This window comes from Coenobita brevimanus, chromosome 3 (genome assembly GCF_032717465.1).
Source record: "Coenobita brevimanus isolate Jiangsu-jjx chromosome 3, ASM3271746v2, whole genome shotgun sequence".
Taxonomy (NCBI): Eukaryota; Metazoa; Arthropoda; class Malacostraca; order Decapoda; family Coenobitidae; genus Coenobita; species Coenobita brevimanus.
In genome coordinates, this window is record NC_136956.1 from 10,634,296 (window position 1) to 10,706,384 (window position 72,089).

Sequence of the window (72,089 nt, forward strand, 5' to 3'; positions counted from 1 at the left end):
GCCAATCGTCATCTTTTGTAGCCTTGATTCTGGTGCGTAGCTGATTGATAAGGGTACGATGGCTACGTTCACATACCGCGTTCCCTTGTGGCCAGTATGGTGAGGAGTGGGAGATCTTGTACCCGAAAATCCGAGCTAGTTCTTCCCAGACTTTTCCGGAGAACTCGGGGGCATTATCGGAATGGATGGCTTGGGGAATGCCAAAGTAAGGGAACACGTGTCGGAGCAGGGCATCGGCGACAGCAACGGCATGATGTTCCTTAGCTGGGCAGGCTACTATGAATTTGGAGTACGTGTCTACAAAAGTGACCACGTATTTATATCCAGATTTAGGGGGAAGAGGGCATATTACGTCGATCACCAGGAGTTGCCAGGGCTTGTGGGTGGTGATATGGCCAGATGGCCCAGCGGTCCGGGTGATATCTTTCCCAAGCGCGCAGGCGCGGAAAGTCTGGATAATTTCCTTGGCGAGTGTGGAGGGATTTGGGGCCCAGTAAATATCATTGAACACCTGTAGTAATTTTTTGGTGCCCAGGTGGATGGCGTTGTGGGCATGTAGGTGGTGCAGGGTGTCACGTGCTGCATCGGGGGTCAAGAGGATGTGTCCGGATGGGGTTACAAGGTGGTCGCCCTGTCGGCACAGCTTGGGGAATAGGTGAGCAGGGATCCAGGGGGGCCGTTCCTTGTGGTGCCAGAGTTGTAAGAGGCCAGGGTCCGGTTGTACCGCGTGGATGGGGAGGCGGGAGAGGGCATCTGCATTGGTGTGGAGCTTTCCGGGTCTGTATGAAATCTCGTACTGAAACTCCTCTAGGGTGTCACGCCACCGGACGAGTTGGGCGTTATGGGAGTCTGATTGGCGCAACCGCTGGAGTGATTGGTGATCGGTGATAATCGAGACTTGGGTCCTGGAAAGATAAGCCCTAAAATATTGGAGGGCCCAGATTATCCTGAGGCATTCTCGCTTCGTGGCAGCATAATTTTTTTCGGATGGGTTCAGAGTGCGGCTGGCACAGGCGATGATGTGTTCCCGGCCAGCCTGTACCTGGGCTAGGATGGCGCCTATCGTGGTAAGGGATACATCCGTGTAGAGGTGAAAAGGGAGGGCATAGTCGGGGAAGGCCACGATGGGGGCCGAGACAAGCTTGTCTTTTCGCTGTTGAAAAGCAGCTCGCCGATCCTCAGTCCAGAGGAAAGGTTCCCCTTTTCGTGTCAAGTTGTGAAGAGGCTTAGCGATCTGCGCGAATCCCTTCACGAAGCGACGGTAATAGGACGTGAGTCCCAGGAAGGCGCGGACACTGTGGACATCCTGCGGAGGTGGTATGTCTGCTATGGCACGGAGCTTGTCAGGATCTGGGGAAATTCCTGCTTGGGAAATAGTATGTCCTAGGAACGAGACAGTCTTAGCGGCCAGGACACATTTAGAAGGATGTAGCTTGAGGCCTGCCTGGCGAATTCTGGTGAAAACTCGACGGAGGCGCTGCAAGTGGTCAGCCCAGGTCTGGCGAAAAACAATGACGTCGTCAAGATAAGGTAAACTTATTTCCCAAGTGAGGCTGCTCAAGACAGATTCCATTAGTCTGGAGAAAGTGGCAGGGGCATTGCAGAGGCCGAATGGCAGAACATTGAATTCGTAATGTTTGCCATTACTGGTGGAAAAGGCCGTCTTGCCTCGATGGTCCGGGTGGACGGGGACCTGCCAGTATCCAGACTGGAGGTCGAGGGTAGAAAACCAAGACGCCCCATAGAGCGAGGCTAGGGAATCGTCAATGCGGGGGAGGGGGGTGGCATCTTTAATGGTGACGTCGTTCACATGGCGGTAGTCGATGCAAAACCGCATCGTGCCGTCTTTCTTTTTTACTAGAACGACGGGGGAGGACCACGGGCTGGTGGAGGGGGAGATAACACCTGCCTCTTCCATTTCGCGCACCTGGCGGTCCTCCTCTTCTCTCTATCGGGGGTTCTTGTATCGGGAAGGTTGTCGTATAGGTGGGCCTGTCGTATGGATTTCATGCGACAGGTACGTGGTATGCCCTATATCTGCTGGTCCTGTCGCAAACAAATCCTGGAAATCCAGGAGGAGGCGGCGTAAGGTGTCTGACTGCTGGTTGGAGAGATGGTCAGGGATGGGGGGTAGAGGGGTGGGGAGGTGGGAGGAGGATGGGGCACAGGGCTCGGCTTCCTCCATCTCTCCGATGATAAGCCCTTTGAGGAGGGTGAGAGGAGACGGGGCGAGATTGACGATGCGGATGGCGGCGTGGTGGGGAGGGAGGAAGGTGGGGGACACAAGGCAGGCAGAAAGGGGTCTGGAGGGGAGGAGGGGGGAGAACAAAATGGATGGACCTGAGAGCCTGTTAAGGGGCACCCATGCCTCATGGTGGGAGGGGATGGTAATGGCGGCGGAGGTGGTGGCAGGGAAAGAGGGGGCAGGAGTGGGGTGGAAAGGCACGGGAGGGGGAGGGGAGGGAGGGGGAAAAAGGGGGGAAGAAGGGAGGCACTGGGGGGAGGGAGAGGGCGAATCCTCCGGCCGGGGCCGCGGCGTGCATGTGCAAATGGCTGGGCTGGAACGGGGTGCGGGGCGGAACTGGAGTTGTCGGTGGCAACAGTCGATCGTGGCTCCGAGTTTTTAAAGCAAGTCTAGCCCTAAATACCCGTCATAACTCCGTCAGGAGGAATAAAAAATGATGAATGGATGTTGGGTGGACACTGGCTGGTGGGTGTCGATCCGTAGGGCCCGAGTTTCCCCACGGATGGCCAGGGGGCCCTCCCCCTCGTCCACAAGGTGAGTGGTAGTAGGGCGGAGTGGGCCAAACCGCGATTTGTAGCGGGAGAAATAGTGCCTGTAAAGGCAGGACCTGGCCGCTCCCGTATCGACTAATAGTCTGGCCTTCACACCGTTTATTTTCATCTTGTGTTATACTGGGGGGCGATACTTAGATGTGATGGCCCCCGCCACCGTGGGTTGGTGCGGGGGCGGGCCTAAAAATCCACCTGGCTAGGGCTCTCGTTCTCCTGTTCCTGCTCTAGTTCTCCTGGATGGGGCTCATCCACAGGCGTTAGCTCGTCCCCTGGGGCCTCACCTTCCACGGCGGACACTTTATGCGAACCCGGGGCTGTGATTCTGCGGCGAGCAGTTTTAAGCTGGTCCCATATGTCATGAAGGGGGCAGCGGGAGTTGCAGGCTGTGAATTCCCACGGGTTGATAAGAATTAGGTTCGGGTTTTCTCGCGGGGCGGGGCGCCGACGGGAGGGGTGTGCCCTGGGCGGGCTAGGCGTCGGGGTCGGGCGGTGTGAGGTAGAGCTGGACGTGGTGTGGCTGGGGGAGCCGGGGGTCAGGTGGGGAATTTCTTAACAACATTAATTTGTTGTGGAGAAGGGCAAGTGGTCAGGAAGCGACGCATCAGCTGTATATCTCAATCCATGTCTCCTGTTGGGTCATGGATCGTGAAGTGTTGTTTCACAACACTTGGGAGTACTCTGAGCAGAGTATTAAATGTATGCTGATCCTGGGTTTCCTCATCTGCCTCCGGGTAGGCAGCAGTAACCAGGCATCTTGCCTGTATCAGGGTATTATCTAAATCCCCGTCGATTGAAAAACTATCCAATTTGGATAGAGCCACTACTTTCCCTAATGATGGGGTTATGGCTTGTACAGTGAACTTTGTAAAGTTCTGCCAGGTGAGTTCTGGGATGATTTTTGGCGCTATGTTCGCCGCCGCTTTACCCAATAGTGGTAGTGTGACTGGAATTTTTTGTTGGTCATTTTCAAAGCCAATATCCAGCAAGGGTTTAATTATTTCCAGATATGTGTGTATATCATACTGGTCGGGGTCAAACTTGGGTAACTGAACGTGCGGTTTGGTTGCCATTTTGCCAAATATTTCCTGATTACCTCTCTCTTACGCCCGGGTCTAGAACCACCCCTGGCCACCAGTGTAATGCTAGGTGAAATTAGGCTCGACTTCTCGTTCCTATTTCACCTAACGTGGAGCGGGGTCCTCTTTCGAGACCGGAGCTTAGTGCAATAAAGAGAGGCAGGACACAAAAACTCTAGGCAACAACCTTTACACGTATATTACCACAGTCAGACACAAGACAAATCAGCAGATATTACAGCACAATATATAGCAATATAAAACCTTGTCTAGGATATGTGTATCTCGCAGGATACTTGCTTCTCTGATAGTAATGACAACACAATCAATCCTAGTGTATCAAGACTGCAGTAAATATAGGCACGCGCGGGAGGCGCGGGGGGGGGGGGTTGAGTCTCACGAGGAGGAGATAGGGGAGGTGCGGGGAGTGACTTGTGACGGCTATGGGAAAGTTATGGTAATGCTGGAGAGCGGCAGATATTAGCCGTGAAGTTTATATGGTTTCCACTAGCCAAGGGCCTTTGGTATTTGATCTTATTCTTGCTTCACACTTACTCGGGATATTGGAGTGAGAGAGGGTGATAAACAAGATTTATGGGTAGCGTGGGGGAGGGAGAGAATACCATTAATACTTCCTTTCACAATATTCCTTCACAGTAATGGGGGTATGTCTTTATAGGGGAATCTCCAGGCGGCACAGGCTTATTAATTGTATAACAGGGATGTCACTCATAAGTATAGTCAGTCAGATCTTGTTCCACACTCTCGTCCTTTAACTTCTCACTGTGATCTTATTTACCCTGATATTTACTATATGAAATCACTGCACAATACTTACATTAGGGGAAATCGCACTTAACCTAAATCACTCGTGCTACAATATCACACGTGTTCATCAGGAGGATAGGCAGGAACATGTCATAGGCCATCCTGCCGGGCTAGGGGCACCGCCAATGCGAGGCGTGCCGAGAGGGCACAGGATAACTCGTAAGGGCGTCCTCTTGCATCCTGGGCTTCCCGTGGCTTTCGGGCTTGGCTCAGGCGTGTGGCCCTCGGGACTGGGGCCGAATAGCTCCAGGAACCTCTGTGATAAGTCCCAGCGTCGTGGGGGCATAAAGGGATCACTCCCGGGTGTCCTGGGGAGAACCGAGAGAGACTGTGGGCTGCGGTCTCCAGCGTCTAGGGGCGCCGACAGGGGAGGGCTGCGGCAGCGACTTCCACTGGGGTCCGTCAGGTGCGTCTGATCTAGAGCCAGGCGTAGGGAACCGAGACCAGGGGAGGCTGTGAGGCCTGTCTGGGTCACTCTGGGACAGGAAGCCTGGGCTCTAGTCTCCTGTCGTGGGGACGTCTCTCCACTCACCTCTCTCTGCACACCCTCGGAGCGACAATAGATCGTCTCACGAGGAAGGGAGCGACCATAGGTCGTCTCTACCAAGACACTCTTGGAGCGACCATAGATCGTCTCACGAGGATGGGAGCGACCATAGATCGTCTCTACCGGAGCACTTTCGGAGCGACCATAGATCGTCTCTACCGGAGCACTTTCGGAGCGACTATTGATCGTCTCACGAGGATGGGAGCGACCATAGATCGTCTCTACCGGAGCACTTTCGGAGCGACCATAGATCGTCTCACGAGGATGGGAGTGACCATAGATTGTCTCTACCGGAGCACTTTCGGAGCGACCATGGATCGTCTCACGAGGATGGGAGTGACCATAGATCGTCTCTACTGGAGCACTTTTGGAGCGACCAAGGATCGTCTCACGAGGATGGGAGCAACCATAGATCGTCTCTACCGGAGCACTTTCGGAGCAACCATGGATCGTCTCACGAGGATGGGAGCGACCATAGATCGTCTCTACCGGAGCACTTACATGGATCGTCTCACGAGGATGGGAGCGACCATAGATCGTCTCTACCAGAGCACTTTCGGAGCGACCATGGATCGTATAATGAGGATGGGAGCGACCATAGATCGTCTCTACTGGAGCACTTTCGGAGCGACCATGGATCGTCTCACGAGGATGGGAGCGACCACAGATCGTCTCTACCAGAACACTTTCGGAGCGACCATAGATCGTCTCACGAGGATGGGAGCGACCATAGATCGTCTCTACCGGAACACTTTCGATGCAACCATAGATCATCTCCACCGGAACACTTTCGGAGCAACCATAGATCATCTCACGAGGATGGGAGCAACCATAGATCGTCTCTACTTGAGCACTTTCGGAGCGACCATAGATCATCTCACGAGGATGGGAGCGACCATAGATCGTCTCTACCAGAGGGGCACTGTCTGGATGTCTTTCACAACTCCACCCCTAGCTGACTCAACAATTTCACTCCACGAAGGTAATGTCCTCCTACGGCAGCGACGGGGTATTGGCTGCATGACACAGGGGCGCATGGCCCAGGCTGACATATGTCGCTGTTGCCGGGAGTGGTGGTGCCTGGTGGCGGCTACCCTGTGGGGTCCGTGTGGGGGTGTCGGTGCATCTTCGGGCATACTAAGCTGTGTTTGGCTTGCCCTGTCGTCGGGGGTACTATGGTATTCTTCGGAGGCACTATTCTTCAAGCAACGCATTTTAATATATATATATACAGTATATATATATATATATATATATATATATATATATATATATATATATATATATATATATATATATATCCAGTATATATATATATATATATATATATATATATATATATATATATATATACTGTATATATATATATTAAAATGCGTGGCTTGAAGAATTGTGCCTCCGAAGAATATATATATATATATATATATATATATATATAACCAGTATATACATAAATATATATATATATATATATATATATATATATATATATATATATATATATATATATATATAACCAGTATATACATAAATATATATATATATATATATATATATATGTAATGCTAGATGTTTTGGATTCGGCTTCCCGTCCTGTAAACGCGTAGCGTATAGCTAGGCTCACTTTCTAGACCGGGGCATAGACAAATAAGAGAGAGGTAGGACACAAAAACCCCAGGAAACAACCTTACACGTGTATTACTTAGGTGGACAGGGGAACGAGTAGATGTCACTGACAAATACACTGGGCAATTACAAGCTCTTATGATATGGTTATCAGTATCACGCAGGATACTGCTCGGGTCACAGTGAATAGCACTTGAGGCAGAGTGTTCTTAATTAGGGGAAGTCCAGGTTTTCTATACTCATGGAGTTACCAATGTTATTTCCTACTGGTGAGTGTTGCTTTGGCACTGAGGTCTGATTATGGTCTTAGTATCAGGAGATATTTTCTGATGGTAGCGTATTTACCCTGTTAGACTCGACTCTTGCTGTGTGGCCGTATTTGTGTTTACACTGTCTCTGTCACTCACTCCACCACTTGGGTATTATTACTGACTTCCATTAGAGGGTTAGTTCACTGTTCTGCCTTTACATCACTTGATCACAAACACTGCAATATTACTGTCATTCCTGTCGGGTCTGGGCGTCGTGGCGGTCAGGTGCCAGGGCGGAGGGTTGTCACAGCTCCGCTACTGACGGGACTGGGCACCACCTGGGGCCTCTGTATCCAGAGGCCACGGGATCACGCACAGGGGCGTCCGTTCTCGTCCAGGGCTGTGGGTGGCGAAGGGTCCCGCGCTCTCAGGGCCGGGGACAGGAGTGCGGCCCTCAGGGCAGGGGCCGAACAATTGCCTGAACCTGTCGTTCAGACTCCTGACAGAGGACGAAGATCTCCGACGTCAAGGTGTGGGGAGTTCCCGCCCAGGAGTCCTGGGGGCGGTCTGGGGTTCCCGAGGGCTGCGGTCTCCAGGGCTTGGTGGCACCGACAGGAAGGGGCTGCGGCACCGGTCTGCATTGGGGTCTGTCAGGTGGGTCTCCTCTAGATTCGGTTGTAGGGAGCAGAGGCCAGGGGAGACTTAGGGGCCTCTCCAATACTTCTCTAGGCCCAAGACTCCCTCTGGGTCACGGGTCGGGGAACAGGCATCAGCTTCAGATGGAGGAGCAGCTACAGGCCGTCTCCTGCCATAGGGCCCAGTTACTGGCTGTGGCTTCCTGGGGGCGCGGCTACAGGCCGTCAACAAGGTCTGGCTACTGGCCGCGGCTTGGGGGAGTGGGTAGCTGCCAGCAGACCCAAAGGCACCTTCAGAGCTGCTACAGGCTGTCTCCTGATGAAGGCGGGAGCGGCTACAAGCTATCTCCTGGTTCCCCCTCAGAGCGGCTACAGGCCATCTCCTTCAGGAAGGTTGAGTGGCTACAGGCCATCTCAGGGAGGACACCTTCGGAGCGGCTACAGGCCGTCTCATGACGAAGACGGGAGCAGCTGCAGGCCGTCTCTTTTCTTTCAGGAGGGTTGAGCGGCTACAGGACGTCTCAGGGAAGGCACCTTCAGGGTGGCTACAGGCCGTCTCCTGACAAAGGTGGGAGCGGCTACAGGCCATCTCCTTCAGGAGGGCTGAACGGCTACAGGCCGCCCCAGGAAAAACACCTTCGGAGTGGCTACAGGCCGTCTCCTTATTACCCTCAGAGCGGCTACGGGCTGTCTCCTTAGCGAGGGGCGAGCGGCTACAGGAGGTCTCAAGGAAGACACCTTCAGAGCGGCTACAGGTTGTCTTCTGACGAAGGCGGGAGCGGCTACAGGCCATCTCCTTAGTAAGGGGTGAGCGGCTACAGGCCGTCTCAGGGGTGCTGGCAGGAACTGGATAGACAGCTCCACCCCAAAGCTGGTTGGGGAAGGCTCACCCGGAAGGTAGTCTAGTATTCCTGCGATGGTGGCGGTGGGCGAGTTCCGGGTCACAGGGGCATGCGGCCCGAGCAGACTTATGCTGTTGTCACTCCAAGTCCCACCGCGCTGTCGTTGCTCCTCTGTGGGCTCCTTGTGGGGTTGTCTGGGCGCTTTCAGGGGCACTATACTGCGTTTTAATATATATACAGTATATATGTTATTTGTGTATTTGTGTGTACGCTGGTGCTTCCATAGTGCTGATCTGATTTCTTCTGAGGAAACTGGGCCACTTTCTTAATACGATTATAAAGCTGTGATATTACGAAATTCTGTGAGCATTGATTCTAACACAAGAATAAGTTTCCTTGTTTCATAGTCAATTCGACCCTCCGATCAGACAACTTATTCATTTGGCCATTAACACTTCACTGTTTGCCAACACTTTATTATTTTCACAAGTACTAAAAAATAAATAAATAAATAAATAAATAAATAAATAAACTGACACTGAACTACACTCAAACTGAACTGAAAACAAACTGAATTTGTTCTAGTTTCTTCCCTATCCTTATATAAGCTTCCTGTATTCTAGAGTGTTCTACGCTTCTCCACAGGTCTAGTGTATTCCCAAGAGAGGGACGATTACAACAGTTACCAGCTCACTAAAAGCAGGCTACCTGGCAACTCTGACTCGTACCGGAACTACGATAAACATCGGGAATTGTCCAAAACAGTCTAGCTAACAATCTAGCTTCTCAACAGACATCTGTCAGCTTTGCGTGAACGCATTATATTATGTAAATGGAAGCTCATCAAACCAATTTCCGAATCGACACTTTTAAAGTCTAAAGTAATATTTCTCATCGCCATACAGCTTTATACCAACTTTATGTGAATTTGTCAACTTTTTTTTTTTCACTATTAATAAGAAATCCGGCCATAATGCTAATATCTAGTTAAGGTGAACACTGTTTACATGCTTTGGTTTACTAATTAGAGGTGTGTACACAAAAGTGAAATATTCATAAAATATTTTCAAGTCAAATTCCCATTTTCGCTTACAGTAATTGACTATCCTACCTTCTCCCCTCCCCCCCCTCTCTCTCACCCTGATTGATTTGCCAACGCTCATAGGGTCTGTAATGCTAGGTGAAATTAGGCTCGACTTCTCGTTCCTATTACACCTAACGTGGAGCGGGGTCCTCTTTCGAGACCGGAGCTTAGTGCAATAAAGAGAGGCAGGACACAAAAACTCTAGGCAACAACATTTACACGTATATTACCACAATCAGACACAGGACAGGTCAGCAGATATTACAGCACAATACATAGCAATATAAAACCTTATCTAGGATATGGGTATCTCGCAGGATACTTGCTTCTCTGATAGTAATGACAACACAATCAATCCTAGTGTATCAAGAGTGAAGTGAATATAGGCGCGCGCGGGAGGCGCGGGGGGGGGGGGTGAGTCTCACGAGGAGGAGATAGGGGAGGGTGCTGGGAGTGACTTGTGACGGCTAGGGGAAAGTTATGGTAATACTGGAGAGCGGCAGATATTAGCCGTGAAGTTTATATGGTTTCCACTAGCCAAGGGACTTTGGTAATTGATTTTATTCTTGATTCACACTTACTCGGGATATTGGGGTGAGAGAGAGTGATAAACAAGATTTCTGGGTAGCGTGGGGGAGGGAGAGAATGCCATTAATACTCCCTTTCACAATATTCCTTTAGAGCTCACAGTAATAGGGGTATGTCATTACAGGGGAATCTCCAAGCGACACAGGCTTACTAATTGTATAAAAGGGACGTCACTCATAAACATAGTTCATCAGATCTTGTTCCACACACTCGTCCTTTAGCTTCTCACTGTGATCTTATTTGCCCCGATATTCACTATATGAAGTCACTGCACAATACTTATACTAGGGGAAATCACACTTAACCTAAATCACTCGTACTGCAGTATCATACGTATTCATCAGGGGGATAGGCAGGAACATGTCGTCGGCAATCCTGCCGGGCTAGGGGCACCGCCAATGCGAGGCGTGCCAAGAGGGCACGGGATAACTCGTAAGGGCGTCCTCTCGCGTCCTGGGCTACCCGTGGCTTCTGGGCTGGGCTCAGGAGTGTGGCCCTCGGGACTGGGGCCGAATAGCTCCAGGAACCTCTGTGATAAGTCTCAACCTGTAGTGAGAGCTTTACGGCATCGTGGGGGCATAGGGAGATCGCGCCCGGGTGTCCTGGGGTGAACCGAGAGAGACTGCGGGCTGCGGTCTCCAGCGTCTAGGGGCGCCGACAGAGGAGGGCTGCGGCAGCGACTTCCACTGGGGTCTGTCAGGTGCGTCTGCTCTAGAGCCAGACGTAGGGAACAGAGGCCAGGGGAGGCTGTGAGGCCTGTCTAGGTCACTCTGGGACAGGAAGCCTGGGCTCTAGTCTCCTGCCGTAGGGACGTCTCTCTCTTTACTTCTTTCTGCACACCCTCGGAGCGACAATAGGTCTTCTCACGAGGAGGGGAGCGACAATAGGCCGTCTCTACCAGGGCACTGTCAGAGCGACCATAGATCGTCTCACGAGAATGGGAGCGACAATAGGCCGTCTCTACCAAAGCACTGTCGGAGCAACCACAGATCGTCTCACGAGGATGGGAGCGACAATAGGCCGTCTCTACCAGAGCACTTTCGGAGCGACCATAGATCGTCTCATGAGGATGGGAGTGACAATAGGCCGTCTCTACCGGAACAATGTCGGAGCGACCATAGATCGTCTCACAAGGATGGGAGCGACAATAGGCCGTCTCTACCGGAGCACTTTCTGAGCGACCATAGATCGTCTCACGAGGATGAGAGCGACAATAGGCCGTCTCTACTGGAGGGGCGCCGTTTGGAGCGCCTACGACAACTCCACCGCTAGCTGGCTCAATAATCCCACTCCGTGAAGGTAGTGTCTTTCTCCTATGGTGGTGACGGCGTGGTGGCTGCGTGACATAGGGGCACACGGCCCGGGCTGACATATGTCGCTGTTGCCGGGAGTGGTGGTGACTGGTGGCGGCTACCCCGTGGGGTCCATGTGGGGGTGTCAGTATATCCTCTGGCATACTGAGCTGTATTTTGCTTGCCCTGTCGTCGGAGACACTATGGTATATTTCGGGGGCACTGTTCTTTAAGTCATGCATTTTATCACTCTCCCCCTGTAAAAAGTCACGTCCTCGTGGCTGGAGGTGGAACGCTTGTGTGTTGGAGGTGGTGTACACGGGCTGGAGGTGTTGCAGCACAGTTTGCCAGGCGACAGTGTAGGGGTTTTCTTCTTGTTCTGGGTCGCAGGTGAGGAAGAGTGTGGAGGTGGCGGTGGTAGACTGGAGAAGGTTTAGCAGGTGGTGTGGCCCACAGAGTCTGTGGTTCCTGCCAAGGGTAGGTGCCCATACGGCCCGCTTCACTCTCATCTTGCTTGGTGTGGCTGTCGGTGTGGTTGGGAGCTGAATGCTGGATACCGAGGGTAAGGGCCGGGTTTTGTGCCGTGGTAATGTGGCGTTGAGTCTCTGGGGAGTACAGGTAGAGGAGATTTGGGCCTGATGTAGCTTGATGGTGTGAAGTCGTGGAGAGGTGGGTGGTGTAGGGGTGTGTGTGTATCGGGCGGGCGGGCGTGAGAGGTGGCCCGAGCGGGTGGTGGTGGTCTTGAGGGTCGGGGTGGGGGGAAAAGTGGGCGTATGGGATGGGCGGGTTGTTTTGCATGTTGTGGGCACAGTGGGGCGCGGTGTTGGCGGAGTGGGTGTACGGATGGTGGGTGGGGAGGGGGATTGGAAGTGGGTTGTGGTGAGGGCGTGGTGGCGTGGGCAGAAGAGGTGGGAGTGGGCGTTGAGGGGGGGCCACGGAGGGAAGGGATGAGGGTGAGGGAGGGGTGGTGGGGGAGGCGTCAGGTGAGGTGCTGGGGGTGGTGGCAGCCGGGGAGGTGGAGGTGGTAGGGGGGGTGGAGTGGGAGGGTGAGGAGGAAACATAGCACTCATATGTGACTGTAGAGGGTGGTACAGGGGTCGGAGGGGGCTGGGGGTGTGGGGCCGGAGCGGGGGAGGTGGGTGTGCAGAAAGGCCGCACGTGACGGTTGCGGAGGGTACGGGGAGTGCCGTGATAGTCTATGACCACCTGGTATGGGTTGGGGACTCTGGTGATTTTGTGGGGACCCGTGAAGTGGGGGGCGAGCTTGTGGGGAGTGGGGAGCTGGGCGACGACGACTGTGTCACCTGGGTTGAAAGGGTTGGAGGCTGTGTCGGGTCCAAGGTCCAGGTTCTTTTGCAGGTGGTATATCCGCCCTTTTAGCAAGTGTAGCGGGTCTGTAGTGGGAGCAGAAGCGGGCGGTTGCAGGTGATGGCGGAAGGGTTAGTAGGAGGGGAGTTTCTCCAAAGAGTCTTTCATGGGGGGAAACCCCGTCTTCTCGGGGGCACGAATTCATGCCCCACTGGACAATTTTTACATGTGCCGGCCAATCGTCGTCTTTTGTAGCCTCGATTCGGGTGCGTAGCTGATTGATAAGGGTACGATGGCTACGTTCATATACGGCGTTCCTTTCTGGCCAGTATGGTGAGGAGTGGGAGATCTTATATCCGAAAATCCTGGCTAGCTCCTCCCAGACATTCCCGGAGAACTCTGGGGCATTATCGGAATGGATGGCTTGGGGAATGCCAAAGTAAGGGAACATGTGTCGGAGCAGGGCATCGGCAACAACGACGGCATGATGTTCCTTAGCCGGGCAGGCTACTACGAATTTGGAGTACGTGTCTACAAAAGTGACCACGTATTTATATCCAGGTTTAGGGGGAAGAGGGCCTACTACGTCGATCGCAGGAGTTGCCAGGGCTTGCGGGCGGTGATATGGCCTCATGGCCCGGCGGTCCAGGTGCTATCTTTTAACATCGCGCAGGCGCGGCAAGTCTGGATAACTTCCTTGGGGAGGGTGGAGGGATTTGAGGCCCAGTAAATATCATTGAACACCTGTAGTAATTTTTTGGTGCCCAAGTGGATGACATTGTGGGCATGGAGGTGGCGCAGGGTGTCACATGCCGCATCGTGGGTCAAGAGGATATGCCCGGACGGGGTTAGAAGGTGGTCGCCCTGTCGGCATAGCTTGGAGAATAGGTGAGCAGGGATCAAGGAGGGCTGTTCCTTGTGGTGCCAGAATTGTAGGAGTCGGGGTCCGGTTGTAAAGTGTGAATGGGGAGGGGGGAGAGGGCATCTGCATTGGTGTGGAGCTTTCCGGGCCTGTATGAAATCTTGTACTGAAACTCCTCTAGGGTGTCATGCCACCGGACGAGTTGGGCGTTATGGGAGTCTGATTGGTGCAACCGCTAGAGTGATTGGTGGTCGGTGATTATCGTGACTTGGGTCCCCGAAAGATAAGCCCTAAAATATTGGAGGGCCCAGATTATGCCGAGGCATTCTCGCTTCGTGGCGGCATAATTCATTTCGGCCGGGTTCAGAGTGCGACTGGCGCAGCAATGATGTGTTCTCTGCCGGCCTGTACCTGGGCTAGGACGGCGCCTATTGCGGTAAGGGACACATCCGTGTAGAGGCGAAAAGGGAGGGCATAGTCGGGGAAAGCCACGATGGGCTTGTCTTTTAGCTGTTGAAAAGCAGCTCGCCGGTCCTCGGTCCAGAGGAAAGGTTCCCCTTTTCGTGTAAAGTCGTGAAGAGACTTGGCGATCTGCGCGAATCCCTTCACAAAGTAATGGTAATAGGACGTGAGTCCCAGGAAGGTGCGGACGCCGTGGACATCCTGCGGCGGCGGTATGTCCGCTATGGCACGAAGCTTCTCGGGATCTGGGGAAATTCCTGCTTGGGAAATAGTATGTCCTAGGAACGAGACGGTCTTAGCGGCCAGGACGCATTTAGAAGGATGTAGCTTGAGGCCTGCCTGGCGAATTCGGGTGAAAACTCGATGGAGGCGCTGCAAGTGGTCGGCCCAGGTCTGGCTAAAAACAATAACGTCGTCAAGATAAGCTAAACATATTTCCCAAGTGAGGCCGCTCAAGACAGATTACATTAGTCTGAAGAAAGTGGCAGGGGCATTGCAGAGGCCGAATGGCAGAACATTTAATTCGTAATGTTTGCCATTACTGGTGGAAAAGGCCGTCTTGCCTCGATGGTCCGGGTGGACGGGGACCTGCCAGTATCCAGACTGAAGGTCGAGGGTAGAAAACCAAGATGCCCCGTAGAGGGAGTCTAGGGAATTGTCAATGTGGGGGAGGGGGGTGGCATTTTTAATGGTGACGTCGTTCACACGGCGGTAGTCGATGCAAAATCGCATCGTGCCGTCTTTCTTTTTTACTAGAACGATGGGGGAGGACCACGGGCTGGTGGAGGGGGAGATAACACCTGCCTCTTCCATTTCGCACACCTGGCGGTCCTCCTCTTCTCTCTGTCGGGGGTTCTTGCGTCGGGAAGGTTGTCGTATAGGTGGGCCTGTCATATGGATTTCGTGCGACAGGTACGTGGTATGCCCTATATCTGCTGGTCCTCTCGCAAACAAATCCTGGAAATCCAGGAGGTGGCGTAGGGTGTCTGACTGCTGGTTGGAGAGATGGTCAGGGATGGGGGGTAGAGGGGTGGGGAGGTGGGAGGAGGATGGGGCACAGGGCTCGGCTTCCTCCATCTCTCCGATGATAAGCCCTTTGGGGAGGGTGAGAGGAGACGGGGCGAGATTGACGATGCGGATGGCGGCGTGGTGGGGAGGGAGGAAGGTGGGGGACACAAGGCAGGCAGAAAGGGGTCCGGAGGGGAGGAGGGGGGAGAACAAAATGGATGGACCTGAGAGCCTATTAAGGGGCACCCAAGCCTCGTGGTGGGAGGGGATGGTAACATCGGCGAAGATGGTTCCAGGGAAAGAGGGAGCAGGAGTGGGGTGGAAAGGCACGGGAAGGGGAGAAGAGGGGGTGGAAAAAGGGGGGAAGAAGGGGGGCACTGGGGGGAGGAAGTGGGTGAATCCTCCGGCCGGGTCCGCGGCGTGCATGTGCAAATGGCTGGGCTGGAACGGGGTGCGGGGCGGAACTGAAGTTGTCGGTGGCGACAGTCGATCGTGGCTCCGAGTTTTTGGAGCAAGTCTAGCCCTAAATACCCGTCATAACTCCGGCAGGAGGAATAGAAAATGATGAATGGATGTTGGGTGGACACCGGCTGGTGAGTGTCGACCCGTAGGGCCTGAGGTTCCCCAAGGATGGGCAGGGGGCCATCCCACGCGTCCACAAGGTGAGTGGTAGTAGGGCGGAGTGGGCCAAACCGCGATTTGTAGTGGGAGAAATAGTGCCTGTAAAGGCAGGACCTGGCCGCTCCCGTATCGCTAGTAGTCTGGCCTTCACGCCGTTTATTTTCATCTTGTGGTATACTGGGGGGCGATACTTAGGGGTAATGGCCCCCGCCACCGTGGGTTGGTGCGGGGGCGGGCCTAAAAATGCAGCTGGCTAAGGCTTTCGTTCTCCTGTTCCTACTCTAATTCTCCTGAATGGGGCTCGTCCACAGGCGTCAGCTTGTCCCCTGGGGCCTCGCCTTCTAAGGCGGACACTTTACGCGAACCCGGGGCTGTGATTCTGCGGCGAGCAGCTTTAAGCTGGTCCCATATGTCATGAAGGGGGCAGCGGGAGTTGCTGGCTGTGAATTCCCACGGGTTGATAAGAATTAGGTTCGGGTTTTCTCGCGGGGCGGGGCGCCGACGGGAGGGGTGTGCCCTGGGCGGGCTAGGCGCCAGGGTCGGGCTGGTGTGAGGCAGAGGTGGACGTGGTGTGGCTGGGGGAGCCGGGGGTCGGTGGGGAATTTCTTAACAATATTAATTTGTTATGGAGAAGGGCAGGCGGTCAGGAGGTGCCGCATCAGCTGTATATCTCTATCCATGTCTCCTGTTGGGTCATGGATAGTGAAGTGTTGTTTCACAACACTTCGGAGTACTCTGAGCAGAGTGTTAAAAGTATGCTGATCCCGGGTTTCCTCATCTGCCTCCGGGTAGGCAGCAGTAACCAGGCGTCTTGCCTGTATCATGGTATTATCTAAATTCCTGTCGAGTGAAAAACTATCCAATTTGGATAGAGCCCCTACTTTCCCCAAAGATGGGGTGATGGCTTGTACAGTGAACTTTGTAAAGTTCTGCCAGGTGAGTTCTGGGACGATTTTCGGCGCTATGTTCGCCCCTGCTTTACCCAACAGTGGTAGTGTGACTGCAATTTTTTGTTGGTCATTTTCAAAGCCAATATCCAGTAAGGATTTAATTATTGCCAGATATGTGTGTATATCATACTGGTCGGGGTTAAACTTGGGTAACTGAACGTGTGGTTTAGTTGCCATTTTGCCAAACATTTCCTGATTACCTCTCTTTTACGCCCGGGTCTAGAACCACTGCTGGCCACCAGTGTAATGCTAGGTGAAATTAGGCTCGACTTCTCGTTCCTATTACACCTAACGTGGAGCGGGGTCCTCTTTCAAGACCGGAGCTTAGTGCAATAAAGAGAGGCAGGACACAAAAACTCTAGGCAACAACCTTTACACGCATATTTCCACAATCAGACACAGGACAGGTCAGCAGATATTTCAGCACAATACATAGCAATATAAAACCTTATCTAGGATATGGGTATCTCGCAGGATACTTGCTTCTCTGATAGTAATGACAACGCAATCAATCCTAGTGTATCAAGAGTGCAGTGAATATAGGAGCAAACGGGAGGCGCAGGGGGGGGGTGAGTCTCACGAGGAGGAGATAGGGGAGGGTGCGGGGAGTGACTTGTGACGGCTAGGGGAAAGTTATGGTAATACTGGAGAGCGGTAGATATTAGCCGTGAAGTTTATATGGTTTCCACTAGCCAAGGGACTTTGGTAATTGATTTTATTCTTGATTCACACTTACTCGGGATATTGGGGTGAGAGAGAGTGATAAACAAGATTTCTGGGTAGCGTGGGGGAGGGAGAGAATGCCATTAATACTCCCTTTCACAATATTCCTTTAGAGCTCACAGTAATAGGGGTATGTCATTACAGGGGAATCTCCAAGCGACACAGGCTTACTAATTTTATAAAAGGGACGTCACTCATAAACATAGTTCATCAGATCTTGTTCCACACACTAGTCCTTTAGCTTCTCACTGTGATCTTATTTGCCCCGATATTCACTATATGAAGTCACTGCACAATACTTATACTAGGGGAAATCACACATAACCTAAATCACTCGTACTGCAGTATCATACATATTCATCAGGGGGATAGGCAGGAACATGTCGTCGGCGATCCTGCCGGGCTAGGGGCACCCCCAATGCGAGGCGTGCCAAGAGGGCACGGGATAACTCGTAAGTGCGTCCTCTCGCGTCCTGGGCTACCCGTGGCTTCTGGGCTGGGCTCAGGAGTGTGGCCCTCGGGACTGGGGCCGAATAGCTCCAGGAACCTCTGTGATAAGTCTCAGCCTGTCGTGAGAGCTTTACGGCATCGTGGGGGCATAGGGAGATCGCGCCCGGGTGTCCTGGGGTGAACTGAGAGAGACTGCGGGCTGCGGTCTCCAGCGTCTAGGGGCGCCGACAGGGGAGGGCTGCGGCAGCGACTTCCACTGGGGTCCGTCAGGTGCGTCTGCTCTAGAGCCAGACGTAGGGAACAGAGGCCAGGGGAGGCTGTGAGGCCTGTCTGGGTCATTCTGGGACAGGAAGCCTGGGCTCTAGTCTCCTGCCGTAGGGACGTCTCTCTCCTTACTTCTTTCTGCACACCCTCGGAGCGACAATAGATCGTCTCACGAGGAAGGGAGCGACAATAGGCCGTCTCTACCAAGACACTCTCGGAGCGACAATAGGTCGTCTCACGAGGAGGGGAGCGACAATAGGCCGTCTCTACCAGGGCACTGTCAGAGCGACCATAGATTGTCTCACGAGGATGGGAGCGACAATAGGTCGTCTCTACTAAAGCACTGTCGGAGCGACCATAGATCATCTCACGAGGATGGGGGCGACAATAGGCCGTCTCTACCGGAACACTGTCGGAGCGACCATAGATCATCTCACGAGGATGGGAGCGACAATAGATCGTCTCTACCAGAACACTTTCGGAGCGACCATAGATCGTCTCACGAGGATGGGAGCAACAATAGGCCGTCTCTACCGGAGGGGCGCCGTTTGGAGTGCCTACGACAACTCCACCCCTAGCTGGCTTAACAATCCCAGTCCGTGAAGGTAGTGTCTTTCTCCTACGGCGGCGACGGCGTGGTGGCTGCGTGACATAGGGGCGCATGGCCCAGGCTGACATATGTCGCTGTTGCCGGGAGTGGTTGTGACTGGTGGCAGTTACCCTGTGGGGTTCGTGTGGGGGTGTCGGTACATCCTCGGGCATACTGAGCTGTATTTTGCTTGCCCTGTCGTCAGGGGCACTATGGTATATTTCGGGGGCACTGTTCTTTAAGTCACGCATTTTAGGGTGCTTTTCCTTGAAGTTGTGTAGTGGACTATATATATTTATTCCCTCTGCCCTACTGGGATTGTGTAATCATCTATGAGGTGTTGTTGGTTTTCATCTCTCGCTTTGGCATCGTTGTGTCCGTCAGTCTGCTGTCTTGCGTGACACCATCATCATGCCCCCTCCCCCCCAAAAAAAAGATGGTTTGCATTTCTTACATGGATGTCAAATAAGAAACTGAAGGCTTGGTCTTGGAGATGTTTCTTAATTGCAGAATATACTGTCCTTTAGCACCATATAGCTTCATACAATCTGCCTATGAAATCGTAATTTACATATCTCAGTTATTTAGAAAAATCATTTTAGCAGTTAGTTTTTCTTCCCAAGAGGCTGTAAGTACTCATTGCTGTGGGGCAGTGTGAGTTTCTCCATGGCCAGATGCTGTGGGTTATGGATCTATGTTTTGTAAGAACTGGTCATACCGATTGAGAGGGAGATAAGAACAGATTTACCAGAAGACCCGCCGACATGTCGTAAAAATACCACCGCTAATACCAATACACCAGTCCTGTATGAGACAGCTCTAGCAAGTATTCAATATGGATGGTGGGTTTTAGCGCCGAAGTGGTGACATGTAGAGGTGTATGGTATGTAGGAGGACTACTGGGCCTTAGGAACAGGCTGTGAAGCCTATGCCCACAGACACATAAAGAAAAAAAAAGCTCAAAAAACCAGCTCTGGCAAATGCTGTATGGCAAGAGGAATGCTTTTGTTAATTCCTGGTGGATTACATGTTTTGGGTATGAAATACCCTAACAGAAGAGTACGAGGGGATGATACCCACCCCACCAAGAGATGACAGGGAGGCTGGCTCACTTGACATACCATCCAGGCAAGAGCGACTTATCTCTCCCATGACCCAACGCCCCTCTTCCCCGTGGCCAGACCACCTGGCAGTGTACAAGAAAAGTGCAATATACTCCAGCAAAGGGAACACTCGCCAGAATTGGGGTGGGACTTGCAGTGGCAAGATCCCAAGCAAACCCTCGAACACCGAGTCCCCTGGATCAGCCTCCTATTTAGAAGAGGACTCAGGAGAAGCCTCAAGGGTTGCTATTCCCCAAGGGAGCAGTGGCACAGTACCACCCTTCGGGTATACTGTGGGTGGAGAGACCGTTGGTCAGCCACCCTCTGCCAACCACCTTCAGGAGCCGGCACGTCGGAACGTCCACCAGACGACCTTTGCTGGCACTCCCAAGGAGGGAGCCGGGCCCTGGGGTACACTCTGTCAGAGGTACCATGCGGGACAGAGCGTCGCCGTCCCCCAGTGCTGCCCTAACCCCCTAACCCCGGCAGAAGGAGGACAGGCTCTATCCCATCCTCCCGACGTCCCCGGGACAGGAGTCCCAGGCCCTGCGGCAGGAGTGCGGTCTCCATCAGAGCTGTGGTTTTAGCTGGGAGAGCCCATCAGATGCCTTCTCCCAGCCGCCAGGGTCTGTGGTGTTAGGAGAAGTCTCCCCCAACTTCTTGCACACCCCTGTCCCTAGTCGGAGCACAAGCAGTGCCCGACGGGGTTGCCTGATGGAGGGAATGTCCCCCGGACCTCTCCTGCACACCCTGGACCAGAGTTGTGGCAGGGCCTCCCCGACCCGCCAAGTAGGAGAGCCGGCCCTCAGCCGCTTTCCCTCTGCAAGTCCCCAGGCTCCTACAGAGGGAGTCACCTCTTGCTCCGCCCACCCCTCCTGTGGCAGAGGGAGGCGCCCCTCTCCCCGTCTCTCTCCTCGAGAGGGTGAGACCTGCTCCCTTCCAGGAACCCCACCAGAGACCAGGCCAGGCAAGATGTCTCCAAGGCCAGGTGTCTTGTCCTTGCAGCCACATCCTCCGCAGGTGCTGTTGGACTCCGCCAGGATGAAAGGCTCAGTTCAGCCCTGCTGGCCTCCTCCCACAGATGAGACCACAGCCCCTGGAGTCAGCGGGCCTCCCCTGACACCTGCTGCAGTAGCCGGACCTCCCTCAGCACAGGTGGCCACAGACCCTCCCTGACGGCCGCCCTTGCCGGACGAGACAGCAGCTCAGCCAGGGCACCGCCCTCCCCACAGCCATCCCTAGGCCCGGACCGCCCCAGGTCCACTCCCGGGACCTCGATGACGACTAAGGGCCAGTGCCGAGCAGCGCGCCTCCTGACCCTCTTTGGCACTAGCCTGGAAAGCCCCGCCTCCTGCCTGGCTGTCATGGCTAGGGACCCACCCACCACACCACTCACCAACTCCTCCAGGACTTGTGGTGACCTCACGGACCACCCATCCCTGTACTACACCCCGGACAACCCACCCCCTACTCCCAGCTACCACCTGAGGCTCCCGGTGTAGGCCCTCCTGCCACCCATGTTCCGTGCCCTCCACTTCACCAGTACCATGAGTACGAAACCCTAAGGTTGTCTTCCCCCCCCCCCAGTGTTTTTGAGCCCCACCCCAGTGAGCTAGCCCCTGTCCCTCCCCACTGTGCTGTTGTGCTTCCCAGTGTTTGCAAACCCTACCCCAGTGGACTAGCCCCTGTCCCTTCCCTGGAGAATCCAGTCTTGCCCCCCCTTGTGTGCCATTGTGAACTCTAGTACTCATAACCATACGCACGGAGCGTGCGACGCCCACCCACAGGTCAGCCTCAGATGTGAAACCCCTCCCAGTGTTACACATGGAATGATTATGCCAGTGTAATTCTACCCAGTGCAGCCCCTCCCTCACCCATGCCCCAAATCCCCAGTCCCAAGTAATCCGTCTTGCCCCAGACCTGGCATTACCCCCCCTCTCCCCCCCTGAGCTCCCCCTCCCACGTGGATAGATTCCAGGTATTATTCCCTCTTGTCCTATGTAACGCGCCCATAGTATAAGGTTAGCTAGGGTACCGTCCATGTCACGCAGATGTACATAAGTAGCTAGGAATTCGTCTATGTCACGCAACCACCAATACCTAAGGACTTGAGTATATACTGCCTAAAATGCCGGGAATGTTACTGAGGGCAGCACAACACCCCCGCGAGGAGCCTATAGAGGGGCAGACAGAGCACGACCCAACCCCGGGTGACAGGGACATAAGTCTGCCTGGGCCACGCACTCCTATGACCCGGAACTCGCCTGCCGCCACCATAGCAGGAAATGGAGACTACCTTGCAGGGAAGCTGACTCTCGACAGGATCGAACCGGAGCTACCTAGCTCCAAGCAGCACTCAAGCAATGGCCAGCGGCCATACCCTTTGGGAGATGGCCAGTAGCCACTCAGACCTCCCAGAGACAGCCGGTAGCTGCTCGGAAGGCTTCCTGGAGACAGCTGGTAGCTGCTCAGAAGGCTTCCCAGAGACGGCCTGCAGCTGCTCTGCCCTACAGGAGACGGCCAGTACCCACTCCCCCATGAGAGCCACGGCCTGTAGCCAGGCCACACGGCAGGAGACGGCCGGTAGCCGTTCCCCCGTCAGGTGCTGCTATACCCCCCGACAGGAACCAGCGACGGCCGGTAGCCGCACTGGGGAGAGAAGGGTATGCCCCCTCTCCTCCTGTAGTTGCCTCAGAGGACAGGACACAGGCGATGGTCGGTAGCTGTGCCCGTCGGCAGGAGACAGCCTGCAGTCGCTCCTCGTCAGCATGTCGTCCTCTGTACGGGGCTCAGGCAATGGCCGGTAGTCGCACTTCACCTGCATCCCCGTCTGGGAGTCGGGCCCAGGCAATGGCCAGTAGCCGCGCCTATGATGAAGGGATGGCCGGTAACCGCCCTCATTTTGTTGCCCATGGGAACCCAGAGATGGCCGGCAGCAACGCTGGGGAGGAGCACCAAAGCCCCTCACTCTTTGTGACTCCACTACAAGAAGACGTTCTGCCATTGGACCTGCCGACCGGCGGGGGCACAGACGACCCTACTGTCCATCACCAGTGAGGCAACCTTCAAGAGGAAGGCCTCAGCCTCGAGGATCTGTGGAGAGGCCCTGTGCTATCTCCAGAGCTATTCTCCACACAGCCAGCTCCAGAGGGACCCTACCTGATGGACACCGATGGAGGCCGATGCCGTAGCCCACCCCTGACGGCATCCCTGAAAGTAGGAGACTGCAGCCAACAGGCCCCCAAGGCCGCCCCCAGGACCCCCAGGCAATACCTCTCCCCACCCCGACACAGACGACACTCGTCCTCTGTCAGGTGCCTGAGTGGGCACTTCAGGAAACTCTTTGGCCCCAGTCCCGAGGGCCGGGCTCCAGTTTCCAGCCCTGACGGTGTGGGGAGCTTTGCCATACGCAGCCCTGGACGAGATGGGATGCCTCTACGAGTGATCCCGTGGCTGCAGGATACAGAGGCCCCTAGTGGAGCTCAGCCCCATTCAGGCGCCGGGCTGTGAGCTCTCCTGCTGCCCTCCACCAGCGCCGCCACCCTACCCAGTCCCGACAGTGAGTGACAGTAGAAGTGCAGCGACAGTGAAACAGTGACATAGACATCGGGCGATGTGTTAGAATACTAGAGTGGAAACTAAGCTCAAATTCTATCAGTGACACAGTACCAAAAGTATAAACCAGCAGTGAAGCAGTGACCTAAATATCGGGCCATGTATTAAAGTACTAGAGGGAAACTAAGCCCAAATTCTATCAGTGTCACAGAACCGGAAGTATAAACCAACAGTGAAATAGTGACAGGGCAAGAGAAGCTGAACAATAATTACAGTGACTCGAGTGAATGTGCAGCTCGGCTCTAGTAATATAATACTTCCGTGACGAAAGACCTATAGCCATGCTACCTATCCCGACCACAGTGTAAATTTCCCTCAAAGCCACAGTGACTGATTCCCCTGCCCAACACCTTAAGTGCTGTTCATTGTACTATACACTTTTATCCTGAACTATTGTCTCAACAGTAACCTGCGAGATACTGCTACTCCCGATCTCAGTACATGTTATATGATTGCCTAGATTCCTGTTTGTGACATCTACCTGTTCCATATTTAGAATTTACCAATATACGTGTAAGGTTGTTGCCCTGAGTTTGTGTGCCCTGTACCTCTCTTAGTTTACTAAGTTCCGGTCTAGAAAGGGAACCCAGCTGCAGAATAGGCGTTCAAGGGACGGGAAGCTGACCCTTAAACTCCTAACATAACATTGGTGGACAGCAGTGGTTCTTGACCCGGGCATACAAGAGAGGCACTCAGGGAATACCGGCAAAATGGCAACCAAACCTCATGTACAATTGCCTAAATTCGACCCGGAACAATACGATGTCGACATGTATCTGGCAATTATTAAACCATTACTAGATATCGGGTTCGAGGACGACAAACAGAAAATAGCAGTTACACTTCCATTACTGGGTAAAGCAGCAGCAAATATCGCGCCATAAATCGTCCCGGGGCTCCAATGGCAAAACTTCACGAAGCTCATGATCCAAGCAATCACACTCTCACTAGGAAAAGTGGTGGCACTATCCCAGTTGGATAGCCTGACATATGATGGCAATTTGGATGATAGCTTAATCCAGGCCAGATGCCTGGTTACCGACGCCTACCCGGAGACGGATGATGAAACCTAGGAACAACACACCTTCAACACCCTCCTCAGAGTCCTCCCAGGCGTGTTCAACGAGCACTTCACGATCCACGACCCGACGGGAGTCCTAGACAGGGACATCCAACTCTTATGACGCCTTCTGACCTCCCGCCCTAACCCTCAAATCAGTGTGGTGAATAAGTTCCCCACCAATAAACCTGCACCACCAGTCAAGTCACGTCTGCCTATGCCACAGACCAGCCTCACCCTGACTCCCAGTTTGCCCAGGGCACACCCCACCCACAGACGCCCCAGCCATAATGGGAACCCTAACCTCATCCTGATTAATCCCTGGGAATTCTATGCATGTAGCTCCAGGTGCCCACTCCACGACATCAGGGACGAACTAAAGGCTGCTAGACGCAAGCCAACCACCCCAGGCCGATGTAAAGTCTCCTCCTTGGAAAACGTGGAGCCAGCAGACGAACCTGCACCGGCGGAGGAAGCCGAACCTGGGGAGATGGAACAAGAGGAAGAAGGCAGTCCATAACAGTTGGATCTTTAGGACCGCCCCCGCACCTCCCCATGGTGGCGGGGGCCACTTCCCCTAAATATAATCCCCCAGTCCACAACAAGATGAGGCTGAACGGGGTGAAAGCCAGACTTCTGGACGACATGGAAGCAGCCAGATCCTGCCTGTACAGTCATTTCTACTCCCGTCACAAGTCAACCTTTGGCCCGCCTTTCCCGACATCAACTCATCTTGTGGATGCGGGGGATGGCCCCCGCCTATCTGTGGGGAAACTTATACCCTACGTGTTGACACCCACCAACTGGCATCGACACAACCCATATTCATCATATTTGACTCCACCTGCTGCAACTATGATTGATACCTGGGACTGGATCTGCTTCAGAAATTAAAAATCATCATCGATTGCCATAACAGACAGCTCCAGTTCCGCAAGTCCCCTGACCCCTTCCTCTCCCCAGCAGTGTGCACGTGCACATCCCAACCCCAGCTAAACCCCCCCCGGCCTCCCGGGTCCTGCCCCCCTCCCTCCCTGGCCCCTCCTCCCCCTTCCTCTCTCTCTCCCCCTCTGCTCCAATGTTCCCTGCTATCACCTCCTCCACAGTAACAATCCCCCCCTTCACCACAAAGCCTGGTTGCCCCTGAACAGGCCCACGGGTACATCTGTCCTGTTCTCCCCCCACCTGCCACCTGGGACCCTCTCGGCCTGCTTTTTGCTCCCAACTTTTCTCCCCCCTCAAGTCACAGCAGTCCAAATTGCTAACTCTGCTCCCTCCCCTCTAACACTACCCAAAGGGCTCGTAATAGGACAGATGGAAGAAGCCGAGCCTTGCCCCCCTCCCCCCAGCTCCCCCTCCCCCCTGCCCCCAATCCCCGACCATCTCCCCCCCCACCAAACGGACACCCTCTGTTGCCTTCTCCTAGATTTCCAGGACCTGTTCGCGGCAGGGCCCGCCAACATTGGACATACCACCTGCCTTGCTCACAAGATCCACAGGACAGGTCCACCAATCCGCCAGTCATCCCGGCTGAAGAATCGCAAACAATGGGAGGAAAAAGACCTCCAGGCTCAGAAAGTGATCGAGGCCGGAGTCGTTTCCCCTTCCACCAGCCCCTGGTCCTCCCCTGTCGTACTCGTGAAGAAGAAAGGTGGCACCACGAGGTTCTGTGTTGATTATCTCTGGCTCAACGACGTGACCATCAAGGATGCCACCCCACTCCCCAGGATAGATAACTCCCTCGATTCCCTATACAGCACCTCCTGGTTCTCCACCCTTGGTCTCCAGTTGGGGTATTGGCAGGTACCAGTGCGACTGGAAGACAGCGCAAAACCACTTTCTCTACCAGCAATGGAAAGCACCATTAGTTTAACGTCCTGCCCTTCAGCCTCTGTAACACCCCTGCCACCTTCTTGCGATTAATGGAGTCTGTCCTCAGCAGCCTCACCTGGGAGATCTGTTTGGCCTGCTTGGATGATATTATTGTGTTCAACAGGACCTGGGCCGACCACCTCCAGCACCTCCAAAAAGTCTTGTCCTGCATCCGACCTGCCAGCCTCAAATTACGGCCCTCTAAGTGCGTCCTAGCCACCAGAATCGTCTTCTTCCTGGGACACGTCATCTCCCAGGACAGCATCTCCCCCAACCCAGACAAGCTCCGTGCCATCGCAGATATCCCCACTGCCACAAGACGTCCACTGAGTCCAGGCCTTCCTTGGCCTGACCTATTACTGATGCTTCGTGAAGGGGTTCGCCCACATTGCCAAGCCACTCCACGACATTGCCCGGAAGGGAGAACCATTTATCTGGACGGATGAGAGACGAGTCGCCTTCCAACAACTTAAGGACAAGCTCATCTCTGCCCCAATCGTCACCTTCCCTGACTACTCCCTTCCATTCCATCTCTACACAGACGTCTCCCTGATAGCAATAGGTGCTGTGCTAGCCCAAGTCCAAGAGGGCTGCGAACACATCATTGCCTGCACCAACCACACCCTCAATCAGGTGGAGAAAAACTATGCTGCCACAAAGAGGGAATGCCTGGGCATTGTCTGGGCCTTAGAACACTTCTGGGCATACCTGTCGGGGACCCAATTTACTATCATTGCTGACCACCAGTCCCTTCAATGGCTGCAGCAGTCCGACACACACAACACCCAGCTCATCAGATGACGCGAAACACTGGAGGAGTTTAACTACGAGATCTCCTACCGCACAGGCAAACTTCACACAAATGCGGATGCTCTCTCCCGGCTCCTCATCAATGTCATGCAGCCTGAGCCCGATCTCCTCCGACAGTGGCAACACAAAGAACGACCCCCTTGGATCCCCCAGCATCTCTTCCAAAAACTACACCGCCAGAGCGACCACCTGTTCACCCCATCGGGGCATATCGTCCTCGCCCACAACCCCGCCCACGATGCCCTTCGACACCTACACACCCACAATGGGATCCACCTGGGAGGAAAGAAACTCCTGCAGATTTTCATTTATGCATATTGGAGCCCTAACCCATCCACCCTACCAAAAGACATTCTCCAATCCTGCCAGGCGTGTGCCTTAGGGAAACACATCATCCACACTGCCAGCCCATCAGGCCACATCACTGCCCACAAGCCCTGCCAGTTACTATCGATTGATATAGTGGGGCCCCTGCCACCAAAATCAGGCTATCAGTACGTCATCACTTTTGTCGATATGTACTCTAAATTTATCGTCGCCTGCCCAGTGAAGGAACATCACGCCGTTGCAGTTCCCCATACATTAATCCGTCACGTCTTTCCATATTTTGGCATCCCACAGGCTATCCACTCCAACAATGCCCCAGAGTTCACCAGTAAAGTCTGGCAGGATTTAGCTCAAATCTTTGGGTATCACATCTCCCACTCATCCCCCAACTGGCCACAGGGCAATGCCATCTGCGAACGAAGCCATCATACCTTGATGAACCAGCTCCGCACCTGGAAAGAAGAAGCAAGGAATGACAACTGGCCTGCACACGTCAAGATCATGCAATGGGGCATAAACTCTTGCCCACAAAAGGATGGCATCTCGCCTTATGTGTTTGGGGAAGCGCCTCTCCTCCTACCAATGCAGCAACACCTACAACCCCCCACCATCACCCCCACCTCTGACCCCTTCACCATCTCAAAAGGTGGCTTTCTCACCTCCATAGTAACTTAGACCTCCGACCTGACACCGCCTCCAACCTGCACAAGCCAGGCGACACTGTCATGATAGCACAGCTCCCTACACCCCACAAGCTTGCACCTTGCTTCACAGGACCCTACACCATCTCCAACGTCCTCAACCCCTACCAAGTGACAGTTGATTATCACAACACGCCCCGCCCACTCAGGAATCGTCATGTGATTGCATTCTGCACCCCCGCTTCCCCAACCACCGCCCCGCGCCCCACGCCACCCACCAAGTCCGCCCTGCCTCCCCGTACTTCCTATGACTGCTACACATCCCCCTCACCTTCCCTCTCTGCCTCCCCCTCCCCATCCTCTCCCACCCCTCCCCCCGTTACGCCACATTACACCTCGCCTGAAGACTCGCCGACGCCGCAAATTCCCGACCTCTCCCCCACCCCTTCCCCACCGTCCTCCCCATCTCCCACACCTGTCACCACATGTCCCGCCCATGCACCAACCTCTCCTCCACCCGCCCAACCTTCACCCCACCCACTGCCCATCACCACATTCAGCCCCATCGCCACCCCTCCACCCCCACGCACCCCACCTACCTCCCCATCCCCCATGCCCACCACCACATCCTGCCCATGCAACAACCTCTCCTTCACCTGCCCACAGTTCACGCTGCCCACCGCCCATCACGACTCCCAGCCCCGTCGCCACGCCTCCACCCCCACGCACCCCGCTAACCTCCCCACCACCCTCAACTCCACCACACTGCCCACTTGCACCCAACTCACCACCCACATCCACCCTAAAAACCACCGTCACACGCTCCGGCCACCTTTCACGCCCACCCGCACGATATGCCCCCACCTCTATACCACCCACCTCACCGCAAAACCACACTCCTTCTGCTAACATGAGCCCCATCACACTCATGCTATACCAAACACAAATCTCTGCCACCACCACACCCCGGAGACACCACGCTGCATTACCCTGTCAAAAAAACCCACGCTCACCAGCGATCTCCTGCATGCAGCACAGCTCCCTACAGGAGACAAGACCAACCAACGTGAGAATCTGACGAGCCACATGGGCGCCACCCTTTGGACACAAACATCGCGTCCGTGGTCCCTTCACTTCCTGCGACTCCTCTGCACCATCAGTGACCCGTCCATCCTCTTCATCACCTGTGACACCCAAAATGATGAAAACCCGGCCACCACAGCATGGAACGCCCTCCTCCAACATCTCTAACCTGTGCACCACACCAACAACACCACAGTCTATCATGTCCTGTCAGGGAGACATGACCTTTTCCCCAACGACAGTGGTATAATGCCGGGAATAGTTACTGAGGACAGCACAACACCCACAGGAGGAGCCTACAGAGGGGCAGACAGAGCGCGACCCGACCCTGGGTGACAGGGACATAAGTCCGCCTGGGCAGTGTGCCCCTATGACCCGGAACTCGCCCGCCACCACCATAGCAGGAAACGGAGACTACCTTGCAGGCGAGCTGACCCTCGACAGGATCGGGGTGGAGCTACTTCCTTAGCTCCAAGCAACACCCCAGCGACGGCCAGAGCTGCGCCCTTTGTGAGACGGCCAGTAGCCACTCAGACTTCCCAGAGACGGCTGGTAGCAGCTCGGAAGGCTTCCCAGAGACGGCCTGCAGCAACTCTGCCCTACAGGAGATGAACAGTAGCCGCTCCCCCTTAAGAGCCACGGCCTGTAGCTGGGCTCAGGTGATGGACAGTAGCCTCACCCTTAAAAGGCTACGGCCTGTAGCCGGGTCACACGGCAGGAGATGGCCAGTAGCTGTTTCCCCATCAGGTGCTGCTATACTCCCCTACAGGAACCAGCAACAGCTGGTAGTAGCCATGCTGGGGAGAGGAGGGTATGTCCCCTCTCCTCCTGTAGTTGCCTCAGAGGACAGAACACAGGCAATGCCCAGTAGCCGCGCCCGTCAGCAGGAGACGGCCTGCAGCCGCTCCTCATCAGCACTTCATCCTGTATACAGGGCTCAGGCGACGGCCGGTAGCCACACCTACTGGCAAATGATGGCCGGTAGCCGCACTTCACCTTCATCCCTGTCAAACAGTCGGGCCCAGGCGACAGCTGGTAGCCACCCTCGTTTCGTTGCCCACGGGAACCAGCGACGGCCAGCAGCCACGCCGGGGATGAGCACCAAAGCCCCTTGACCCCTGTGACCTCACTATGAGAAGATGTTCTGCCATCAGACCTGCCAACCGGTGGGGGTGCAGACAACCCTACTGTCCACCACCAGCGAAGCAACCTTCAGGAGGAAGGCCTCAGCCTCGAGGATCCGTGGAGAGGCCCTGTGCTTTCTCCAGGGCTATTCATCACACAGCTGGCTCCAGAGGGACCCTACCTGACGGACTCCAATGGAGGCCGACGCCACAGCCCACCCCTGATGGCATCCCTGACAGCAGGAGATCGCCGCTGATGGGCCCCTGAGGCCGGCCCTAGGACCCCCGGGCGAGACCTCTCCCCACCCTGACGAAGACGACACTTGTCCTCTGTCAGGTGCCTGAGTGGGCACTTCAGGAAATCCTTTGGCCCCAGTCCCAAGGGCCGAACCCCAGTTCCCAGCCCTGACAATGTGGGGCCCTTTGTTGCACACAGCCCTGGATGAGAGAGGACGCCCCTATGAGTGATCCTGTGGCCGCGGGATATGGAGGCCCCTTGCGGAGCTCAGCCCCCTTCAGGAGCCGGGCTGTGAGCTCTTCCGCTGCCCTCCACCAACGCCGCTACCCTACTCAGTCCTGACAGTGAGTGACACTGGAAGTGCAGTGACAGTGAAACAGTGACATAGACATCAGGCAGTATGTTAGAATACTAGAGGGAAACTAAGCCCAAACTCTATCAGTGTTACTGTTATGCTAGGTGTTTAAGGGTCAGCTTCCCGTCCCTTGAACGCCTAGTATGCAGCTGGGTTCTCTTTCTAGACTGTAGCTTAGACAAATAAAAGAGAGGCAGAATACAAAAACTCAAGGCAACAACCCTACACATGTACTGACTTCTATTTGTGGAACAGGTAGATGTCACAACAACAGGAATCTGGGCAATTATAAGGCATATACTGGTATCTTAGTATCGTGCAGGATACTATTTGGTCAATAGTTCAGGATAGCAGGTGAATGGCACAATAAATAATGTTCTTAGTATTTCGGGCAGGGGGAATAGCTTGCTGTCACTTGGAGGGAAATAGAAGCTGTACTTAGGCTGGGCAAGTATTACACTGGTCTTGCAGTGCAAAGGAATTACACTATAAAGGCTCGAGTCTGATGTTTACTGAAATCACTGCACTCTCATTAATCTCTCTTCTTACTCTCACTGTGTCACTGTTTGCCCAGATCTTGATTAGCACATATTAATAGGCCTTGGACTTAAACTCTATTGGATATCATTTACCCGATATTCTAGTCACTATCATACTGTCACTGCGCTATTCACTGTCACTCACTGTCGGTGGGGCGGCGACGTGTTTAGTGGGGCAGCGGGAGGACTCATAGCCCGACTCCTGATGGGGGCTGAGTCCCGCCTGTGGCCTCTGTATCCAGCGGCCACACAATCACCCATAGGGGCATCCTCTCTCGTCCGGGGCTAGGGGCGGTGAAGGGCCCTGCATTGTCAGGGCTGGGGGTTGGAGTGCAGCCCTCAGGGCTGGGGCCAAATAGCTCCTTGAAATGTGCACTCAGGCGCCTGATGGAGGACGAGGGTGGTCAGCATCAGGGTGGGGAGAGACCTCATCCAGGGGTCCTGGGGACGGCCACAGGGGCCTGATGACTGGGGCCTCCTGCCGTCGGGGACGCCATCAGGAGTGAGCTGCGGTGTTTGTCGTTGTTGGAGTCCATCAGGTAGGGTCCCTCTGGAGCCAGCTGGGCGGAGTACAACCCTGGGGATAGCACAGGGCCTCTCCACAGGTCCTTGGGACTAGGACCCTCCTCCTGGAGGATATCATGTTGTGGCAGTGTGGCAGCACCTGACAGACAAGCGGCTGCTGGCTGGCTCCTGCCGTATGGCCCAGCTACTGGCCATGGCCTTTTAGGGGCCTGGCTACTGGCCGTGGCCTGTGTGGGGAATCGGCTACCAGTCGTCTTCTGGAGGAGGGGTGAGCGGTTACTGGCCGTCTCAAGGGCACCTTCGGAGCGGCTACCGGCCATCTCAAGATGAAGGCAGGAGCGGCTACCGGCCAACTCCTGAAGGATTGGTGAGTGGCTACTGGCCGTCTCAAGGGCACCTTCGGAGTGGCTACCGGCCGTCTCAATACGAAGGCGGGAGTGGCTACAAGCCATCTCCTGAAGAAGGAATGAGTGGCTGCAGGCCAGTTCAAGAAGGATGCGGTTACCGGCCGTCGTTGGGGTGCTGCCTGGAGCTAGAGTGATAGCTCCACCCTGATCCTGTCAATGGTCAACTCGCCCACAAGGTAGTCTCCTTTTCCTGCTATGGCAGCTGCGGGTGAGTTCCGGGTCATAGGGGCGCGCGGCCCAGGCGGACTTATGTCCCTGTCGCCCGGGGTTGGGTCCCGCTCTGTCTGCCCCTCCGTAGGCTCCTCCTGGGGGTGTTGTGTTGCCCTCAGTCGCTATTCCCGGCATTTTAGTTACAGTACTGGAAGTATAAACCAATGGTGAAGCTGTGACCTAAACATCGGGCCATGTATTGGAATACTAGAGGGAAACTAAGTCCAAATTCTATCAGTGTCACAGAACCGAAAGTATAAACCAACAGTGAGACAGTGACAGGCCAAGAGAAGCCGAACAGTAATTACAGTGACTTGAGTGACTGTGCAACCCGACTCTAGTAATATAATACTTCCGTGACGTATGACCTATAGCCACGGTTCCTATTCCAACCACAGTGTAAATTTCCCTCAAAGCCACAGTGACTGATTCCCCTATCCAGCACCTTAAGTGCTGTTCATTGTACTATACACTTTTATCCTGAACTGTTGTCTCAACAGTATCCTGCGAGATACTGCTACTCCCGATCTCAGTACATGGTATGTGATTGCCTAGATCCCTGTTTGTGGCATCTACCAGTTCCACACTTAGAATTTACTAATATACTGTGCGTGTAAGGTTGTTGCCCTGAGTTTTTGTGCCCTGTGCCTCTCTTAGTTTACTAAGATCTGGTCTAGAAAGGGAACCCAGCTGCAGAACAGGCGTTCAAGGGACGGGAGGCCGACCCTTAAACACCTAGCACAACACTGCCGTCTATGGTAGCGCGTCTGACATATTGAGATATACTGCACTGTACTGTCTGTATATGCATAGCACGATGTACCTGGTGTATCTGTGAGACTTACCTGTGACAATGTGTGGGAATTATTCTATATTAGGGAAGGTATAATATTGTGTAAAGGTCAAATTTGCTGAACTAGTTGGAAAGGAACTGTTGTAAAAGCTATTTTGAGTCATTGTATGTTTCTCAGTCCTGTTCATAGAATGTGTGTGTACTTGTCTATTGATAATATATAAAATGCCCGCCGCCGGGCCTTCCGCCCCGCCACCCCCAACTCCACCACCGGGCCACCACCATCCCACCACCTGAGGAAGAGATAATGGGGAGGTTAATGACCCAGGGCAAAAGGGTCACCCAACCACCACTGACCTGTGCCCCTTCTCCCCGCAACTGCCCCAACGCCAGGTGAGCCTAGATCTGCAACAACTTAAACGGTGGGTTGACCATCGACAGCAGTGGGGTGGGACTGATCTAACATCAGTCCCTAGTAGTATTGTGGTGACGACCACAGCTTCACCCCAGAAGGGCAGGAGGTCCCTTGGTGAGCCACGAGGTGTTCGCACCTGCTGCCACAGTGAGCCACGAGGGAACACCACCCTCTGCCACTATTCTGGTGAGCCACGAGGGGCCAGTACCCTCTGCCACAGTGAGCCACGAGGGAGAAATACCCTCTGCCACTACCAGGACAGGAGGTCCTTTAGTGAACACGAGGGAGAAATACCCTCTATCACAAACGGGGTAGGAGGCCCCATAGTGAACTATAAGGGGCCAACACCTCTAGCCACCCCAAGGGTAAGAGCCCCTTGTATAAAGCCAAAAGTGGGTCCCAGGGCCGATCGACCTGGCGCCACGGCTGTGTCGGAGACAAGAGAGAGTCGCCTCTGTGCTACCCTCCCTGGTAAGAGAGAGAACACAGCCTCCATGTGTCCTCTATATTCAGCCAACTCCTACAGGAGTAGCTGGACACCACCCGGGAGAGTTGCCCCGAAGGTGTCCCCCGAGCAAAGACCCAGTCCCAGTCGGGACCTACCTCCCACTCCCGGGAGATTCTTGTCTTCCCCAGGCACCAGAAGGAGACGAGGCCGCAGCCCACACCTGACGGCGCGTCCCCTGACAGACCTCCACAGTCCCCGGACCCCCAGGTGCGCCCAGCAGCCTACCAACACTGTCCTCCTCCTGCCGCAGACCCTCCGACGCCAGACACGACTGCTCCACCTGTTTGGCTCCAGTCCTGAGGGCCACAACAACAGGTCGAGGCCCCACATAGACGGGCCTTCCTGCACCACTACGGCGGGACCCTGAGAAGAGGGTCTACATCAGGTCGAGACCCCAGGCAAGAGGGTCTCCCTGCACCGTGACGACGGGACCAGAGAGGAGGGACTATAACAGGTCGAGACCCCAGGCAAGAGGGTCTCCCTGCAACGCCTCAGTGGATTGGACCCGGGTCGAGTCTCCCCCCAGCGGGTACGGTGATTCCCGCCACGCGTAGAGTCCCCGGAGGTCCCCTTAAAGTGACAGAGTGATATCGCCCCAGAAAATCGGGCAAGATTAGTGACATTCCCTCCTACACCAGGGGAAGTGAAACAGGGAGAGTGATACAGTGACAGAGTGAATAAAAGGGATCCCATCTATAAGTGCCCGTGATTACTTTCCCTTGATTAAAGACTATAAATTCTGGGCCCTTGAATCTAGTGTTGTTCCCCCAGCCCAGAATAGAGGAGTTCCCCCTTACCAGTGCACGTGCGGGTGAGAGTCGCCGCGCCGAGCCCAGCCAGTAAATTATAGTGATCTGCTCCCCCTGTTCTTTTATAGTAATATTCCTCCCCTGGACCATTAAGCCTATACATCCCTATTGTACCAGTGCACTAAGACCTTTTAGACTTTAATGAAAGACAGTCACATTCACTTATAGAACCTTAACCCATTGTAAAGTGTAATTAAATTGTGTGAATATCCCGTGCTATCTTAACGTAACTTTGTATATCTGTATCCCCTGTCCATAATATCATTCTATGTAATATTGTCACGGTGTTAGAATTAAGGTAATAGATGTGTTAAAGGTGGACTGCCTAGTTTTTATGTCCTGTTCCTTTGTTGGTGCTTTACTTCCGGTCCGGAAAGAGGACCCCGCTCAGTAGCTAGTGTTTTTAGTACGAGGAGTTGGCCTAAAAACACTCAGCATAACACTGGTGGCAAGCGGTGGTTCTGGATCCGAGTAAAAGCACGGAGGAACATAAAAGGAAACTTGCACAATGGCACCTAAACCGCACATTCAATTACCAAAATTCAACCCGGACTAATGTGACATGGATGTTTATTTGGATATGATCAAACCCCTTTTAGACATAGGGTTTGACTCGGATAAGGAGAAAATTGCAGTCACACTACCTAATCTGGGGATAATTATCACCAATGTCGTACCAAAAGTAGTCCCAGAACTGTCATGGGACCAGTTCACGCAAATTGTGAAACAGGCAGTGACACCATCTCTGGGCACAGTTGTAGCTTTATCACAACTAGACTCCCTCACATATGACGGAAGCCTCGATGACACCTTCATCCAGGCTAGGCGGCTCATCACCGCTGCGTACCCTGGCACAGACGCAAAAACCCGGGAACAACTCATATTCCACAAACTCCTCAGGACCCTCCCCGGTTTCATTAAAGACCACTTCACAATACATGAACCGACGGGAGACCTGGATAAAGAAATCAATCAAATAAGGCACCTTCTAGCCATCCACTCCTCCCCCAAACGCATCGGCGACATCACACAATTCCCCACGGACCTCATCTCTGTAAATCTGTGGGAATTTTCTCCTTGCTGCCCGGAGTGCCCAATCCACGACATTCGTGAACAGCTAAAAGCTGCCCGGCACAGCAGAGCAACACAAGAGCGCCTACAGGCCTCCCCACCATGCGCCGATCATCCCAAACCTCACAGCAGGAAAGCGGGACGAGGAAAGCACAGAAGGCGCCCCCTCATTGCCCCCGCGTCCCACCGTAATGACGGGGGCCACCTCACATCTCTCCCAGTCTACGACAGGGAAAAACACCATCTTTCCTTTTCCTCTCCTCTCACTGCCTCTTCTATTTTGCCCTCCCCTATTCCTAACCTTCCCATCTCACACACCAGTTTCTCCACTACTACCGCCTCCCCCCTGCCTATTCCTCCCCAACACAATGCCTGCCTCCCCCTTCACAAACCTCCTAGAACCTTTACCTCATCTTCTCCTAACCTACTTCCCAAAACCGCCTCCTCCTGTCTACTCCCTCCCACCTACCACCCCGCACCACCCACCACCATCACTTCCCCGCCACTCATTTTCCCCGCCAGCACAGCCAACTCATTCGCCTTCCCTATCACACCATCCTCCCCCTCAGCCTCACCTCCGCCTGCATCTCCTCCGGCTACCCCACCTCCTCCAACCCACCACTCCCAATCACCGCCCGCTACGCCCACCACCAACACCGCACCACACCACCCATCACCAACTCCCACCTTCACTGCCGTGGAAACAACCACCACCACCGTACCACCACAACTCCCACCACACCCCACCCACACCCCACCACGCACCGCCCCACACAACACATCACCCACCAACTCCCCATGTGCCCAACCACCATCACCGCCGATGCCCACCCTCACCACCACGACCATCAGATCACGACGCATCTTCTGCCCACCATCTACATACACCCCCACACCTCCATCTCCCCCCCATCCTGCTCCCCATTTCCCAACACATGCCACCCACACCCCAAACACCACCCCCATTACCCTCCCCCTTCATCAGGCATCGTGGAAATTACCAACGAGAAAAATTGAGAGCGTGCTATGGCGCCTCCACGACCGCCCACCCATCAGGATCCGACGGACACCCCAGCTTCTCCACCTCCTATGCCAGACAAACCGCCCATCCTCCATCCGTCTCTCTTTCAACCCCCACCGAGAGCCAAACACCATGACCAACCACTGGACGAACCTCCTGCAACACCTCACCCCGGTCCACAAGACGTTCACTTCCACCACCTACCACCTGCAGTCACGGGGTCGTGACTTTTTCAAAGACGACAGTGGTAAAATGCCTGCCGCCGGGCCTTCTGCCCCACCACCCCCCACTCCACCACCGGGCCACCACCACCCCACCACCCGAGGAAGAGATAACGGGGAGGTTAATGACCCAGGGCAAAAGGGTCACCCAACCACCACTGACCTGTGCCCCTTCTCCCCGCAACTGCCCCAACGCCAGGTGAGCCTAGATCCGCAAGAACTTAAACGGCTGGTTGACCATCGACAGCAGTGGGGTGGGACTGATCTAACATCAATCCCTAGTAGTATTGTGGTGACAACCACAGCTTCACCCCAGAAGGGCAGAAGGTCCCTTGGTGAGGCACGAGGTGTTAGCACCTGCTGCCACAGTGAGCCACGAGGGAACACCACCCTCTGCCACTATTCTGGTGAGCCACGAGGGGCCAGTACCCTCTGCCACAGTGAGCCACGAGGGAGAAATACCCTTTGCCACTACCAGGACAGGAGGTCCTTTAGTGAACACAAGGGAGAAATACCCTCTATCACAAACAGGGCAGGAGGCCCCATAGTGAACTATAAGGGGCCAACACCCCTAGCCACCCCAAGGGTAAGAGCCCCTTGCATAAAGCCAAAAGTGGGTCCCAGGGCCGATCAACCTGGCGCCACGGCTGTGTAGGAGACAAGAGAGAGAGTCGCCTCTGTGCTACCCTCCCTGGTAAGAGAGAGAACACGGCCTCCGTGTGTCCTCTATATTCAGCCAACTCCTACAGGAGTAGCTGGACACCACCCGGGAGAGTTGCCCCGAAGGTGTCCCCCGAGCAAAGACCCAGTCCCAGTCGGGACCTACCTCCCACTCCCGGGAGATTCTTGTCTTCCCCAGGCACCAGCAGGAGACGAGGCCGCAGCCCACACCTGACGGCGCGTCCCCTGACAGACCTCCACAGTCCCCGGACCCCCAGGCAAGCCCAGCAGCCTACCAACACTGTCCTCCTCCTGCCGCAGACCCTCCGACGCCAGACACGACTGCTCCACCTGTTTGGCTCCAGTCCTGAGGGCCACAACAACAGGTCGAGGCCCCACATAGACGGGCCTCCCTGCACCACTACGACGGGACCCTGAGAAGAGGGTTTACATCAGGTCGAGACCCCAGGCAAGAGGGTCTCCCTGCACCGTGACGACGCACAGTAGTCAGAATCCATCATTATGTGAGCAAAAATCAATATCACAATTTTGTTCAAAAGCTGTTTGTACTATCTTAGATAGTGTACATATTATCCATTTACATGACTGTCTTACTAATAATCATTAAGATAGGCTGAAAAACATGGTAAAATAAAATCTTGTAAATTCATCACATTGCTCTCACAAAAATGAAACCATCAGTAGGGACCATATAATGAGGCACGAATGAATGTACATTAAAAAGAGTATGTATAATGATCTGGAGTGGTCACATGCATATACTATTGTCATTATAGTTTATTTTGAAAACATGTAAAATTTTAATAGAGTTACATATTTCTACAGACTGTAACACATATTAACAATAAGATTATGTATTTACCTATGTAATAAAACACAACATGGGTGCTACTATTCGCAATACTGTGAGAAAATAATGTATATATGACTATCATTTCACGCTTGCACTCATATGACATTTCAAATCCACCTCCCACTCAGCCTGAGTCAGCAGTGTGACCTCCGTTTTCTTCGCTCCTCAATGTAAACAAGCATCAATCACTTGACATTTCATCTAATGGACAATAACACAGATTACAAGTAAGAGCTGCCTTTTTGTTGTATTTTGTTATATCTAGATAATACATGAATATACGAAGGTTGCGTATGTGAATATAATATATGTGAACAAGAAAGTGATTATGGTATAATTATACAATGAAATGCAGAACATGAGTTTAAAATTTTAAAATAGTTACTCAAATAAAGTTAAAGAACATCGACTGAATACTAGAGAAAACTGTGATAATTACGCATACTCTTGAAAAAAAAATCTCATATATGGGTTTTTCTTTTCTTTGAAGGTATGGCTGCTATTAAGAGAGAAGACATGGTGACATGTTATTTGTCGAGTGATACAGACATAACCTTTGAACAAGCAATTGACATAACAGTAAAGAACCACCAAAAAAACTCACAACCACTCCAAAACATTATCAGATACCCAAAAGAAAAACCTAATTTGTTATTTTAATATTAAGTGGAGAAAATGTCACCGTGTGAAGAAGTACTTCTTAAGTAAAAATAGAAACTGGCTTACTGGTAACATTAAACTTGAGACCGAGTGTGTAGAAGCAAGTAATGGAAACAGGAGACCTGAGAGTGAGAGCTCGAACACCTGTGGTAGGGGAAGACCTGTGACAGAATTTGGTGAGGCAAGTGACAGCACTAAACGCAGGAGAACCAGGCTACTCCGAGAAAACTTTTCCACAGACGAATTAGCTTATGCTACTAATATGAAATTGCGCCATGAAGGAAAGGTTCAAGTCGCTAAGCTATGTGATGAAGCTACTTCCTCAACATCAAAGGCGGCAGAAATTTTGAAAAAATCTAACAATAGAAATGAGTCTGCATTCTCGCCAGCTGAAGCATTAAACATTATGGTAAAAACGGACATGAGTAAAGAGAGTTACATTTTCTTAAGAGAGGCTCATAGACAGAAAGAGTGTTATATGTATCCTTCATATGAAAAGGTATTATGTGAAAAACAAAAGTGTTACCCTGAAGGTGTTGAGGTCTCTGAATTTGAAGCACAAATTCTCTTCAAAGTCTATTAACACACACAGCTCAGCGTCTGTTAGTGGCCCAACAAACTGCCATTGATATAATCAAGTCCAGGCTCTCCAACGAAAATAACGAACCAAGAAAATTGATTCTGGAACTATTGACTAAGTATGGAATAGATGGAAGTGGGGACCAATCTTTGTATTCAATAAAATTTAATCAAGAGATGCACAGTGATGTAAGTGAGGCAAGCATAGTATCAAGTTTCATTTGCCCCGTAAGGTTGTCCCTCAAAGATGACAAGAAAATAATTTGGCAGAATCCATCTCCCTCTTCTCCTTATTATTGTCGTCCTATCAAAATCGGCTTCAGAAAAGAAACGGCAGAGAGCACACGTCAAGAGATATTGGAACTTCAGGAGGCAATAACAAATCTTGTCCCTACAGTATTAGAAAATGTTGAAGTTCATCATAAGTTAATACTGACTATGGTTGATGGGAAAGTTTGTCAAGCTCTAACTAATATCCCATCTGCTGCATCATGCTACATATGCAAGCCAAGGACAAACCCATCAGCCATGAATAACTTAAAGGATATAGAGATAAAGAGGTTGATGAAAATGCACTTTCATATGGACTATCACCATTACACCTACTCATTAATACTATGGAATGTATTCTGCACATAGGATACAGAATGAAGTTAAAAACGTGGATGATTAAAGGGAATGAGAACAAGAAGATATATAATGAAGAAAAGAAGAGGATTTACATGGAATTGAAGGAAGAATTGGGACTAAATGTAGACCGTCCAGCTCAAGGGTCAGGAAACACCAACAACGGAAACACAGCTAGAAGGTTTTTTGCGAATACAGATATTGTATCCAGGATTACTGGAGTTAATGAACAACTTATTCATCAGCTTTCGGTTCTACTCTGTGCCCTTAATGCAGGATACAGCATAGACAGTACCAAGTATGAAGAACATGCAAAGAAAACTGCCAAACTCTATATTGACCTGTATAATTGGTACTATATGCCTATTTCAGTCCATAAGATGCTGATGCATTAAAGTCAGGTTATCGATTCACTCTGTATACCTGTTGGGCAAGCATCTGAAGAGGGATTAGAGGGAACACACAAGATTCTGAGAAATTCGAGGGAACACCATACCTGCAAAAAATCAAGAATAAGATCCAACACTGACCTCATGCACTGGCTCCTTTTAATATCAGATCCTGTCCTTGCTAGCTTACGGAAAAAAATGTGCACATAAGGTACAGCAGCTGCCATCAGACGTCATACGCCTGTTAATGTCTCCTGAAGTTTGAAGTAATACATGTGACAGAGCAAGTGTGTGTGTGTGTGTGTGTGTGTGTGTGTGTGTGTGTGTGTGTGTGTGTGTCAGAGAGAGAACGAGAGACTGAGTGAGTGAGAGAGAGAGAGAGAGAGAGAGAGAGAGAGAGAGAGAGAGAGAGAGAGAGTGTGTGTGTGTGTGTGTGTGTGTGAGAAAGGGGTAATTCTAGTCTGGTAGACTAACATTTATTCATCCAGTATACTAATTTCAAGATTTCTACTTAATTTTTGTTATTATTTATTGATATGTATGTAAATTCATATAATAATTGTTACATACCTGATCAAAACGAGTGTTTTTAATTTCCCGAGTGTTTGCTTAATATTCATTGTATCAATTAAAATCATAGTACAACATATACATAATACAATACTTACGTAAACACGTGCAAACATTTGATTATGATGATAAGAAATAACTGTGCTAGTGAGAATGGGATGCTAAAATCCTTAGATTTTGGCTCAAGTATTTAGACAATCTGACTACTGTGCGACGGGACCAGAGAGGAGGGACTACAACAGGTCGAGACCCCAGGCCAGAGGGTCTCCCTGCAACGCCTCAGTGGATCGGACCCGGGTCGAGTCTCCCCCCAGCGGGTACGGTGATTCCCGCCACGCGTAGAGTCCCCGGAGGTCCCCTTAAAGTGACAGAGTGATATCGCCCCAGAAAATCGGGCAAGATTAGTGACATTCCCTCCTACACCAGGGGAAGTGAGACAGGGAGAGTGATACAGTGACAGAGTGAATAAAAGGGATCCCGTGAATCTAGTGTTGTTCCCCCAGCCCAGAATAGAGGAGTTCCCCCTTACCAGTGCACGCGCGGGCGAGAGTCGCCGCGCCGAGCCCAGCCAGTAAATTATAGTGATCTGCTCCCCCTGTTCTTTTATAGTAATATTCCTCCCCTGGACCATTAAGCCTATACATCCCTATTGTACCAGTGCACTAAGACCTTTTAGACTTTAATGAAAGACAGTCACATTCACTTATAGAACCTTAACCCATTGTAAAGTGTAATTAAATTGTGTGAATATCCCGTGCTATCTTAACGTAACTTTGTATATCTGTATCCCCTGTCCAGAATATCATTCTATGTAATATTGTCACGGTGTTAGAATTAAGGTAATAGATGTGTTAAAGGTGGACTGCCTAGTTTTTATGTCCTGTTCATTTGTTGGTGCCTTACTTCCGGTCCGGAAAGAGGACCCCGCTCAGTAGCTAGTGTTTTTAGGACGAGGAGTCGGCCTAAAAACACTCAGCATAACAATATATAAGTGTGCCTTTTGACCAATGGTGTTTGGACTTTCCCTCTTTGCCTGCAGTGACCCGGTCGGGAGCAAAGAACCCAGGACTGCACTGTATCTGTGACCGAGAAGTCGGGACTCAGAATACGCTGCAAAACAGTGTATTACTTTTATTTCAGCTCGTTTGAGCTTCTAAAAATAGCCTACATATGGTGCCGCTGTTAACTGGTAAGGAACCAAACCTCCTCACTATTCCGTAGAATATTGGAGTGTGTCAATGTGGTATATCGCAGTGACTTATGACTTGATATTAGGCAGAATTTATAATAGTAATACCAATGTATTTATTAAAAGCTTTCAAATAATTTTGTGTATTTCAGTAGATTTTTATAATGTTAAGTTTTTTTGTTTTAACATAATATGAAAAAACTATTGACAACTTCCAAAAATGTAGTTTTTCATAGTGTATAGTTTTTCTCATTTCAAATTTTCCTTCAAGAAAACTTACATTCAAACCTATAATGGTCATGCCTAGGAAACAATGTTAAGCCTTTTTACGTGAGACACTATATAAAAACTAAATAATATTAATGCAAACTGTTATTATTGCGGTAGGACATAATGCTTCTACAAGTAGCCTACATATGGTACCGCTGTTAACTGGTAAGGAACCAAACCTCTTCACTATTCCGTAGAATAAATGAGTGTATCAGTGTGGTATATCGCAGTGACTTATGACTTGATATTAGGCAGAATGTATAATAGTAACACCAATTTATTTATTAAAAGCTTTCAAATAATTTTGTGTATTTCAGTAGATTTTTATAATGTTAAGTTTTATGTTTTAACAGAGTATGAAGAAACTATTGACAACTTCCAAAAAATGTAGTTTTCCATAGTGTATAGTTTTTCTCATTTCAAATTTTCCTTCAAGAAACTTACATTCAAGCCTATAATGGTCACGCCTACCAACAATGTTAAGCCTTTATACGTGAGACACTGTATAAAAACTGCATGATATTAATGCATACTGTGATTATTGCGGTAGGAGTTAATGTGAAATGCTTTCATAATTTTAAGGGATAACTATGAACAAGTACGACTGAAGGCTTAATTTTGTTATGAGTCCGGCCACATCTCACGCTACTGCCGGTCTGCAGAACGGTGTGGTCTGTGCAGTGGCCCCCATTCGACCACAACCTGCCCTGTCAGGCACTCCGCCACCATTCACTCTCCCAGTCCCCGTGCACTTGACCCTCACTCATCTGAGCTCCCGGAACTGCCCCTACCAACTCCGCCACCAGCCCCCACTGACCCCTTGGCTGCCCACCCTAGTCTCCTACATTCACCGCGGTTCCAGTGCCCTCAGTGTGGGCGTGTGGGCGTCACTGCTTGGCACCTGGCTTGCCCAAATCGTCACTCAGCCCGCCCTGCCCCTGCTCCTGTCACCACCGCCACCCCTGCTCCCGTTCATCAGTCGATACACCCTCCCGCCGCTGGTTCTACATCATGACTCCCCCCTCCCCCTCAGCCCCTGCCCCTCCCCGTGCCCGGCAACAAGCTGCTCACCCCTCCTCCCCCGTCATCCCCTGCCCCACCCATCGGACCATCAACTTCAACTCCTACAACAACAGTATGAGGAATTACTTAGTCTCCTTTTGTATGTACTCTGTAATGCTAGGTGTAAATAGGCACGACTTCTCGTTCCTAATACACCTAACGTGGAGCGGGGTCCTCTTTCGAGACCGGAGCTTAGTGCAATAAAGAGAGGCAGGACACAAAAACTCTAGGCAATAACCTTTACACGTATATTACCACAATCAGACACAGGACAAATCAGCATATATTACAACATAATATATAGCAATATAAAACCTTATCTAGGACATGTGTATCTCGCAGGATACTTGCTCATCTGATATTAATGCCAACACAATCAATCCTAGTGTATTCAGGGTGTTATGCTGAGTGTTTTTAGGCCGACTCCTCATACTAAAAACACTAGCTAATGAGCGGGGTCCTCTTTCCGGACCGTAAAGCACCAACAAAGGAACAGGACATAAAAACTAGGCAGTCCACCTTTAACACATCTATTACCTTAATTCTAACACCGTGACAATATTACACAGAATGATATTCTGGACAGGGGATACAGATATACAAAGTTACGTTTGAGATAGCACGGGATATTCACACACATTATAATTACACTTTACAATGGGTTAAGGTTCTATAAGTGGATGTGACTGTCTTTCATTAAAGTCCAAAAAGTCTTACTTCACTGGCAAAAGAGGGATATATAGGCTTAATGGTCCAGGGGAGGAATATTACTATAAAAGAACAGGGGGAGCAGATCACTACAATTGACTGGTTGGGCTCAGCGCGGTGACTCTCGCCGGCGCGTACACTGGTAAGGGGGAACTCCTCTATTCTGGGCTGGGGGAACAACACTAGATTCACGGGTCCAGAATTACAGTCTTTAATAAAGGGAAAGTAATAACGGACACTTATAGGTGGGATCCCTCTTATTCACTCTGTCACTGTATCACTGTCCCTGTTTCACTTTCTCGGATGTAGGAGGGAATGTCACTAATCTTGCCCGATTTTCTGGGGCGATATCACTCTGTCACTTTAAGGGGACCTCCAGGGGCTCTACTCGTGGCGGGAATCACCGTACCCTCTGGGGGGAGACTCGACCCGGGTCCGATCCACTGAGGCGTTGCAGGGAGACCCTCTTGCCTGGGGTCTCGACCTGTTGTAGACCCTCCTCTCTGGTCCCGTGAGTCACGGTGCAGGGAGACCCTCTTGCCTGGGGTCTCGACCTGATGTAGACCCTCTTCTCGGGGTCTCGTCGTTGTGGTGCAGGGAGGCCCGTCTATGTGGGGCCTCGACCTGGTGTGGTGGCCCTCAGGACTGGAGCCAAACAGGTGGAGAAGTCGTGTCTGGCGTCGGAGGCTCTGAGGCAGGAGGAGGACACCGTTGGTAGGCTGCTGGGCTCGCCTGGGGGTCCAGGGACTGTGGAGGTCTGTCAGGGGACGCGCCATCAGTTGTGGGCTGCGGCCTCGTCTCCTGCTGGTGCCTTGGGGAGACAAGAAACTCCCGGGAGTGGGAGGTAGGTCCCGACTGGGACTGGGTCTTTGCTCGGGGGACACCTTCGGGGAAACTCTCCCGGGTGGTGTCCAGCTACTCCTGCAGGAGTTGGCTGAATATAGAGGACACACAGAGGCCGTGTTCTCTCTCTTACACAGGGAGGGTAGCATAAAGGCGACTCTCTCTCTTGTCTCCGACACAGCCGTGGCGCCAGGTCGATCGGCCCTGGGACCCACTTTTGGCTTTATACAAGGGGCTCTTACCCTTGGGGTGGCTAGGGGTGTTGGCCCCTTATAGTTCACTATTGGGCCTCCTGCCCTGTTTGTGATAGAGGGTATTTCTCCCTCACAGTTCACTAAAGGACCTCCTGTCCTGGTAGTGGCAGAGGGTACTGGCCCCTTGTGGCTCACCAGAGTAGTGGCAAAGGGTGGTGTTCCCTCGTGGCTCACTGTGGCAGAGGGTACTAGCCCCTCGTGGCTCACCAGATTAGTGGCAGAGGGTGGTGTTCCCTCGTGGCTCACTGTGGCAGAGGTGCGAACACCTCGTGGCTCACCAAGGGACCTCCTGCCCTTCTGGGGTGAAGCTGTGGTCGTCACCACAATATTACTAGGGACTGATTTTATATCAGTCCCACCCCACTGCTGTCGATGGTCAACCCGCTGTTGAAGTTGTTGCGGATCTAGGCTCACCTGGCGTTGGGGCAGTTGCGGGGAGAAGGGGCACAGGTCAGTGGTGGTTGGGTGACCCTTTTGCCCTGGGTCATTAACCTCCCCATTATCTCTTCCTCGGGTGGTGGGGTGGTGGTGGCCCGGTGGTGAGGTGGGAGGTGGCGGGGTGGATGGTCCGGCGGCGGGCATTATACAGGGTACAGTGAATATAGGCACACGCGGGAGGTGCGGGGAGTGAGTCTCACAAGGGGGGGGGGGAAAGGGGAAGGGTGCTGGGAGTGACTTGTGACGGCTAGGAGGGAGTTATGGTAATACTGGAGAGAGGCAAGTATTAACAATGAGGATTACACATTTTCCAACAGCAAAGGGACTTTGCTAATTGATTTTATTTTTGATTTGCACTTACACTAGATACTGGGACGAGAGAGTGTCGTACAAGATTTACGGGCAGCGTGAGTGGGGGAATATCACTAATACTTTCTCGTATTACTTCTTTAGAGCTCACAGCAGTAGGGGTGTATCTCTACGGAGGAATTTCCAGGCGGCACAGTCTTACTAATTGTATATAAGGGACGTCACTCATAAATATAGTTCATCAGATCTTGGTTCACACACTCGTCCTTTATTCTCTCACTGTGGTCTTACTTGCCCCGATATTCACTATATTAAATCACTGCACGATACTATACTAGGCGAAATCACACTTAACCTAAATCACTTGCACTGTTTCTGGGCAGCATCACACGTATTCATCCTGGGGCAAGGGCGGGAACACGCCGTCGGCAATCCTGCCGGGCTAGGGGCACCGCCAAGGGCAGGCATGCCAAGAGGGCACGGGACAACTCGTAAGGGCGTCCTCTTATGTCCTGGGCTACCCGTGGCTTCCGGACTGGGCTCAGGAGTATGGCCCTCGGGACTGGGGCCGAATAGCTCCAGGAACCTCTGGTGTAAGTCTCGGCCGGAGGTGGGAGCCCTACGTCGTCGTAGTGGCGTATGAAGATTGCGCCCGGGTGTCCTGGGGAGAATCGGGAGAGACTGCAGACTGCAGTCTCCAGCATCTAGGGGCGCCGACAGGGGAGGGCTGCAGCATCGACTTACGCGGGGGCCCATCAGGTGCGTCTGTTCTAGAGCCAGACGTAGGGAGCGGAGGCCAGGGGAGGCTGTGAGGCCTGTCTGGGCCACTCTGGTATGGGAGGCCTGGGCTCTTGTCTCCTGCCGGGGTGACGTCTCGCTCCTTGCCTCCTTCTGTGCACCTTCGGAGCGACAGTGGGCCATCTCATGAGGGCGAGAGTGTTATGCTGGTGTTTTTTAGGTGACTTCTCGTCCTAAAAACACTAGGGACTGAAGCGGGGTCCTCTTTCTAGACCGGAAGTAAAGCACCAACAAAGGAACAGGACATAAAAACCAGGCAGTACACCTTAACACATTTATTACATTAATTCTAACCGTTACAATACAACACAGAGTGATATTTGAGATACAGGGGAACAGGGACACAGAGTTAACATTCAGCACCACAAAATATAGTTACACTTAGTACACACTACAATGCTCATACAGGGGTATCTTGAATTATATATGTTATTGTCTAGGTGTCACTTTTAGGCAGGATATACACTGAACTAATCACAAAGGGGATAAGCAAGATTGGGAGTCTGTAGGGGAAATATTACTATAAATAAGGTAGGGTGCGGATAGCGACACTTGACACAGTCACCTGGTCACGGCGACACTCACACTCAGGCTTTTGACCAGTCCACGCACCGTAGCCTTATGCGTTCACAGAAAGTTCTTTTATTGGGGGAGGGGACTTGGATAATTACTCTAAGGTTCATTTTCTGTCCTGCCGACACTGAGTTCTCTTGGACTATTGGTAACTACACTGTTCTTCACTTAGTCACTGTTCACTATTCTTTTCCCCGATTTGTTCTCGACACAAGGGGAGTCACAATTTATCTGTATCTCCTGCGTAATGTTCACTCCGGGACAAGGGCCTGAGGGTAGAGCCCTAGGGGGACCCGGCCTGCAGAGGGCAAGGGATTACCCGCAGGGGAGTCACAGCCCGGGTCACACTCGTCGGTGGGGTGCAGGGAGGCCCTCTCATCTGGGGGGCCTCGACCTGAGAGGTGGCCCTCGAGTTGGGGCCTCGTCGGTGTGGCGCAGGGAGGCCCTCCTGTCTGGGGGCCTCGACCTGAGAGGTGGCCCTCGGGACTGGGGCCGAACAGCTGGAGCAGTCGGGCCTGTCATCTCTGGCTCCGTGGAGTGAGGGAGCCGGGATCGCCTTCATCGGGAGCCGGTGGGTCTGGCCTGGGTGTCCTGGGACTGCGGGCGCCTAGGGGGAGAGACGCCAACAGGGCTGGGCTGTGGCAGCTTCTCCTTCGGGACTCGGGCAGGAACAAGGATATCCCAGGCATGGGAGGTAGGTCCGATATCAGGCCTTGCCACCACTCTAGTGTCGCCTCCGGGGCTATATTCCCGGGTGGTGATGAAGGGCTCCCACAGGGGGAAGAGGCTGGAGAAGGACTCACGTCACTCGTGTCCTCCCTGGTACGTCCTGAGGCCGGAGCCTTGGATCGCCTTACCCTGGTACTGGTACGTACGTTGGCTGTGGCCGTGAGCTTACCCAGCATACAAGGAGCAACTGAAGGGCGTACAGGGCCGCTCCTTCCCCACCACGTATAGGCACCGTCGGCGCGGTATTGCTCCCGTAGTAGGGGACAAGCCGGAGTGAGGGGCACGGAGGCCACACTCTCTCCAGTACGTACTGAGGCTATCTTCAGGGGCTTCTCTGCCCTGGTACATGCCATGGCCGGAGCCAGATGCCTACCCGTCTTACAGAGATCAACTGAAGGGCGTACAGGGCCGCTCCTTCCCCGCCACATATAGAGACTGTCAGCGCGGTGTTGTTCCCATAGTAGGGAAAAGCTACATGTACGATAGCAGGGGCTCTTTACCCTGGTCTGTACTCTGGCCATAGCCAGGAGCTGATCTTTCCGACCAGAAGCAACTGAAGGGCGTACAGGGCCGCTCCTTCCCCGCCACGTATAGAGACCGTCGGCATGGTGTTGCTCCTGTAGGGGAGAACAGCAGGAGAGGGATGCACTGGGGCAACTCTCTCTCTGGGGTGTACTAAGGCCGGAGCCTTGGGTCGCCTTACCCTCGTACACTCTATTAGGCCATAGCCTTGGGCCTCCTGCCCTAGAGGGTGTAACAATTGCTGTCAATACGGTGTTACTTGGGACTGAAGCTAGTTCAGTCCCACCCCTTTTCTGACGACAGTTGTTCCGCCCGCAAGGTAGTTGCCTTTCCCCGGTCACCTGGTGTTGGGGCAGTTGCGGGGAACAAGGGCCCAGGACTGTAGTGTCCTGGTGACCCTCTTGATTGGGGTCACTAACTCCACCGTTGTGTCCTCCTGGGGTGGTGGTGCGGTGGTGGCTCGGTGATGGGGTGGTGGGTGGTGAGGTGGGAGGTCCGGCGGCAGGCACGGCGGGCATTTTACCACCCTCTGCGTTGTAAAAGTCACGACCCCGTGACTGGAGGTGGTAGGTGGTGGAGGTGGAAGTTTGGTGGGCCGGGGTGTGGTGTTGGAGGAGGCTGACCCAGTGGGTGGTGAAGGTGTTAGGCTCCTGATGGGGGTTGAGAGTGAGCCAGAGGGAGGATGGATGGTCGGTCCGGCGTAGGAGTCGGAGAAGGTGGTGGGCCTCTCGGATTCTGGCATGTGGGCGGTCGTGGGGTAGCCAGTGTACTCTCATCACTTTCATCTCGGGGAATGGTGCCTGGTGAGGAGATGAAAGCTGAATGCTGGAGAGTGACGGGAGATTGGTGGTTTTATGGGGGATGGTTCAGTGGGAGGAGCGTTGTACCTTGGGGAATTGGGACCTGGGAAGATTCCATTGTGCTTGGTGGAGGGGGAGGGTTATGGGGCAGGTGTTTGGGGTGGGGGGGGGTACGTGGTGGTGGTGGGTGGTGGGATGGGCGTGCAATGGGCGGTGGTGTTGGGGTGTATCTCGAGGGTGGGCGTGAGAGGCGTCCTGATCTGGTGGTGGTGGTAGTGAGGGTTGATGTGGGTGATGAGGGTGGTTGTGCACGTGGTGGTGGTGATGGCGTGCGGCTGTTGGGGGGGAGGCGAGTGGGGATGCGGTGTGGCGCATATAATGAGCATGGTCAAGGGGGAGGGGGGTGGTGGGTGTGCAGCTGGTAGGGTGGTGAGTGGTGAGGTCTGCGGAGGTGGTGGCTTTGGGCGGTGGTGGTGATGTGGGCGTTGGGGGCGGTGTGGGTCGGGAGGTGGTGGGTGGACAGGTGGTAGGGAGGTGAGTTGTGAGTTGTGGAGGGGTGGCGGTCTCGGGCGGTGGTGGTGGTGTAGGCGGTGGTGGTGGTGTGTCGGGGGGTGGGCTGGTTGTCGGTGAGGTGGAGGGTGGGGGTGAGAAGGAGTAGGAGTAGGAGTCTGGGGGGTAATTCTCAGAAAGGTCGGTATGGACAGGTGTGCGGGAAGATGTGCAGGTCGGGCGGGAGCGGGGGTGGTCAGTGTTGGGTGGGTGGAAGGGTCGCACGTGGCGATTTCGGTATGTGCGGTGTTGTCCCTGTTGGTCGATGATGACTCGGTATGGGTTGGGTACTCGAATAATTTTGAAGGGGCCATTAAATCGGGGGGGGGGAGGTTTTGGAGGGGGTGGGCAGGTGTGCAACGACTACGGACTGACCAGGTTTGTATGGGTTGGAGTGATTCATGTCGGGCGCCAGGTCTTGTTGAGTGTGTAGGTGGTGGAGGCGGCATTTGAGGTGGTGGAGAGGGTCGGTAGCGGAGGGTGGGGTGGGTGGCTGTAGGTGGTGGCGGAGTGGTAGGAGTAGTGGAGATTCCCCGAAAACTCTTTCATGTGGAGTTATCCCGTCTTCTCGTGGGCATGTGTTTAAACCCCATTGGTAATCTTGACGTGGGCAGGCCAGTCCTCGTTCCCTGTTTGCATAATGCGTGTGCAGACCTGGTTCATGAGGGAGGATGGCTCCTCCCGCAGATGTTGTTACCTTGAGGCCAGGAGGGGGATCAGTGGGAGATGTGGTATCCAGATATGTTTGCCAGTTCTTCCCAGACCTTGCCAGTAAATTCTGGGGCATTATCTGAGTGCAGTGCTTGGGGAATACCAAAATACGGGAAGACATGGCGGGTGAGGGTGTCGGCTACCGGTACTGCACTGTGATCTTTGGCGGGGCATGCGATGATAAACTTTGAATACACATCCACGAATGTGATTATGTATTTGTACCCTGCTTTGAATGTGAGGGGGGCCGACGATGTCTAAGGAAAGTAGTTGCCAGGGTTTCTGTGCTGTTAATTTTCCTGAAGGGCCGGGTGTACGGGTGATGTCCTTTCCTAAAGCACAGGCTCGGCAGGATTGTATGATGTCCTTGGCAATGGTGGATGGGTTAGGTGTCCAGTACATGTTGGTAAAGACTTGTAGGAGTTTTTTAGTTCCCAGGTGGATGCCGTTATGGGCGTGGAGGTGTAGCATAGTGTCGTAGGCGGTGGTGGGGCTTAGGACGATGTGTCCGTTGGGATCGAACAGGTGCTCGCCGTGTGGGTGGAGTTTAGCGAATGTGTTCGGTGGGATCCAGGTAGGGCGTTGTTTGTTGTGCCACATTTGGATTAGGTCTGGCTCTGTTGAGATTGCATTGATTGGTAGACGGGACAGGGCGTCGGCATTTGTGTGGAATTTGCCTGGTCGGTATGAGATCGCCATTCTATGAGTTGTGTGTCAGTGGTGTTTGACTGACATAACCATTGTAGGGATTGGTAGTCCGTAATGACTATCACGTGGGTGCCTGAGATGTAGGAGCAGAAGTAATCGAGGGACCAGATGATTCCCAGGCACTCTCGTTTGGTGGCCGCGTAGTTTCTTTCTGCAGGATTTAAGGTGTGGCTGGCACAGGCGATGATATGTTCATGGCCGTTTTACACTTGTGCAAGGACAGCCCCTATGGCGATGAGTGATACGTCGGTATACAGGCGGAACGGGAGATTGTAATCTGTGAAAGCGACGACGGGGGCAGAGATTAGCTTGGACTTGAGGGTGGTGAATGCAGTTTTTCTTGGTTCAGTCCATACGAACAGCTCGCCTTTTTTTGTTAGGTCGTGTAGGGGTTTGGCGATATCTGCAAATCCTTTGACGAACCGCCTGTAGTATGACGTTAGGCCTAGGAAGGCTCTAGTTTCGTGTACATCACGAGGTAGGGGAATGTCGGCGATCGTACGTAGTTTTTCTGGGTCAGGGGAGATGCCTTCAGCATTAATTAGATGTCCAAGGAAAGAGACTGATCTCTCGGCCAAGACGCACTTTGTCGGTTTCAGTTTGAGCCCTGCCCGGGGGATACGGTGCAAAACTTGTTTGAGGCGGTGGAGGTGGTCGGCCCAGGTATGACTGAAAACGATGACGTCGTCTAGGTACGCCAAGTCTCCCAGGTTAGCCCGCTGAGAACTGACTCCATCAGGCGGGAGAATGTGGCAGGGGCATTGCAGAGTCCAAAGGGAAGAACGTTGAACTCATAATGCTTCCCATTCAATGTTGAGAAGGCGGTTTTGTGCTTGTCGTCAGGGTGTACTGGGACTTGCCAATAGCCTGATTGCAAGTCTAGGGTAGAGAACCAGGTCGACCCATGTAGGGAGTCAAGCGAGTCGTCGATCCTGGGTAGGGGCGTAGCGTCTTTGATAGTAACGTCGTTGACTCTGCGGTAATCGACACAAAAGCGCATAGCCCCGTCTTTCTTTCACACGAGTACAACAGGTGAGGACCATGGGCTAGTGGAGTTGGAGATAACGCCGGCATCGAGCATATCCTGGACCTGCTGGTCTTCTTCTGCCCGTTGTTTTGGATTTTTTCGTTGTGATGGTTGGCGAATTGGAGGTCCGGTCATGTGTATCTCGTAGCTGAGATAGGTAGTGTGGTCAAGGTCGGTTGGGCCGGAGGAGAATAGGTCCTGAAAGTTCAGGAGGAGTTGTCGGAGGCTGTTGGTTTGGGAAGGGGATAGATGTGATGGTAGGTTAGGGAGAGTGGGATGGTCGGGAGGTGGTGCTTGGCATGGTTCTGCTTCTTCCGTGTCGCCAATGATGAGTCCTCGTGGTAGGGTTAGTGGGGTTGTGGCGAGGTTAGCGATACGGATTTCATGGGTATGTGGAGGGAGGAAGGTGGGGGATACTAAACAGGAGGAGAGTGGTCCAGTGGGTATGGATGGTGAGAAGAGGACGGAGGTACCTGAAGGTCTGTTAAGTTTTACCCAAGCTTCGTGGTGAGGTGGAATGGTGATTGAGGAGGCGATAGTGGCAGGAAAAGATGGGGAGGGGTCCAGATGATGTGTAGTGGGGGGTGGTGATGGAGGGGGATGAAGTGAGGCATTGAGTGAGGTTGGGTTGGGGTCAGATGTACAGGTGGGTTGGGGCAGGGGAGTGTTCGGGGGTTGTGTGTGTCTGCGTGGTGTGGGGGGGGTGGTGTTCTTTTTTCTTCTACCAGATTTTTTCTTGTTAATCGATGCTTGGTTGGGGCAGGCTGGACTGAAGTGGAGGCGGCGCTGATGGCAGTCAATGGTGGCGTGGAGTTTTTGGAGGAGGTCCAGCCCAAGATATCCATCATGTTGATTACATGTTGAATCGAATATGATGAATGGGTGGTTGGTGGATACTCGTTGGCGAGTGTTGATTTGAAGGGCCCGTGTTTCCCCATGGATAGGCAGGGGGCCATCCCCAGCATCGACGAGGTTGGCTGAAGTGGAGAGAAGGGGGCCGAAGGCAGAGGTGTGGCGGGAGTAGAAGTAGGAGTAGAGGCACGATCTGGCTGCTCCCGTATCTACCAGCAATCGTGCCTTGACCCCGTTCAGCCAAATCTTGTTGTAGACTGGGGGTCTGTAGCTGTGTGAGGTGGCCCCCGCCACCGTGGGTAGGTGCGGGGGCGGGCCTAAAAAATCCATCTGCTGAGGTTGGGTGTGGTCGCCGTGTTCGTCGTCATCCGGTCCCGGGTAGAGTATTGGCGGTGCGTTGTCTTCCAGGGCGTCGTTGTCTAAGGAGGAGACTTTCTTGCACCCCTGGTGAAAGTTTCTGCGCCTGCTTGGCTTGAGCTGTTCATTTATGTCTTGCAGGGGGCAGGTGCGACTGCAGGCCGTGAACTCCCAAGGATTAATGGTAATCAGGTTGCCTTGTTCCTTGGGGCTGGGGCGTTTTTTCTGCGGGTAAGCCCTGGGCACAGTAGGAGTCGGCTCTGTAGGTGGCTGGTGAGGCGGCGGCTTAGGTTTGTGTGGAGGGTTGTGGTTCATCGGGAAGCTTGTCACCGCGTGGAGTGGTTGTGGTATGGGACGGGCGGCGAGGAGACGTCTGATGAGTTGCAGGTCCTGGTCCATGTCCCCTGAGGGATCATAGATCGAGAAGTGCTCCCTGACTGTGCTAGGGAGAATCCTCAGCAGGGCATTAAATGTGTGTATATCTCAGGCATTTGTAGTTGCCTCGGGATAAGCAGCGCTGACGAGGTGCCGAGCCTGGACGAATGTGTTGTCTAGGCTACCGTCGTAGGTGAGGGCGTCGAGTTGAGAGAGGGCGACAACTCTGCCTATTGATGGCGTGAAAGCCTGTCTCACGATTTGTGAGAACTGGTCCCATGTCAGTTCTGGGACGATTTTTGGTGCGACAGTGGCAATTATTTTTCCCAGGTTAGGCAATGTGACTGCAGTTTTTTCTCTGTCCGAGTCGAACCCCATGTCTAGGAGGGGTTTGACCATATCTAAATATACTTCAATGTCACATTCGTCCGGGTTGAATCTCGGCAATTGGATGTGCGGTTTGGCTGCCATTGTGCAAGTTTCATTTTATCGTTCCTCTGTGCTTTTACTCGGATCCAGAACCACCGCTTGCCACCAGTGTTATGCTGGTGTTTTTTAGGCGACTTCTCGTCCTAAAAACACTAGCGACTGAAGCGGGGTCCTCTTTCTAGACCGGAAGTAAAGCACCAACAAAGGAACAGGACATAAAAACCAGGCAGTAAATCTTAACACATCTATTACATTAATTCTAACCGTTACAATACAACACAGAGTGATATTTGAGATACAGGGGAACAGGGACACAGAGTTAACATTCAGCACCACAAAATATAGTTACACTTAGTACACACTACAATGTTCATACAGGGGTATCTTGAATTATATATGTTATTGTCTAGGTGTCCCTTTTAGGCAGCATATACACTGAACTGATCACAAAGAGGATAAGCAAGACTGGGAGTCTGTAGGGGAAATATTACTATACATAAGGTAGGGTGCGGATAGCGACACTTGACGCAGTCACCTGGTCACGGCAACACTCACACTCAGGCTTTTGACCGGCCCGCGCACCCTAGCCTTATGCGTTCACAGAAAGTTCTTTTATTGGGGGGACTTGGATAATTACTCTAAGGTTCATTCTCTGTCCTGCCGACACTGAGTTCTTTTGGACTATTGGTAACTGCACTGTTCTTCACTTAGTCACTGTTCACTGTTCTTTTCCCCGATTTGTTCTCGACACAAGGGGATTCACTATTTACTTGTATCTCCTGGGTAATGTTCACTCCATGACAAGGGCGTGAGGGTAGAGCCCTAGGGGGACCCGGCCTGCAGAGGGCAAGGGATTACCTGCAGGGGAGTCACAGCCCAGATCACACTTGTCGGTGGGGTGCAGGGAGGCCCTCCCGTCTGGGGGGCCTCAACCTGATAGGTGGCCCTCGAGTTGGGGCCTCGTCGGTGTGGCGCAGGGAGGCCCTCCTGTCTGGGGGCCTCGACCTGAGAGGTGGCCCTTGGGACTGGGGCCGAACAGCTGGAGCAGTCGGGCCTGTCGTCTCTGGCTCCGTGGAGTGAGGGAGCCGGAATCGCCTTCGTCGGGAGCTGGTGGGTCTGGCCTGGGTGTCCTGGGACTGCGGGCGCCTAGGGGTAGAGGCGCCAACAGGGCTGGGCTGCAGCAGCTTCTCCTTCGGGACTCGGGCAGGAACAAGGATCTCCCAGGTGTGGGAGGTAGGTCCGATATCAGGCCTTGCCACCACTCTAGTGTCACCTCCGGGGCTATATTCCTGGGTGGTGACGAAGGGCTCCCACAGGGGGAAGAGGCTGGAGAAGGACTCACGTCACTCGTGTCCTCTCTGGTACGTCCTGAGGCCGGAGCCTTGGGTCGCTTTACCCTGGTACGTACGTTGGCTGTGGCCGTGAGCTTACCTGGCGTACAAGGAGCAACTGAAGGGCATACAGGGCCGCTCCTTCCCCACCACGTATAGACACCATCGGCGCGGTATTGCTCCCGTAGTAGGGGACAAGTCGGAGTGAGGGGCACAGAGGCCACACTCTCTCCAGTACGTACTGAGGCTATCTTCAGGGGCTTCTCTACCCTGGTACATGCCACGGCCGGAGCCAGATGCCTACCCGTCTTACAGAGAGCAACTGAAGGGCATACAGGACCGCTCCTTCCCCGCCACGTATAGAGACCATCAGCACGGTGTTGTTCCCGTAGTATGGAAAAGCTACACGTACGATAGCAGGGGCTCTTTACCCTGGTCCGTACTCTGGCCGTAGCCGGGAGCTGATCTTTCCGACCAGAAGCAACTGAAGGGCGTACAGGGCCGCTCCTTCCCCGCCACGTATAGAGACCGTCGGCATGGTGTTGCTCCTGTAGGGGAGAACAGCAGGAGAGGGATGCACTTGGGCAACTCTCTCTCTGGGGTGTACTAAGGACAGAGCCTTGGGTCGCCTTACCCTTGTACACTTTATTAGGCCGTAGCCTTGGGCCTCCTGCCCTAGAGGGTGTAACAATTGCCGTCAATACAGTGTTACTTGGGACTGAAGCTAGTTCAGTCCCACCCCCTTTCTGACGACGGTTGTTCCGCCCGCAAGGTAGTTGCCTTTCCCCGGTCACCTGGTGTTGGGGCAGTTGCGGGGAACAAGGACCCAGGACTGTAGTGTCCTGGTGACACTCTTGATTGGGGTCACTAACCCCACCGTTGTGTCCTCCTGGGGTGGTGGCGCGGTGGCAGCTCGGTGGTGGGGTGTGGGGTGGCTAGGTCGGAGGTCCGGCGGAGGGCACGGTGGGCATTTTAGGGAGCGACAATAGGCCGTCTCCACCAGGGAACCTTCGGAGTGACAATAGGCCATGTCACGAGTGGGGGAGCGACAATAGGCCGTCTCTACCAGGACACTTTTGGAGCGACAATAGGCCGTCTCTACCAGGACACTTTTGGAGCGACAATAGGCCGTCTCTACCAGGACACTTTTGGAGCGACAATAGGCCGTCTCACAAGGAGGGGAGCGACAATAGGCCATCTCTACCAGGACACTTTTGGAGCGACAATAGGCCATCTCTACCGGAACACTTTCGGAGCGACAATACGCCGTCTCTACCGGAACACTTTTGGAGCGACAATAGGCCATCTCATGAGGGCGGGAGCGACAATAGGCCGTCTCTACCGGAACACTTTCGGAGCGACAATAGGCCGTCTCACGAGGAGGGGCGCCGTCTGGAGTGTCTATAACAACTCCACCCCTAGCTGTTTCAACAATCCCACTCCGTGAAGTTAGTGTCCTTCTCCTATGACGGCGATGGCGTGGTGGCTGCGTGACAAAGGGGCGCATGGCCCGAGCTGACATATGTCGTTGTTGCTGGGGGTTGTTCCGACTGGTGGCGGCTACCCCGTGGGGTCTGTGTGGAGGTGTCGGCACGTTCCCGGGCATAATAGGCTGTATCTTGCTTGCCCCGTTGTTGGGGGCACTGTGGTATATTTGGGGGCCACTGTTCTGTAAGTCACTCATTTTACCACTCTCCCCCTGTAAAAAGTCACGTCCTCGTGGCTGGAGGTGGAATGCTTGCATGTTGGAGGTGGCGTACACGGGCTGGAGGTGTTGCGGCACAGTTTGCCAGGCGACGGTGTAGGGGTTTTCTTCCTGCTCCGGGTCACAGGTGAGGAAGAGTGTGGAGGCGGTGGTGGTAGACTGGAGGAGGGTTAGCAGGTGGTGTGGCCTGCAAAGTCTGTGGTTCCTGCCAAGGGTAGGCGCCCATACGGCCCGCCTCACTCTCATCTTGCTTGGTGTGGCTGTCGGTGTGGTCGGAAGCTGAATGCTGGTACCGAGGGTAAGGGCCGGGTTTTGTGCCGTGGTAATATGGCGTTGAGTCTCTGGGGAGTACAGGTAGAGGAGATTTGGGCCTGATGTAGCTTGATGGTGTGAAGTCATGGGGAGGTGGGTGGTGTAGGGATGTGTGTGTATCAGGCGGGCAGGCGTGAGAGGCGGCCCGAGCGGGTGGTGGTGGTCTTGAGGGTCGGGGTGGGAGAAGAAGTGGGCGTATGGGGTGGGCAGGTTGTTTTGCGTGTTGTGGGCACGGTGGGGCGTGGTGTTGATGGAGTGGGTGTACGCATGGTGGGTGGGGGAGGGGTGGTGGTAGTGGGTTGTGGTGAGGGTGTGGTGGCGTGGGTGGAAGAGGTGGGAGTGGGCGTTGAGGGGGGGGCAATGGAGGGAAGGGGTGAGGGTGAGGGAGGGGTGGCAGGGGAGGCGTCAGGTGAGGTGCTGGGGGTGGTGGCAGCCGGGGAGGTGCAGGTGGTAGGGGGGGGTGGAGTGGGAGGGTGAGGAGGAAACGTAGCACTCATATGTGAATGTAGAGGGTGATGTGGGGGCTGGAGGGGGCTGGGGGTGTGGGGCCGGGGCGGGGGAGGTGGGCGTGCGGAAAGGCTGCACGTGGTGGTTGCGGAGGGTACGGGGAGTGCCGTGGTAGTCTATGACCACCTGGTATGGGTTGGGGACTTGAGTGATTGTGTGGGGCCCCGTGAAGCGGGGGGCGAGCTTGTGGGGAGTGTGGAGTTGGGCGATGACGACTGTGTCACCCGGTTTGAAGGGGTTGGAGGCTGTGTCGGGTCCAAGGTCCAGATTCTTTTGTAGGTGGTGTATCCGCCCTTTTAGCAGGTGTAGCGGGTCTGTAGTGGGAGCGGAAGCTGGCGGCTGCAGGTGGTGGCATAGGGGTAGTAGGAGGGGAGTTTCTCCAAAGATTCTTTCGTGGGGGGAAACCCCGTCTTCTCGGGGGCATGAATTCATGCCCCACTGGACAATTTTCACATGCGCCGGCCAATTGTCATTATTTGTAGCCTCGATTCAGGTGCGTAGCTGATTGATAAGGGTACGATGGCTACATTCACATACGGCGTTCCCTTGGGGCCAGTATGGTGAGGAGTGGGAGATCTTATATCCGAAAATCCTGGCTAGCTCCTCCCAGACTTTTCCGGAGAACTCGGGGGCATTATCGGAATGGATGGCTTGTGGGATGCCAAAGTAAGGGAACACGTGTCGGAGAAGGGCATCGGCAACACCGATGGCATGATGTTCCTTAGCCGGGCAGGCTACTATGAATTTTGAATACGTGTCTACAAAAGTGATCACGTATTTATATCCAGATTTGGGGGGAAGAGGGCCTACTACGTCAATCGCCAGGAGTTGCCAGGGCTTGTGGGCGGTGATATGGCCTGATGGTCCGGCGGTCCGGGTGATATCTTTCCGAAGCACGCAGGCGCGGCAAGTCTGGATAATTTCCTTGGCGAGGGTGGAGGGATTTGGGGCCCAGTAAATGCCATTTAACACCTGTAATAATTTTTTGGTGCCCAAGTGGATGCCGTTGTGGGCATGGAGGTGGTGCAGGGTGTCACGTGCCGCATCAGGGGCCAAGAGGATATGCCCAGACGGTGTTAGGAGGTGGTCGCCCTGTCGGCATAGCTTAGGGAATAGGTGGGCAGGGATCCAGGAGGGCCGTTCCTTGTGGTGCCAGAGTTGTAGGAGGTCCGGGTCTGGCTGTACCGTGTGGATGGGGAGGCGGGAGAGGGCATCTGCATTGGTGTGGAGCTTTCTGGGCCTGTATGAAATTTCGTACTGAAACTCCTCTAGGGTGTAGCGCCACCTGACGAGTTGGGCGTTATGGGAGTCCGACTGGTGTAACCACTGGAGTGATTGGTGGTCAGTGATTATCGTGACTTGGGTCCCGGAAAGATAAGCCCTAAAATATTGGAGGGCCCAGATTATGCCGAGGCATTCTCGCTTGGTGGCGGCATAATTCTTTTCAGCCGGATTCAGAGTGCGACTGGCGCAGGCAATGATGTGTTCTCTGCCGGCCTGTACCTGGGCTAGGACAGTGCCTATCGCGGTAAGGGACACATTGGTGGAGAAGCGAAAAGGGAGGGCATAGTCAGGGAAGGCTACGATGGGGACAGAGACGAGCTTGTCTTTTAGCTGTTGAAAAGCAGCTTGCCGGTCCTCGGTCCAGAGAAAAGGTTCCCCTTTCCGTGTCAAATCATGAAGAGGCTTGGCAATCTGCACGAATCGCTTCATGAAGTGACGGTAATAGGACGTGAGTCCCAGGAAGGCGCGGACGCCGTGGACATCCTGCGGTGGCAGTATGTCCGCTATGGCATGGAGCTTGCTGGGATCTGGGGAAATTCCTGCTTGGGAAATAGTATGTCCCAGGAACGAGACAGTTTTAGCGGCTAGGACACATTTAGAAGGATGTAGCTTGAGGCCTGCCTGGCGAATTCTCGTGAAAACTCGACGGAGGCACTGCAAGTGGTCGGCCCAGGTCTGGCTAAAAACAATGACGTCATCAAGATCAGCTAAACATATTTCCCAAGTGAGGCCACTCAAGACAGATTCCATTAGTCTGGAGAAAGTGGCAGGGGCGTTGCAGAGGCCGAATGGCAGAACATTAAATTCGTAATGTTTGCCATTACTGGTGGAAAAGGCCGTCTTGCCTCGATGGTCCAGGTGGACGGGGACCTGCCAATATCCAGACTGGAGGTCGAGAGAAGAAAACCAAGATGCCCCATAGAGGGAGTCTAGGGAATCGTCAATGCGGGGGAGGTGGGTGGTATCTTTAATGGTTATGTCGTTCACACGGCGGTAGTCGATGCAAAATCGCATCGTGCCATCTTTCCTTTTTACTAGAACGACGGGGGAGGACCATGGGCTGGTGGAGGGGGAAATACCACCTGCCTCTACCATTTTGCGCACCTGGCGGTCCTCCTCTTCTCTCTGTCGGGAGTTCTTACGTCGGGATGGTTGTCGTATAGGTGGGCCTGTTGTATGAATTTCATGCGACAGGTACGTGGTATGCCCTATATCAGCTGGTCCTGTCGCAAACAAATCCTGGAAATCCAGGAGGAGGCAGCGTAGGGTGTCTGACTGCTGCTCGGAGAGATGGTCGGGGATGGGGGGTAGAGGGGTGGGGAGGTGGGAGGAGGATGGGGCACAGGGCTCGGCTTCTTCCATCTCTTTGATGATAAGCCCCTTGGGGAGGGTGAGAGGGGACGGGGCGAGATTGGCGATGCGGATGGCAGCGTGGTGGGGTGAGAGGAAGGTGGGGGACACAAGGCAGGCAGAAAGGGGTCCGGAGGGGAGGAGGGGGGAGAACAAAACGGATGGACCTGAGGGCCTGTTAAGGGGCACCCAAGCCTCATGGTGGGAGGGGATGGTAATGGCGGCAGAGATGGTGGCAGGGAAAGAAGGAGCAGGAGTGGGGTGGAAAGGCATGGGAGGGGGAGGAGAAAGGGGTGGGGGAAGGGGGGGGAAAGGAGGCACTGGGGGGAGGAAGGGGGCGAATCCTCCGGCTGAGGCCGCGGCGTGCATGTGCAAACGGCTGGGGTGGAACGGGGTGGGGTCGGAACTGGAGTTGTTGGTGGCAACAGTCGATCGTGGCTCCGAGTTTTTGGAGCAAGTCCAGTCCTAAATAACCGTCATAACTCCGGCAGGAGGAATAAAAAATGATGAATGGATGTTGGGTGGACACTGGCTGGTGGGTGTCGACCCGTAGAGCCCGAGTTTCCCCACGGATGGGCAGGGGGCCATCCCACGCGTACACAAGGTGAGTGGTAGTAGGGTGGAGTGGGCCAAACCGTGATTTGTAGCAGGAGAAATAGTGACTGTAAAGCCAGGACCTGGCAGCTCCTGTATCGACTAGCAGTCTGGCCTTCATGCCATTTATTTTCATCTTGTGGTATACTGGGGGGCGATACTTAGGGGTAATGGCCCCCGCCACCATGGGTTGGTGCAGGGGCGGGCCTAAAAATCCAGCTGGCTAGGGCTTTCATTCTCCTGTTCCTGCTCCAGTTCTCCTGAATGGGGCTCGTCCATGGGCATCAGCTCATCTCCTGGGGCCTCGCCTTCTAAGGCGGACACTTTACGCGAACCCGGGGCTGTGATTCTGTGGCAAGCAGCTTTAAGCTGGTCCCGTATGTCATGAAGGGGGCAGCGGGAGTTGCAGGCTGTGAATTCCCACGAGTTGACAAGAATTAGGTTCGGGTTTTCTAGCGGGGCGGGGCACCGACGGGAGGGGTGTGCCCTGGGCGGGCTAGGCGCCGGGGTCGGGCTGGTGTGAGGCAGAGGTGGACGTGGTGTGGCTGGGGGAGCCGGGGGTCGGGTGGGGAATTTCTTAACAACATTGGTTTGCTGTGGAGAAGGGCAGGCGGTCAGGAGGCGCCGTATCAGCTGTATATCTCTATCCATGTCTCCTGTTGGGTCATGGATAGTGAAGTGTTGCTTAACAACACTCTGGAGCACTGTGAGCAGAGTGTTAAATGTATGCTGATCCCGGGTTTCCTCATCTGCCTCCGGGTAGGCAGCAGTAACCAGGCGTCTTGCCTGTATCAGGGTATTATCTAAATCCCTGTCGAATGAAAAACTATGCAATTGGGATAGAGCCACCACTTTTCCTAATGATGGGGTGATGGCTTGTACAGTGAACTTTGTAAAGTTCTGCCAGGTGAGTTCTGGGACGATTTTCGGCGCTATGTTCGCCGCCGCTTTACCCAATAGTGGTAGTGTGACTGCAATTTTCTGTTGGTCATTTTCAAAGCCAATATCCAGTAAGGGTTTAATTATTGCCAGATATGTGTGTATATCATACTGGTCGGGGTCAAACTTGGGTAACTGAACGTGCGGTTTAGTTGCCATTTTGCCAAATATTCCTGATTACCTCTCTTTTACGCCCGGGTCTAGAACCACCGCTGGCCACCAGTGTAATGCTAGGTGTAAATAGGCACGACTTCTCGTTCCTAATACACCTAACGTGGAGCGGGGTCCTCTTTCGAGACCGGAGCTTAGTGCAATAAAGAGAGGCAGGACACAAAAACTCTAGGCAATAACCTTTACACGTATATTACAACAATCAGACACAGGACAAATCAGCAGATATTACAACATAATATATAGCAATATAAAACCTTATCTAAAACATGTGTATCTCGCAGGATACTTGCTTATCTTATATTAATGCCAACACAATCAATCCTAGTGTATTCAGGGTACAGTGAATATAGGCGCGCGCGGGAGGCGCGGGAAGTGAGTCTCACAAGGGGTGGGAGAAAAGGGGGAGGGTGCGGGGAGTGACTTGTGACGGCTAGGAGGGAGTTATGGTAATACTGGAGAGAGGCAAGTATTAACAATGAGGATTACACATTTTCCAACAGTAAAGGGAGTTTGCTAATTGATTTTATTCTTGATTTACACTTACACTAGATACTGGGACGAGAGAGTGTCGTACAAGATTTACAGGCAGCGTGAGTGGGGGAATATCACTAATACTTTCTCGTATTACTTCTTTAGAGCTCACAGCAGTAGGGGTGTATCACTACGGAGGAATTTCCAGGCGGCACAGTCTTACTAATTGTATAAAAGGGACTTCACTCATAAATATAGTTCATCAGATCTTGGTTCACACACTCGTCCTTTATTCTCTCACTGTGGTCTTACTTGCCCCGATATTCACTATATTAAGTCACTGCACGATACTATACTAGGCGAAGTCACACTTAACCTAAATCACTTGCACTGTTTCTGGGCAGCATCACACGTATTCATCATGGGGCCGGGGCGGGAACACGCCGTCGGCAATCCTGCCGGGCTAGGGGCACCGCCAAGGGGAGGCGTGCCAAGAGGGCACGGGACAACTCGTAAGGGCATCCTCTCGCGTCCTGGGCTACCCGTGGCTTCCGGACTGGGTTCAGGAGTATGGCCCTCGGGACTGGGGCCGAATAGCTCCAGGAACCTCTGGTGTAAGTCTCGGCTGGAGGTGGGAGCCTTACATCGTCGTAGGGGCGTATGAAGATTGCGCCCGGGTGTCCTGGGGAGAATCGGGAGAGACTGCGGACTGCGGTCTCCAGCGTCTAGGGGCGCCAACAGGGGAGGGCTGCGGCATCGACTTACTCTGGGGCCCGTCAGGTGCGTCTGTTCTAGAGCCAGACGTAGGGAGCGGAGGACAGGGGAGGCTGTGAGGCCTGTCTGGGCCACTCTGGTATGGGAGGCCTGGGCTCTTGTCTCCTGCCGGGGTGACGTCTCGCTTCTTGCCTCCTTCTGTGCAATTTGGAGCGACAGTGGGCCATCTCACGAGGGCAGGAGCGACAATAGGCCGTCTCTACCAGGGCACCTTCAGAGCGACAATAGGCCATCTCACGAGGAGGGGAGCGACAATAGGCCGTCTCTACCAGGGCACCTTCAGAGCGACAATAGGCCGTCTCACGAGGAGGGGAGCAATAATAGGCCGTCTCTACCAGGGCACCTTCGGAGCAACAATAGGCCGTCTCACGAGGAGGGGAGCAACAATAGGCCGTCTCTACCAGGACACGTTCGGAGTGACAATAGGTTGTCTCTACCGGGACACTTTCGGAGCGACAATAGGCCGTCTCATGAGGGCGGGAGCGACAATAGGCTTTCTCCACTGGAACACTTTCGGAGTGACAATAGGCCATCTCACGAGGAGGGGCACCGTCTGGAGTGTCTAGAACAACTCCACCCCTAGCTGGTTCAACAATCCCACTCCGTGAAGGTAGTGTCCTTCTACGACGGCGACGGCGTGGTGGCTGCGTGACATAGGGGCGCACGGCCCGGGCTGACATATGTCGTTGTTGCCGAGGGTTGTTCTGACTGGTGGCGGCTACCCTGTGGGGTCCATGTGGGGGTGTCGGCACGTTCCTGGGCATACTGGGCTGTATCTTGCTTGCCCCGTTGTCGGGGGCACTATGGTATATTTTGGGGGCACTGTTCTGTAAGTCACGCATTTTATACTCTCTCACCTTAATATTCCCTCTCTGCCTACCTCCCAGCTCCCATGTAACTACCACACCTGCTGTTATCCCTGCTCCTTCTCTCTCTCCCATCTCACCACCACCCAGCCTTGTCCCTCCACCTGTGTCCCAGCCTCACCCTCTCACACAAGCCTCCTCTGTCTGTACTCCCTCACCCACTCCTTTATCCCATACATCCTCGCCTCCCTGCCACCCTCTCCCCTCCCCCTCCCTCCCCCTACCTCCCTCTCTCCCGACAACCGCACATATGGGACCTCCCTCTCTCGTGCCTCCCCACCCACTTTCCTCCTCCTTTCCCCAACTTCCCCAACCATCTGTTCCCCAACTCTCTCATGACAGTTCTCCGTCTCCCCCCTTGTCCTAATGGTTCCCAAACCTAGACAATATAAAATGTTATCTTGGAACATACGAAGCATCCACCGCCACCTGGCTGACCTTTCTCATTCTGCTTTATCTCATCACCCTGCTGTTATCTGCCTTCAGGAGGCTTTCCTTCACTCTCGTCGCCCCAGACCCCCACTCAGGCTTCGGGGATACCACTGTTATCATACCCACTCTGGTCAAGGCCTGGTTACATCCATTCGTCACTCAGTTCCTCACACCCTCATTACCAAATCACCTGTCTCTTCTCACTCCTCTCTTTTTCACTTATTTCGCCTCACTGTCAACGATGCCTCTTTGTATATATGTAACATCTATCTCAGTCCAATTGGGGATGACCCCACCACTTTACCTACCCGCTGCACCTCACCTATCTTTTACCTGGGTGATTTTAACCCATTGGAGTCCGGTGTCCGGAATATTGGACAGAACTGGGATTTTTCAAGTCTTTATGAAGTAGGGAACCCCCAGGTAGGGACCTATGAGCTTCGCAACTACGAGCCAATAGGCAGAGGGTGGTATGCTTAGTACACACCCAGCACCATGCCTCACCCAGCACCCCTGGGATCGAATGGGTTAATGCCTCTCATCTGTCATTTGGCGGTTTCCGTCCTTCTCCTGCTGGTCATCGTCTCCATGACTTTGCCAATAACCATCATCTGCATTCATTCCCCACTCCTCAGCCCACTCATGTTGGGGGAGGCTGTCTCGATCTCGTCCTTGGTAGCAACGTGGTACAACATGCTGTCAATGTTGACATTGTCCCTACTCTTATCTCCGACCACAATGCCATCCTTGCCACTTATTCCATTCCCATACTACACTCCCAGCATCGCCATATCAGGAAAAAGATTAATATCCCTATTCCGCTGCAACCCACTTTCAAGGACATGCTAACCGCCTGGTTTGCCCATCATTCGTTCACCACATCATATGACCTATACACCTCCCTAGTTACTGTAGTACAAACCTTCTATGATCATTATATGCTGCAAGTCAATCATATGAAAACCTCTGCTCGCCAGGCTGGGGAGTGGGTAAGGGATCGCGGTGTACATGACAGTGAGGAGGAAGTGAAGCGAGCAGCGGCCGTGTACCGCGCTGACTGCACCGCTGACAATCTCCACTCCTATCTCACTGCAGCCAGGTCATCCGGTGACCTTAAACACAGTGTTCACCAGGAGTATTGGCATGACTTTCTCCAGCATATTAATGCATACACTCCTCAATCTGAGGCTTGGCAGCTTGTTAATAGAGTTGTTCAGTCACGTGAGTTCCCCTCCCCTCCTCTCCACCACAATCCTGTGGAATATGCCAGCAACCTAATTGACAAATGGTCCACCCAATCTCAGCTGACATCCCTGCCTCCCCCCATCAAGGCTCGCCTCTCAGCTGCTAGCGGAAACAGGGTAGCACGTATTGCAGAGGCTCGCTCCACTCCCTCTCCGCTTGATGATCACCCCATCACTGGTGAGGAGTTGCGCCTTGCACTATTGCAAGGCACAGCAACTGCCCCGGGTGATGACGGGATCACCTGCGCCACACTCAGACTCATCACTCAAGTCCCTGGTAATCCACTACTCTCACTGTTCAACCTGAGTCTTTCCGAAGGTAGTCTCCCTGTAGACTGGACCCGTAGCATCATCATCCCTACCCCTAAGCCTAATTCCTCCGATTTCTGTCCCATTTCCCTGACTTCCTGCATCTGCAAAGTCCTCCAGAGAATTCTTTTAGCAAGGCTTCGTAATCTTCTCCAGGACCAGCTCTCTCCTCATCTTTTTGGTTTCCTCCCAGGCTGAAGCACACAACATTGCCTTGCAGAATTACTCATTCACATCACATCCTCCTCCTGTACAGTCTTTATTGACCTCAAACCTGCATTCGACATCGCAAACCGTGACGTCATCCTTGACGAACTTGCCCACCTGGGTGTATCTGGCCACCTGTTCTGCTGGTTGGAAAGTTACCTGTCTCATCGTCATTCTCGGATTCTGTTTTGTGGGGCGGTTAGTGATTATCGACCCTTCAATCTTGGCACACCTCAGGGTCGGGTACTTAGCCCCTTTCTCTTCAATCTTCACATGAATAGACTCCTCTGTCTATTAGGTCCTATCCCTGATTCCTCTCTGATCCTAACCTATGCTGATGATATCTGCATCCACTTACCCTCTCCCATCACTCTCCAACGTCTCCTAGTTAAGTTCGGCCAGGCTGCATCTGCTTGTGGGTTGATTATCAACACAGCCAAAACCAAACTGTTTACACGATCCCTCACTCATAGGCTTGCTTGCACAACTATAACCCTCCTTGGCTTTCATCTTGAGATAGTGCAGGATTATACATATCTCGGAATTCCCCTTTCTTCCCTCTATAACCCCTCCCAGTATGTCTCCCCTATCTGCACCCACCTTCACCGCAGACTTAAACTCCTTGGCACACTCTCTTGTGACTCGCATGGGGTCAGCATCCCCGTTGCTCGATCATTTTACCTGTTATATATTCGCTCCCTTCTTGATTATCATGCTATCCCTCTCTCCCTTGTCCCCCCAGCACAGCTCCGACCATTTGAAGTGATACAAAATCGGGCGAAGCGCCTCATTCTTCGCTGCCCCAGGTCTGCCAGAGTAGTTAACATGCTCCATGAACTCAAACTATGTCCCATCACCGATCGCATTCATATGCTTGGAGTCTGCTTTGCCACACACTGTCTGATCTCATTTCCGTCTCCTGCTTCATCCTTTTCCTCCCAACTGGTTAACATTCTCTCAGATTCCACTCACCTAGATCGGATCCGGCATACTCACGTACCAGGCCTGGCATTCTGGCTAAAACGAATTCGTTCAGCACTCAACTGTCCTCTCCAGCTTTCTGGCCGTGATCCCACCAGCATCCGTGCTGATCTTGTCACTCCCATCCCTACTGACCCTTTGCCCCCTACCTGGACACGTACAACTTCTGCTGTGCACTGCACACCTTCTGCCACTGCTTCTGACCGCTTACCTATCCCCTCACAGCTTTTCATCTCTGAAACCCTTCACTCTGTAGCCCGCACCTACCCTTCCCCTCCTGTTTACGTCTACACTGACAGTTCTGTCCTCACTAACGGCCAGACGGGAGCTGCTTGCATTGCCTTTACTGACTCTGTATCCCCTGTCTTCTCCACCTCCCACCGCCTTCCCAACTGGGCCAGCAGTACCCAGTGCGAACTATCTGCTATACGCTCTTCCCTTGACTTCCTTATCTCTCGTCACCTACCAGGTCTAATCAACAGCGATTCTCAAGCTGCCCTTGACTTACTTCGCAACCCCCCCCGACGCCCCTCCCCTCTCTTCGCCTCCCTCTACTCTCGTCTTCATCAGGCTCATGCTCTTGGTCTCAGGGTTTCTTTTATTTGGATCCCAGGTCATGTTGGTCACATCCGCCATGACCAGACAGATCGCCTGGCCCGAGCTGCCTGCAACCTCCCCCTAGCTGTCATCCACCTCCCTGTGTCCATGACAATTGTCAGGAGAGTCCTTCTCAAGGAGTCCAGGGAGGACCTAGCCCTGCGTACTGATGCTGAACGTCCCACTAGTGTCACCATCCAGCACTATGACATCTACCGTGGCGTGAGACACACCTATGGCAAGCACCCCTCCCACATCCGCCGCTGTGATGTGGCCGTCGCCCGCATTCGCCTGGGGTATCGCTCCCCAGGGGAAATCACCGGACGACCGACCGCCAACAGGCCATGTAAACTCTGTCACAGTGCCATGGATGAAGCATTATCACATCATATCGTTACCTGCCCAGTTATTGCCCCCTTCAGACCCCCTGGACTCTTGTTTTCTGCTTCGTGTACTTACTTCATCACACATCTTGATGTACTCGAAGACATTCTCACCCTTCACCCCGACTTCCTTTCATTGTAATGCTCTGACACTAGGACAATGATCGGGCATTTAGGTGTGTGTGTGTGTGTGTGTGTGTGTGTGTGTGTGTGTGTGTGTGTGTGTGTGTGTGTGTGTGTGTGTGTGTGTGTGTGTGTGTGTGTGTGTGTGTGTGTGTGTGTGTGTGTTGTCCACGCACACAGCACACATCAGGTGCATGTGCATGTAGTGTCCTAGTGCTGGGATTTTGAATCAAGAGGTTATTTTATAATGCATATCGCGTTTTTTTTTCTCTCTCTCTTTTTCTGTCTACCCATTTGTGTATGTGACTATGTATATGTATCTATTTAGGGTGTATATGTATATATATGTGTCCCTGTCTATGTATATATGAATATATCATATATATGTGCATGTTGCATTATGTATATGTATGCACGCCTGTACCCCTACCCTTATCTTTATACATACGTACCTGTCCTGTACATGCAGTATGTCTGTTGCTACATGTTCATGAATATATACATAAATGTATAGACATCTACGTATATGTATGTGTGCATATGTGCCTCTCTCTGCATATGTATGTACATACGTGTGTCTCTATGTACCACTTCACTCATATCAAAACATTTAATGATAATTACTGTGCCAACTTTGTACCATGTATGTATCATTGTATGCCTTTGTTCATTATTGTGCTTTTAATGATAATTCCTTCTGTACCTTCTATGCCCTGTGATACCGATTTTGTTTTCCTCATGCATCCCTCCCTGCTTGGCCTTCAGGGACAGTGTTCCCCAGAGTGTTGGGGCTTGTACTGAATGGTAAATAAAGAACCTAAAAAAAAAAAAAAAAGGCTTAATTGGTCCGGCACATGGTGATCGAGGGCTGGGCAGACGCTTGTTCGAATCCCTCACTCGATTGGATGTTTTTAGGGAGTCCCTCTCAAAGCCATTACGCTATTTTAAAAATACGTCTGCTCAACTACTAGTGTCTATTTCCCTGAGTCTTGGGCCGCTCCCTATCATGGGTCTGTATAATTAAAAAGAAAAAAAGCTGAATCTGTTTATATGAGTATCTATAACTAGATGTTTAGTAATATTCCTACTAGGATATCCAAGGCGCTGTCTCTACCAACATCAAGCTGCCCTGCCTTCATCTCACACTATTCTCATTTATGTACGTCCCTGTCTCGTCTCCGGTTCATCATTTACCGAATTGGCACCGAATCGGCACTTTCAATCGGAAAATTTTATCACCATATAGGTTCATACTCACCTATTATCTGAAATCCGGTAACAATTATTATGCTAGGTGTTTTTAGGGCGGCTTCCCGTCCTAAGAACGCCTGGCCTAGTATTGGGTTCTTTTCAAGGCCGGGGCGATACTACAAAGACAGGAGGAACAGGGCATAAAAACTCAAGGCAACATCTTACACGTATATTCACTAAGAGTCTACAAGAGCAATAGGATTTCTCACAGTATCATTGACTCATCAGTTCTGGGGCTGCTGAATAGGGGTGAACGTATCTTGCAGGGTACTTGAAAGACACAGTTCACGATTCAGGTGGTACAGTTCACAGTATATGTTATGCTAGGTGTTTTTACGTCGACTTCTCCTCCGAAGAACACTAGCTACTAAGCAGGGTCCTCTTTCGAGACCGGAACTAGAACACACAAGAGGAACAGGGCATGGCGAAATACCAGTGTGGCGGGGTGAGCCCGACACCACCACCTCAGGAGGAGAGAGTGAGGGGGTGACACCCACCCCACAAGGAAACGGCGGAGGGGCTGATTTACTTGGGCCAATGTCCAGGCAACAACAGCGCATCTCCCTCGCGACCCGGCGACCCTCTTCCGCGCAGCCAGACCACCCGGCAGTGTTCAGAAAAAGTACACTACTCTCCAGTAGAGGGAATGCTCGCCAGAATCGGGGTGGGACTTGAAATACCTGCCGCCGCCGGACCGGCCACCCCACCACCCCCCACCCTACCACCAAGCCGCTGCCTCACCACCACCCCAGGAGGACACCACGGAGGGCCGCATCACCAAGAGGTCAATCCAGGGCAAGAAGGACATCGGTGACCCTCTGTCCCTCAACTGGCCCGACAGAAA